We start from the raw sequence: 72,089 nt of genomic DNA, 5'->3' as shown, positions 1-72,089 counted from the left end.
TCCATTTTTTTTTCTTCTGATTTTCTAAATTTTTTGATATTTTTTTAGAAAAATTATTATTTTTTTGAGATTTTTTTAAAAAAAATCCAGATTTGTATTTTAAAAAATGCTGATTTTTTTAAAAAAAAAAATAATGCAGTTTTTTTAATAAAAAAAATTCATTTTTTTTATAAAAAAATATTATTTTTTAATTTCCATGCAGGTGCCACCATAGCATTACTTATGCCATGTGGACAATTTTTTTGAGAAAATTTTAGCTTCACTTGCCTTTTGGAGAGTGAGTTCACACATTTAGTTCAGGTGTGTTTTGCAAACTAGATAGTGATAGTTTAGGTAGTTTTCTCAACCTTATGATAGTTTAGGTATGAAACTAAAAAAAAAGGTGATAGTTATGGTTTGTTTTTGACCCTTATCTCTATTTGAAATGAAGCCTCAAATTTGCCTCATCTCTAGGAATGATAAAGGTACTATTTTTTCTTAAAGGTAAAATGAAAGTAGACTCTCAAACTAGACAAAAATTGAAGCATAATTTTATCACACTAATAATATCATTTTAACAATGTTTACCTCGAAAATGGGTAATAAGTTAAATTTGTAAATGAGGCAAAGGATATGTGGTACTTTGATCTATACTTTGAGGAACAAAGGAAATCGAATCTATTTGGTTTATTAATAGCTTAAGCAAATAGTGAGCTGATACGTTAGAAGCCGAGCTAAGATGTTTTTATCTATGTATTTGAGACAAGTTTATATATATATATATATATATATATATATATATATATATATATATATATATATGCGTTAGATGCAATACTGAATAAAGAGATTTGTTGAACTGTTCCAGCTATAACCGGACTAAAATCTGAAGAACACTAGGCAAGAGAAATTTTATAATATATTTGAAGTACAAAGCTCTTGGATCAAAAAAGTCAACCCCTCAAAGTGAGGGAATGACCCCTATTTATAGTTTTCCTCTATGGGCCTTCTATACATCATGGGCCCCCTCTTAGGATAAAGCAAACCTAATATGGATAAGGTTAGGTCGTACGGTCTGACACCCGTACGACCGTCAGAAACAGGTGGCAGATTCCCGCACGTGGCGGACGAATAACTGATTAGCCGGACCAACGGCCACGATCAAAATGGTCACGAAGAAACCGGGCTAACGGCCACGGCTGATTTTGCTCTATTCGAACCGGGCAAACGGCCACAATCAACTCGGATATATAAAGATCGGACACCGGACCAACCACGATAAGGAGTTATCTCCGGATACAAACGAAATCATGCAAAGCTTCTTTGGATCAGACATTACCGTTCGTTCTCTCCCTTTTACCAATCCCGAGTTGCACCGAACAAACTTCACCCGATTTTTACCGTATACAGATAGTCCCCACACTTTCCGGACCGAGATCATATCGGAGGAACGGGAAGTGGATGAATCGTGCAACCGGGGATCACATTGGCTCGTTCTTATCTTTTCCTTTTGGCGGGAACAGTTGTCACCTCCTTCTGCCATCTGCCACGTGTCGTACCCGGCGGTCCAAGCTGCGCGCCGCCGTTACGTGCGTCCCTTCAAATCACGTCCTCATTTATTACGGGACACGTGGCGCTCGCCGATTGGTCAGGACTTTTAACCGCCCAGTCCCATGCGTGCATATATAACTTTCCATGTGCTTCCTTCTTCATTTTACTTTCTCCATTTCCACCATCTTTACTTCAAATTCCTTCACTCCATCTCTGTTCTTCATTTCATCTTTTCTAACTTCTTTTTCATCGTTGATTCTATTATCTCATCACCCATATTTGCCACCTAAACTCTGCTCGCAAGAAAACCGTTCTACTCAAGTGTTGCTCGTTATTTCATTTTTCCATTTGTGCTCCATTTTATTTGCTTCACTGTCTCCATCTTCTTACCTTCATCCCTTTATCAAATTTTCAAACTCCCACCCGTCACAAATGTCTGCCAATACAGAAACCACGTCCCAGGATATTCCCTCGGTTTCCTCCACGGGCCGAGCGAAGTGTCTCGGCGAAGGGAAGAACGTGGCCGAGCCAACAAACTTTGGATATTGTGCCGATCAAACCCAACTTCAACAAAGAGTTTGAACGGAGAAAAACCTTCTCTGGTCTCGGACGAGAGGATACGACGTAAGACGATATCCCTCTTCCATCACCGAGGATAGGCTCGATCGAAGTCCGAGCCGGCCCCATGGATGGGACAATCGTCCGGTACAAGTGTTTGCCCCTGGCCCGGATGAATCAATCACCGACTACCGGGAAGGCTTCTTATACGTTTATACTTATCCTTTCACGCTCAAGTTTGAACCTGAAATTGATCCGGTCATATTAGAGATGTGCCGGACATACAATGTGACTCTCGCGCAAATTGGTCCGATAATCTGGAGGACCGTCGCTTGCCTCCGGTTCTTTGCGCAGGCCACCGCCACAATCATTCACGATGGCACATATCGATCCGCCTTATTCCCCAAGACGGTTCGGGGAGGCGTAATAAAATTAGCTAAACGGGGCCGGAATCCGATCTTCTCAAAGATGGACGAAGATAGAGATCGGGGCTGGCTAGAGCGCTTCGTCCGGGTGAGGACCTCGGATATTATTCCGGAGGAGTTCATGCCCTTCCCGGAAAAATGGAACGACAACCGTAAGTTTCTCGATCCCACTTCGTTAATTTATTCTCGTTTTCCTTAATTTTATCCCTCGTGCTGACGTTCCCCTTTTTCTTCTCAATAGCCGTGGCGTGGATACCCCCGGTCATCCCACATATGAACGAGTGGGTTGAAGCACTCCTTGATCGGCATACGCACGAAGAGTTGACATGGGGAATCTTGGCTCGCGGCCGATGGATTGCCCAAAATCATGGTAACGCCACTTTCGGTTCGGTCATTACGTACCATCCGTCCTTCTTTAATTTGAACGCTATCCATAACCCCTTCCATTTTAGGTTTACCGAAGGGTTCGGTGCAACCTAGGCCCGGGACTGTAAGGGAGCAGGCTGTACCGACACCGGCATTCGACTTGGCCGGGTCATCCAGAATTATTGCTGCTGCCCAAAAATGAAGGAAACCCTCGGATAAGGGAGACAAACCAAGAAAGAAGGCAAGGCGCGTCGTCCGGTCTCTGAGGGATGAAGATGAATCCGACGAGATCATTCGTAGGGTCGGTGTGGCTCCTACCTTTGAGTCGGTCCCGGAGGAGGAAACTGCTGTTCCACCAGCTTCAACCGAGGAAAGGCCCTCCACTTCGGCTCAGCTACCAAAGTGGAAGAAGAAATACTTCATCCAACACCTCTTAGGTCTATTGAGTTTGTTGATATGACAGGTGAAGAGTCTTCCGAGGAGATTCCCCTTTAAAGACCACGAAGATCTGGACCTGAGCCGACTGCTAGAACGGGGACAACAGTCGAGTCTGCACGGGACATTGAGGCACCAGAAGATACGAGCTCATTGCCTGCCGAGGACCCCATCACCGGGTTTGAAGCCTCCACTTCTGCCGAGGGTGCCGGTGCTATTCCAACCACACCCACTGCTCCTAGGCCGGATAATCTAGATGAGATGTGTCACACCCTAATTTTTGTTAGGGCGTGATGGGCACCCGACCCTTACCTAGGGCCGAGCGAACCCTCTGACTCTCGTGGCACTCATAATCATATTGGGCCCTCATAGCATAACATGAGTACATAATGAAAGCTTTTCGAAACAACCTTTTTTTCATCCTTTTCAAATCAAGTAAGACACGTGATCGTATAAGGCCCGTAGAATAATGCATCACAATACATCGGCCATGGAGCCGCTTACAAAATCGACATACTACATACACGATACGTCGCAAAGTCTCTAACATAGAACATGAAACCATATCATAATGCTCGACTCGTACGCACTCCGAGAAAATGGAGCTCGCCAATCCCGCCGGAACATCTTCTCGCAAATATCTTCAACTCATCCGGTGTACTGCGCGCATGAACGCAGCGTCCACAAGAAGGGACGTCGGTACAAGCAACGTGCGAGTATGTAAGGCATGAGTAAAACATTTTAGAGGATACAAAGCATGAGTAGTAACAAGACGAAAACATAGGGCATTTCATGAGATAAAGAGTAACCCGCACATCCGAATGCCCTTTTAAAAGCGAACCATGCCACGCTTAGTGCCGCGGAACGTGCGACCCGATCCATATATGTATTATATTCTTTGCGGAACGTGCAGCCCGATCCATATAGTATATTCTTTAGCGGAACGTGCGGCCCGATCCATATATATGTAATAAAAGAGTAACTCGTACATCCGAGTGCCTTTTAGGCGGAACCATACATGCTTAGTGCCGCGGAACGTGCGGCCCGATCCATATATATATATATATATATATATATATATATATATATATATATATATTATATTGCTGCGGAACGTGCGACCGATCCATATATAATATAATAATGCCGAACGTACGGCCCGATCCATATAATATATTCTTTGCGAACGTGCGGCCGATCCATAACCACATATCCCGCGTCCGGCATCCCGCGTCCGGGACGGTATCATGTCATATTATGCCAACTGATCAGGTGGTTACGCGTATATAACGCTCTCGCCCTTTTCCCATATTCCCCATATACATATACATATATCATATTCATATATCATATTCATATATCATATAAGTAGCATGCATGAGAGCCCAAAGAAAGTCATGTATCTATCGGAGTGACGTATGGTCGGTAGTCTCCGATTGTATTATGGAATAATCATGGTCGCTGTGTCTCACCTTGAAGGAACGATTATTATAAGGTGAGACTGTCAATGAAGAATAACTTCACGAGGAAACGTAAAACAGGATCATAAGGCATCAATTCATATACTTTAGAATCTGTAGAAATAGTCATCATTCATGAATAAAATTGAGAAATCAAGAAATAGCTCAACATTCTCATATCGCCATTGAAATCATAGACTTGGGACCTTTAAACATGGATTCATCATCATCATATTCATCGTAGGAAAATATTCTCATTTTTGACATCATCGTTGTCATGGTAAAACATATCCATCGTTGTTGTCATGGAAGCTTACGGAGTCATAATCCTCCGTTTTGGAAAGATACAGACATTTTAGAATTCTTTCAAGAATAGGTTGTTAGGACCAACAAAGGAAAGTCGCGGGGCCCACGGACGAGCGTCAACCCAATCCGGGCCCGCCTATGAAAGTTAAAGATTATTACTCGTTATAGAGACTTCTACGAACGTTTCATAGCAATCCGAGACCGTATGTGGAAGTTACGGTCGTTCGTAGTTTCGGACTCGTTTTAGGAACAAAATTCTTTTGAAAGCAAAAGTCTTGAAACAATAAAGTTATGGAAACATTTATGAAATCATAATCCAAGAATCATGCCTTTGAAAGAAAGGGACGAGCCTTAACATACCTTGGACGCTCCCTAGGCTAATCCAAACTTATGCCTTGGCTTCTCACGATCTACAATCACGACATTAGATATCAACCATTAGCCATAGGCACTTAAGAATCCGATTTCAAACTAACACTTTGTCTACGGAAATTTGGGCGCATTTCCCCTATAAATCCATCAACCCCGAGAATTCAACTCGGCCAAAACAATCATCAACAACAACCATACCAACCATCATATAAACAACAAGAACAATTTATTCCAAACGCATTCTAACATTGGCGATTCTTCTCTACACAATTCGACAACATTTCATTTATATTCAAATAAACTACATACGATCAATTCAATACCAATGCTCACATATTCAATTACTAATCCGCAACCATTCAAGTATGATTTAAGAACATTCCAAGCAACCTATACAATATTCAAAACAACCCAAACCATAGGCCATTCCACCCGAAACCTTCCAACTTATATTAAGAATACCAATAACACATTTTCTCCTTCCAAATTCATAAACTATATCAACAATTCCATACGTTAGCATTATCATTTCCATCAACACAAGAAATCACATTACAACCACATTAGCTTTCAAAACAGCCCACACGATTTACAACTCCATTTAAACCATTACACCTTCATTTTATATTATAGAATTCATCACAACAACAACTAGAATACTAACTAACATTAATTCATTTTTTCCTACACCATGGCAGCCCACTCACGGCCACACACACCACACACAACATTCCATGATTTTCATCCATTTCCATACGCTACAACACATCCAAAACATCCATGAAATATATAAAGGAGGATTGAATCTTACCTTCCACTTAACTTCTTCCTCGGCTAGAATTGGCGAAGTGCGACAACAAACGGTTTTCTTGTTCCAACAACTACTCCACGTCGACGAGGGCCTTCCAATTAGTAGAGAAACAAGGAGAAAAAAAATTTTCATAATCAAAGTCTAGGGAAATTTGTGTTCGGCCAAAATTTCATAGCCGACCCTCTCCTTTCTCTCGTTTTTTTCCATCACTCATGAATCTTCTAAAATTGGAAGGATGAATTATGTCTTATTTAGTACCACACACATATATATATATATATACAAGGGGTGGCCGGTTGTGCCCCCTTTATTTTTCTCAACTTTTTCTTCAATTTTCTAGAAATTTCCTTAAGTAGTCAAAGATGAAATCTTGTCTTGCATGGTCTTAAATTTTATACATATACTCACACATGGCCCCTCACAATTATGAAATGAACACATGGCCTCCTTGATGGCTTGAAACAATTGGCCAACATATAGGTGGGGCCCACGGCCACCTTGGCCTTTTGGCCATTTCTTGAAATATTTGTTTCCACTCTTAGCCCTTAATTTTTTCTTATTCCAAATTTATCCTTAACGCTCCATGCCAACAAAAGGAATATGCAACTTATGCATTTTTAACAAAACTGAAAAAAATGACCTTGCCCTTAACCTTCCACCGTTAACTCGGAATATCCAAATGTGCAAAATGCGAGGTGTAACAAGATGTTTTTGGACACTCATCCTGCTACCGGGGAGGCTGCCGGGTTTGGCCATCTTCCCATCCCTCGGGTCACTAGGGCAGCTAATCGATCTACCGATTCCGGTGCGAGGGAACGCCTGGTGAGCATCTTTCCGGCTCCTAGCGTGGAACCCAGGGAGAACCCCGAAGCGACATCGTCCCGGAAGATTGCGCTTATCTCGTCCGGTGGGGGTAGCAAGCTACTTAAGGCCCCTCGTCTCGGACTCGGACAAAAAGAAAATGGCCGAATCCATTGGCGAACAGCCCGATCAAGGAATGCACGCGAGAAACCGGGTAGGCCTTTTAGCCCATGTCTTTTATAACTTGATGTAAGTTTCTGGTTTTTAATGTCTTTGCTTCTTTAGCAGAGTGTGGTGCTTGTAAACAAGGGCTTCATCCGAGCCCAACAAGAGATTGATGATCTTAAAGGCCAGCTGGATGCCCAAAGTCGAGAAACGACGAAATTCCAGCACCTTTTGCAAATAAAGGAAAACGAGTTGAGCCGAGCGCGTGTCCCTGCTAACCTTCCCCCGAGCTTAATGCAACAAAGGCCGAGAACCTTCGGTTGAAGGATGAGTTAGCCAGGGTTGTGCGGCAGAAACCGCGGAGGAAGAAAATCGGTCTTAGCCAAGCCAACGCTCGATTTTCTTCCAAGTGGGCGAGCTCGAAACCACCATCTCCCAACTCCGAGGGAACTTGACTCGGCTTGGTCCGATGCCACCAGCAGGCCGAGAGACACCGAAGGCTCGAATCCGAGAGTGCTAAATGCGCAGATAGAATGAGGGTTTTCGAGCAAAAAGGCGGGACAGGCTCGAATGTGTGATGAGCTAAGAACCAGGCTCGGGGAGATGGCCGTGGCTAATGATATGCTTAAAGCTGAGCTTGACTCGGCTAATCAATATCGAAGCGTCCTCGATGCAGAAAGGAATGAGCTCCTGGTTAGACTGGCCCGGGCTGAAGCCGATTTGGCAGAAGCCTTGAAAAATGTGGGAGCTGTCGAGGCCTACTCCACGGTCGTAGTGGAACACGCGCGGTGGAGATCTCGGAGGATGACTCTCGAGGAAGCCGAGCGTGGCTTTACTGATCTTCCCGCTTTATTCTCGGAGGCTAGAAGGACCGAGGAGGAAGCAAAGAGAAAGCACTCGATTCGATTCGAAGATTACGAACGGACAGAGTCCGAGCATTCAGGCTCTAGTCAAACCGGATAGGCCAGGGCCTGTATTTACCCTTTTGTTTTGCCTTTAATGTTTTGAACTTTCTCAAATTTCAAGTGTAAAAGACTTGCGTATATAAAAAGCGTATCTTTCTGTTGACTGCTCTTTTGCTTGTTTGTTGTGATTTTGGTTCAAACTGCCGGTCCTTTCCAAGCATAGGCGGCCATTGGAGTCACTTTCGGACTAATTGTTATTCATTGGTTTTTAATTTCATCCGTGTGCTTTGCAGGAATTATATAGAGTGGTTTGCCCGCGAGGCTTATCTATGCTTTGTGAATTCAGACGTCTCCGAATCACGTTAGGCATTTTTAGGGCCGATATTCTTTGGCTATTCGCTTATCTTTGATTAGGCTCGGACACCTGAATCTCTACTTTGCCGATTTCTGGTGTAGTAGTCCCCATTCGGGGGTGTTACGCTTTTGGCTCAGTTCATTGTGACCTTGTTGCTCTTGTCGTGTTTCGACAAAAGTACCCGAAGTCGGGTATGCGGATTAAATAGTATCCGAATTTTTGGGGTAATGTACTTTATTGGGAAGATATATCCGAAATGTAATAATTTGATTTTTTGAATAAACTCTTTGTATTTGCACATGGCATGAGAGCTTTATTTGTTTCCTTCTGTTTTTTGCCGTAGCAAGTTCTAAGTGGACACGATTCGTTCTGATCGTTTGGTCCTTATATCAAATCCTAATACAGAAGGTCCGGTTTTGATCCTGCCGTAGTTGATATTAAGCGGACACGATTCGTTTTTGATTGTTTGGTCCTTACATCGGAATCTAGTACCGGTTCATGAGGTCCCTGCGGTGTTCATTGTTGAACTCTTCCATTTCCAACTAATCGGAGCAAATGGATATGCGGGTGCCGTGCCCCAGTGCTTATTCGAACCGTGAAGTCGGGTAAGCACTATCAAGTCTGTTCGTAGGGCGTTGTCCGAGTATCCGGTATTCATGCTCGTTCTTTTCTAGTAACACGTTGTACTTGTTGCCTCGTTAAAATCCTTGTCGAAAACCCAATTGGGACAAACCGGACTAAGAAAAAGAGTGCAACACGTGTTTTCGTACCTAGCAACTAATTATATAGGGCGCTCGGCTCCCCGCAACAAAGAAAAGGTGAGTGAATAAATAAAACGGGCTTATACCTCAGCGAGAGTATCTTTTCAAATGGGCCACATTCCGGTTGTTGCGCAACCATTGTCCATCCATGGATTCCGGTGATAGGACCACTTTGCCCGTTATCTCGATTACCTTGTATGGCCCTTCCATTCGGGCCCGCTTTTCCTCATTGGGGTTCTTGGTGTTCAAGGTAACTTTTCGAAGCACCAAGTCCCCAATTCGGAAATGTCGAAATTAGCTCTCGGTTGTAGTACCTTTCCAACCTCGATTTACCACCCGCAATATACGGATTAGCGCGCTCTCGCGTAACTCATCCGTTAGGTCGAGATTTGCGGCCATGGCTTCCCCGTTTGATTCCTCGATGGTATAATTGAACCGGAGGCTTGGCTCTCCGACTTCTATAGGAATAAGAGCTTCGGTCCCGTAGACCAACGAGAAGGGTGTTTTCCCCGTACTCGACTTCGGTGTGGTTCTGTAAGCCCACAGCACCTCCGGTAAAATTTCCCTCCAGTGATGCTTAGACGTTTCAAGTCTCTTCCTCGGTTAATTATTGTTTTGTTAGTTGATTCCGCTTGTCCGTTTGCACACGGGTGATACGGAGTTGACACAATTTTCTTGATCTTCGATCCTTCGAAAATCGTCGACTTTTCCACCAACGAACCGTGGACCGTTGTCACAGGTGATCTCGGCCGGAATACCGAACCGGCAAATAATGTGGTCCCCAATGAAGTCTATAACTTCCTTCTCTCGTATTTTCTCGAAGGCCTGCGCTTCAACCCATTTTGAGAAGTAGTCAGTCATAAACAAAATAAAGCGGGCCTTACAGCGCCCGCGGCGGCGGACCAACGATATCCATTCCATTTCATGAAGGGCCGGGTGATATCACCGAGTGCAATAACTCCCGGTTGGTGAATCATCGGGGCATGCCTTTGACATCCGTCACACTTTCGGACAAAATTTTTCGCATCTTCCTCCATCCGGTTCCGAATAGCGGCTCTAATGATTTTCCGGACTAAGGCATCCGCACCGGAGTGATTTCCACAAGTCCCCTCGTGCACCTCTCTCATCACGTACTCGGTTTCACGGGGCCAAACATTTGGCCAAAGGGCCGAAGAAAGATCGTCGGTATAGCCGGCCATCTACCAAGCAAAACCGTGCCGCTTTAGCCCTTAGTGACCGAGATTTCTTAGGGTCACCGGAAAGCTTTGTCTTGTAAATAGTCGATGTATTTGTTGCGCCAATCCCATGTTAAACCCCATCGTGTTTACCTCGGCATGCCCGTTATTTATGCCGAGTTCATCGAGGTGCACCACGGTCCCGGATTAATTTCTTCCCCTTCAACCGAAGACCCCGGCCAACGCGTCGGTCGATGCCGCGATTCTGCTCCCTCGGTACATGCTGCATGGTCCATTCTTTAAATCGGTGAAGTATGACCTGGACCCTCTCAAGGTACCTTTGCATTCGTTCATCCTTGACTTCGAAGACGCCATTCACCTGGTTAACAACCAGGAGGGAATAGCATTTTGCCTCGATTATTTCGGCCCCCATGCTCCGAGCCAATTCCAGTCCTGCAATCATAGCCTCATTGTTACATCCGGCATTTTTTGCGTATTTGGAAAGCTTGGAGTTAACTTGGGTTTGTAAGGAATAAGGTCATGTTGGATTTTTTAATATGTATATGCCAAGTTATGGAAACTTGCATGCGGAAAATAATGGAGAAGGCCTAAGGGCAAAATCAGAATTTTAGAAATTTATTTCGGGAATTGCAAAGTATGATTCATGAAGAATTGGGCTAAAAAAAAAGAGAAAATGAGGCCCAAAAATGGAAGGGTGGCCGGCCAACATGGCCTTGGCCCAAGTCCATTAAAATTGTCATGTGCCAACCATGTGGCATATTAATTAAGGGCATATATATGTATGTATATCTCTAGAAATTTCAAGAAATTGAAACAAGTCAAGAAGGAGAAAAACGAAACAAAAGAGGAGCAAAACTTGGAGAGCCATTCGGCTATAAGCTTGGAAAATTCACCTTCAAAAATCTTGTTCCAAAAATTGTTATCTTGTGATAATCCCACTAAATTAAAGGCCCTCTACAACTTGGTGCAATTGTTTTGGAAGGAAGAGTGCTTATTTCTTCAAGTTGGCAACTTGGTGAAGTAAAGAAGATTGTGGAAAAAGGTAAGAATTCATTCCTTTTTATTATGTTATGGAGGTTTGCCTATGTTCTAGTATGTAGAAATAAGAAGAAAGTATGGAAATATGGAAGTTTGCAAAGTAGGTATGTAAGGTGGCATGTGGCCGTGCATATATATGTGTGGTATATCTATGGTGAATTGAATTCATGTTGTATTCTAGTTGTGAGTAGGGTGGAGTTCATATTGAGAATGAAAATTAAATGAGTTTGGTTGAAGTTGGAAAAAAATGGGTATTGGTAGCGTGGTATATGAAAATTGGAATGGGAACGAATCGATTTTGTTTAATATATTGGTTGTGTGTGTGGTCCTCGCAATGTAAATAAAGGTAAAATGACGTTAGTTGGCGTTAAAATGGAAGGTAGAAGCTCATGTCGTTTTAATATGATATTATGGCCTTATGAAAATTTAGTTGCTAGAGTGTAAATTATGATGATTGTTAATGGAATTAGGAGATGGAAACATGTTATGAATAAGTATGCCAAAAATTTAGAAGTGTTGGATGGAATATGGTTTTGGTGGGAAGTTTGTATAGTTTGTACATTTTGAGTATATATTGTAGAAACGCTATGAAATGCTTCCGAATGGTATTGTAATGACCTTGATTAGTAATGAATGAGAGCATGTTGGTATTGATTTGAAAGTGTGAAGTTGAAATGAAGATTTTTGCATTATTGTCGTAAAGTAGACTAATTGCGACTTATGATAATCGTTATTGTTGTTGGTGTTGTTGTTGGGTTGTTGTTGGTTATTTTGAGCCGAGGTAAATTCTCGGGGTATCACAATTATAAGGGAGGTGCCGTCGAAATTTCGGTAGACAACTATTAACCCAAGATTGGGATTTCAAGTCTCATGAATAGTAACTGGTAAAAGTGACCATTTGCGTTTTTGACGAAACGGGATTGGAGTTTTGGCAAGCGTGAAGGCCAAGGAAGGTATGTAAAGTCTTCCCTTTCATTCTTAGGCATGTTCTAAACGTAGTAGGCTTGGACGCGAGCCTTAGATATGACTCTGTCACTTGAAACCCGAGATTGAAATTGGCCTCATTTCCTTCAGCGCAATTGAAATAATTTCTTCATAAATTGTCATCAAAGTGACTTATATGAATGTAATCTTCACTAATGAACCCCGATTGTTCCAAAACTCTCATGAATGGTTCTATAATGTTTATAATCCATAATTCGAGTTCACCACCTCAATTTACCCGAGGTGGGCCCACAGACTCCGAGACCTCTTACTATGGTTTTAATTGATTTATTTCTATATAATACCTAAAGGAATCTTGTGATCATTGTACCGTTGTCAAATGATAAATACGACGAATCTATGATATATTTTGATATGTGTTATGGTCCCAGAGACATGATTCGATATAAGTAATCGTGCCATCCCCAAAAAGGGCCTACATATATACTATGATCGTTGTCCGATTTCTTTGTAGTGATATGTCATTTGAATTGTTCCATTTGTTAAAGAACGATCATTCTGAGTATTCCGTGAGCCCTATGAAGCATTTGCTCCGTATGAACAATCTAAAAAAAAATTCTGTTTTGACATAATCTGTCACGACATCCGAAAGATACGAATTATGACTTATTGTTGATTTGTCTATTAAGTCTGGACTTATATGCATATGTTTCTGCATTACTCTGTTCGTGCAAGTTATGATATGTCTCTTCACTGAGCCCGGGCCAGGACATGTTCTCGTGCGCACTTCTTTGCATTATTCACCGAGTCCTCGTACTTGCGGGCCGGGACACGTTATTTGTATGATTATGATATGATGATACGGGGATGGTGGCCAGGACGGCACATGATTATTATTCACCGAGACCCGCAGTAGAGGGCCGGGACACGTTATATATGCATGAAATATGATTTTGACAGATATGATTCTATATTACCGAGTCCCTTAATAAGGGTCGGACACGTCATCCGCACACATGATATATGATTTTGTTATGCATGACTTCACTTACCGAGTCCCTTATCAAAGGGCCGGACACGATACATGTTTGCATGACATCATGATGATCCGATATGCATTATATTTTCTCGAGGTCTCGACAAGGTATTACCCTTTGCATTTCGATTCTAATCACGGCTCCGTTGTTATGTTTAATACTCTGTCTTGATTATGATTATACTTGTTACTTTTCCGCTTGCATACTCGGTACACTTCGCATCGACCCCCCTGTTCTTCGGGCCGCGCCACATGCCCGCGAGTACGGACGCACCGCGTGATACGCCACCGTAGTAGGCTATCTCGCTTTCTGTCGATTGGAGTCGCTCCCCTTGATCCGGAGCTTGTACTTTTGGTATATACTTCTGCTGTCATACATTCTGTACATGTACTTATTTGGGTATGGCGGGGCCCTGTCCCGTCTTCTGATTCCGTTATGTATATTAGAGGCTCCGTAGACACGTATGTGGGTTATGGCTATGTCCGTACGGATGTATGTATATATGATATGTTCTAGAAGGTTCCCCCGCCACTGACTTGCCGCCGCCTATATACGTGTATGTGAGTATGTTGGCTCCCGTAGAGCCTTTGTTGGTATTTTCGTGCGAAATTTTGGGTAGTAAGAAAAACAGAGGAAACTCTGCCCAAATTTTTCTAGATTCTCGAGTTACTATTTTTGGGCTTTTGGTACGTACGGGTGCCCAGGTCGGGCACTAGTCACGACCTACGGGGCTGGGTCGTGACACTCATACTCGGCTTCATTGTTAGTTAACTTAACTGTCCTAACGGATTGCCGGATAGCCTCTCCGGCGGGGGTTTTAAGGACGATTCCAAGCCCGGAACCTCTAAGGTTCGAGGCTCCGTCCGTGTGTAATGACCAAATACCCGTGGCTTTTCCGGGGTTAGCGGTTCTTGCTCCACCTCGGGGATCATGGCCGGGGTGAAGTCTGCCACAAAATCGGCTAAGATTTGTGACTTGATGGCCGTCCGGGGCCTATATTCAATATCGTACCCGCTTATCTCCACAGCCCATTTAGTTAGCCTACCCGATAATTTCGATTTATGCAAGATGTTCTTTAAAGGATAAGTGGTCACTACGCATATCGGGTGGCATTGAAAGTAAGGTTTAAGCTTTACGGAGCGCTTACCGGTGCCAATGCCAATTTTTCAAGGTGGGGATAACGGGTCTCCGCATCCCCCAAGGTCCTACTCACATAATAAATGGAAAATTGTGTACCTGATTCTTCTCGGACCAGAACTCCACTTACCGCTACCTCGAATACGGCAAGGTAGAGAAAAAGCTGCTCGTCCGCTTTCGGCGTATGCAACAAAAGAGGGCTGGATAGGTACTTTTTTAGTTCTTGTAAGGCTTTCTGGCACTCCGGTGTCCATGTGAAGTCGTTCTTCTTCCTGAGTAAGGAGAAGAAACGGTGGCTCTTGTCTGAAGATCTTGATATAAACCGGCTCAGTGCCGCTATCCTCCCGGTAAGCCTCTGTACTCCTTTGACGTTATTTACCACCTCGATATCCTCGATTGCTTTGATCTTATCCGGGTTAATCTCGATCCCCCGATTTGACACCATGTAACCGAGGAATTTACCCGACCGGACACCGAAAGCACACTTCTCCGATTGAGCTTCATATTATATCTTGAGTACGTCAAAGGTTTCCTGCAAATGTTTTAAATGGCCCTCTGTTTCCAGGGACTTAACAACCATATCGTCAATATAAACTTCCATCGTTTTTCATATTTGTTCTTCGAACATTCTGTTAACTAGGCGTTGATAGGTTGCCCCAGTATTTTTTAATCCGAATGGCATTACATTGTAGCAATAAGTTCCGTGTCGGGTAATGAAATATGTTTTCTCTTGATCTTCCGGGTGCATCCGAATTTGGTTGTACCCGGAGTAGGCATCGAGAAAACTTAACATCTCATGCCCTACGTCGCATCGATCATTCTATCGATGTGGGGCAACGAAACGAATCCTTCGGGCATGCTTTGTTTAGATCCTTATAATCAATGCACATTCGAAATTTATTACCTTTCTTCGGCACCACCACCACGTTGGCCAGCCAATCCGGGTATTTTACTTCCCGAATGGAGCGTATTTTTAAAAGCTTTGTTACCTCATCCTTTACGAAGGCATGCTTTGCCTCGCTACGGACCTCCGCTTCTCGCCCTCACCTAGGGGAAATCTCCCATCGAGACTAAGCTTATGAGTTGTCACTTCCGGCGACACACACACTCGTCATATCTATATGCGACCATGCAAAACAATCGGCATTAGCTTGAAGAAATTTAATTAACTCGTTCTGAGCTCCGAGGTTAACCCCGTGCCCCGGTATACCTTTACAACTACGTCAGTAGATATTCGAACAAGATGACTTGCTCCACTCCTCTATCGTAGATTTTGTCGCGTCCGACTTATCCCAGGCAAGACGAATAATCTAGGTATGTTGAAGTCGTCTTCTTCGTGCCCCGGTCCAATCCCTTTTGCTCCGTTCTTTGGACCCGTTAACGTAATTGCTTGTTGGAATCCTTCTCCCCGATGATCCTTGACCCGCTTTTGAGTAGGGGTGATGATTCTTCGACCGCGAACATCTCTCTTGCTGCAGGTTGTTCTCCCCGGATAGTTTTTATCCCCTCCGGAGTCGGAACTTCGACTGATGTAAGGTAGACGGCACGGCTCTCATGCTATGTATCCACGGCCTACCCAGCAATGCGTTGTATTTCATATCCCCCTCGATTACATAGAACACAGTCTGCTGGATGGTGCCGTCGATGTTGACTGGTAAGGAGATCTCACCCTTCGTAGTTTCACTCGCCATGTTGAATCCACTAAGCACCCGGGCCACCGGTACGATCTGGTCGAGTAGCCTTAACTGTTCAACCACTCTCCACCGGATGATGTTGGCCGAGCTACCTGAGTCGATTAGAATACGTTTAATCTGAGATTTAAAAATAAGAATAGAAATTACCAGTGCATCTGTCACGACCCAAATGCCGCTAAGTCGTGCGGGCACCTACCGTATCCTACCTCGGTAGGAGAACCCTTCCCTTGATCAGTTATACAATATTAATTACTAAATAAAGCGAAATTAATAAAGAGTCTAACATATATTATAAATACCAAGTGCGGAATTTCCAATTCTAAATACCACCCAAGGAAAATGGTCAAAAATAGTACAAGAGCCACTAATTAACATGTCGGAATAATACATGAGTCTCAAAACCAGAAATACTGTCTAAGAATCAAAGTAAGACAAGTAGTAAAGAAGGAGTGCCAGGGGTGGCGGACTCGTCCAATAAGCTCACCCTAGCAAACTCCGGATAGCACGGGGATCAATGTCGAGGTGCGAGAAGTGGTATCGATCTCGTACTCGCACTCAAAAAGAATGCAAAGAAGGTAGGGTCAGTACAAACAACAGTACTGGTAGGTATCATAGGCCGACAACAACTAGCTAACATATACACAGGAAGAAACTGCAAAATAGACATGCTCGCAATCAAGTACAAGTAGAAATCACAGTCCATTATATCAGTCTAAATATAGGAAGACATATACAAAATCCAAGGCATAACAGAATGATATGAAGAATGAATACGCAACGCAAGGCAATACAATATAATACAATGCAATGCACTGCCCGTACACACATGCTATGGCGGTGTAAATCGTCGCCCAACAGCCATGACCCATGGGGGACTCGCGAAGTCCATGTACCACTCTCACGATCCCGGTAAGGACCTCGGGCCTCGTTTACTCTCACGATCCCGGTAAGAGCCTCGGGCCTCGTGTACTCTCACGATCCCGGTAAGGACCTCGGGCCTCGTGTACTCTCTTCCTTATCATCACTTTCAATCAAATCACAACACAACCATATAAGGCTACGAGCCAACAAATCAGTCAACAATACCAACCTAGTCCATACCAACTTCGTACCCGAAAGCGTACATGCTTTCTCCCACAGTATCTAACTATACATATGTTTCGCTAATCGAAGTCTAACCAAAAAGGTAAGCCATAACCTACCTCGAAGCCGAACGAGAGCCACGAGCAATCAAACCAATGCCTTTCCTTTGCGTAGAGTCTCTGAACGATCAAAATCTATCAAATATGCGATCTACGTTAGAATACGAATCTAATGACACCTATATTGCTATACTTATATCCAAAACCCAAAAATATACCCCGAAAAGTGACCACGGACCCACAAGGGTAAACTGGAATTTTCTTTAAAATAATAATAATAATAATAATAATAATAATAATAATAATAATAATAATAATAATAATAATAATAATAATAATAATAATAATAGTAATAATAATAGTTTCATTCATAACTTAAGGGTCATAAATTCTCAATTCTTAAGACTAGGATCGAAACCCATAATTACCCCCAAATCTTAATTTCGGATTAAAATCTAACTTCCACCGCTCAAATACCATGAATTCAAAGGTGTATTTACTATTCAGTACATCTAGTATTTAATTTCATATATGCTACAAGAACTAAAATAAAATAAAAATAAGAACGTTGCAGATTCAAGAATTTTAAAGAAGATAATTGTGTAGTATAATTAAAGTTAGTCATGATATCAAAATTGTTTCCATAACACAGAGAGTTGGTACATGCTCCTATGTGAGATGAAACCATCATTAAAGCGATACACTAAATTTTCAATATTCACATTATGGCTTCCTCTAAACCAGTGACTAACGAAAATATGGCCACTAAAGTATAGTGTTCTGATAATTTAAGCAACAATTAGAAAACTATTCATGCATTCACCAACTTTCTGAGTTTACAGTACATATTGGCCCACTATGAAGTACTATTTAGTCAAACAACCAAAGAAGGTGAAAAGCAACCAAACGTGTAGTACTCCATTGGTCAAACTAAGGATTATTTTTTTTTTCTTTATAAACCACTACTATTACAGCAATCTAATTCCATGGTCACGGGAATTGGTTGAATAATTTACCTGGAAGCAGTTTTGTTTTCCCTTGCTGTGCAAAGTTCGTGCGTAGTGTATTTCCAACTGCCCCTAGACCCTTTCTTTTCTATGCAATTAATGAACTAAGACTCCATATATTAGGTCTTCTGCAGATGGGCCACCAAGGAAAAATATATGGGCCTAGTCGGATTATTTATCACAGTAGCCCCCTTAATTCATTAATTTCAGTACCCACTTTGTCTACTTTAACATTTATCCACTCCATTAAATACTATATTTATCAACTTATACCTTATATGGGTGCAAATAATATTCCTATGAATAAACTATTCACACCCGATAAATAAATAAATAAATAAATAATAAACTATTCAAATGTTTCCCCGTCAATTAAATAACCGAGTCACCCATTACCGCAAGCCATAAACACTAAAATAAGACCACAAAAGGGATGTTTTAGGAATATTAAGTCTAAAATTACTAGACGACCAAATGGGCCGTTACAGCATCATTGTGTGGTTGAATGATGCCTTCCGCATCTTTGTTGCTGAAAGTGATGGAGCCTTCGGATGCATGATCCCGGCTGCGCTTTTCACGAATAGTGGTAAACACGGCTCGCTTCATTACCGGGCCCTCTAGGGACATCTGTCCCCCGATTATCATGTTGATTATATCTTTTTCTCTACCGGTTCACCCCGCTTATTCGACTCCCTTTCCTTGTAGTGGGTTTTGGCTCGTTCACTCGGGAATTCACGAAGGTGCCCGTTTTTCGATAATCGAGCCACCTCTTCTCGCAAGCGGCGACGGTCTTCAGCCTTTGTGACCATGAGTCCCATGGTATTCACAAATCATGTTCGGGTCCCGTTGACCGGGATCCGATCTCAATGGCCTCGGCCACCTTGCCTCCGGAATGCGTCCTATGGCCGATACAAGGTCCGAGGTGTTGACACTAAAGTTGTATTCTGATATTCTCGGCGGATCCCTATTGGTTGCCGAACTTCCGGCCATGCTTCGAACGACAACCCCGGCTATTTGACGGACGTTCGGTTCTTCTATCTCCTCTCGGGAATATTGACTAATACCGGACCTCGATTTTTCCGGTCTAAAGTTTATTTTCTCCGACTGAGGATACGGCCGATTTCTTTCTCTTGATGACCGCATCTCCGGGTCAAAATTCCTTCTAGACCTCTCAGGTCCTTTTCCTAGATTTACTGGACCCGGAGGAAGCTCGAGCTGATCATCCTCCACCCGAATCTTGGATTCGTATCGGTTGTGCACGTACGCCTGAGTCGCGACCTCGTATTCTAGCAAATTTTCCTTGAGTTTGAATGAAGCCGTCGAACCGGGGATTAAGCCCTTTAGTGAATGCTTGTCTTTGCCCATTCCTCCGAACCGAGGAAGCTCCATCCGTTCCCTCTGAAAACGATTGACGAACTCCCGCAATAACTCATCGTCCCTTTGGGCGATCCGGAAAATATCCGCCTTCCGGGCCTGGACCTTTCTGGCTCCGGCATGAGCCTTTATGAACGAATCCGCGAGCATTTCAAATGAAGTGATCGAATGCTCGGGCAGATGGTCGTACCACGTTAACGCCCCCTTCGACAACGTTTCCCCGAACTTTTTCAGCAACACGGACTCGATTTCATCTTCTTCGAGGTCGTTACCCTTTATAGCACAGGTGTACGAGGTTATGTGTTCCTGAGGATCCGTCGTGCCATCATATTTTTGGATATCCGATATCTTAAACCTCTTCGGGATCAGCTTAGGTGCCGCACTCGGAGGAAAAGGCCTCTGAATATACCTCTTTGAATCTGGACCCTTTAGAATGGGAGGAGCCCCCGGAATCTGGTCCACCCGAGAGTTATAGGTCTCGACCCTTTTCTCAGTTGAGTCTACCCGTTTTGCCAACGTCTCTAGCATCCTCAATACCTCGGTAGACGAACCAGCTCCGGACCCGTCGCTTTCGACCATTCGAGCCTCCTCTCTCCGTGGTTCGGCAACACTTTTATTCTTCTCTGGTGCCGCTTGATCCTTCTTGCTCTGCAATTGGGCTATCGCAATTCCCCGCTTTCGGCCGATTCTTGCCTTTTGTTCCGCAACATTTCAAAAATGAGACGCAAGTTAATATCCTCCGGACATCCGCACTCGTTGGCCATGTGCCCGGTCAAGGTGACGACAATTAAAAGTATTTAAAGGATCAGTGGCCGGCTGAGCGGCGTTCTCCTGGTTCACGGTATTTTGACGGTTGAGGCCCTCCCTCGAATTGACAGGGTCCGGGCCAATGGGATTCACTGGTAGCTCCTGTGATCCGATGTTATCGTTTTCGGCCACAATCTCATTATTAACATGGCCGGATTCTCCACTGTTTGCCATTTTGTCCGTTTTTGCAGAGACGAGCAATGGAACTGAAACCTCAGACGAGTTGCAACCGAGATCAAAAGACCACTATTATCCAAGGCCCCACGGTGGGCGCCAAACTGTTTACCTCTAAAATGGGTAATAAGTTAAATTTGTAAATGAGGCAAAGGATATGTGGTACTTTGATCTATACTTTGAGGAACAAAGGAAATCGAATCTATTTGGTTTATTAATAGCTTAAGCAAATAGTGAGCTGATACGTTAGAGGCTGAGCTAAGATGTTTTTATCTATATATTTGAGACAAGTTTATATATATATATATATATATGCGTTAGATGCAATACTGAATAAAGAGATTTGTTGAACTCGTTCCATTATAACTTAGGACTAAAATCAAGAACACTAGGCAAGAGAAATTTTATAATATATTTGAAGTACAAAGCTCTTGGATCAAAAAAAGCCAACCCTAAAAGTGAAGGAATGACCCCTATTTATAGTTTTCTCTACGGGCCTTCTATACATCATGGGCCCCTCTTAGGGATAAAGCAAACCTAATATGGATAAGGTTAGGTCGCATGCGTCGACACCCGTACGACCGTCGAAACAAAAAAGTGGCGATTCCCGCACGTGGCGGACGAATAACTGATTATCCGGACCAACGGCCACGAACAAAATGGTCACGAAGAAACCGGGCTGACGGCCACGGCTGATTTTGCTCTATTCGAACCGGGCAAACGGCCACAATCAACTCTGATATATAAAGATCGGACACCGGACCAACCATGATAAGGAGTTATCTCCAGATACAAACGAAATCATGCAAAGCTTCTTTGGATCAGACATTACCGTTCGTTCTCTCCCTTTTACCAATCCCGAGTTGCACCGGACAAACTTTACCCGGTTTTTACCATATACAAACAAGATGCAATTCAAATGCATATATAAAATTAGACATGTCTTTGACAAGTTTTTTTGACTTCTGATTAGTAGGTATATCATGCTGGTTTTAATGCCAAAGAGAGATCACAAGTTCCGATTCTAATGATTTGTTATTCTAGGATTGCAAGTTTCTAAAACAAATTAATCTTAAAATTAACGGCATCGTCTCAAGGCTCATTTTCTTTTAAGAAAAGACAAACCTAACAAATGCACATGGGAGTTGCAAAATCGACCATGTGAACTCTCTTAACAATGAACCGCTAAATCAATTACGCCTTTTTATTAAGTGGTGTCATCCAATACAGTATATAATTATTTATCTGGTTTATTTTGCATTCCTCCGGCAGCACAACTAACCGCTCTGCCGCTAAGCTACTTCGGCACAACTTTTAGGATAAGAAGCATCCAATTCCATGGTTTAAGCATGATCAGGGTGAAAGAATTGCAGCTAGATAGTAAGGGACGAGAGAAATTAAGCTAGCTAAAAATGAATGAAATCCCCTGTCAGGGAGAAGTCGATTCGCTACTTTAAGAAAGTATTTTAGAATTAATGTCAGCTCTTCTACACATACTCTATATATATTACTACTTATATTGGGTGAATTCTTACTTTTTGTCGTCCTTACAAACTTTTGGTGGGCCTCCTAGGAAAAATTCCTTATATATCCCAAAGCTTAGGCTGTGATGTTATTTAAAAAGACAACTTAGGCTGTGAAAATTTATACAATGAGCTATGTAAATGGTACCTTAGGAGAAATTTCTAATATATCCCAAAGCTTAGGTTGTGATGTTATGTTAAAAAGACAACTTAGGCTGTGAAGATTTGTACAATGAGCTATGTAAATGGTACCTTGTACTTGATCTTATCTTATACCATCACCATTAGCTTCTAAATAAACACGTGTGTTTACTAAGGAAATCACTATTATGTATTTCTTCGTCTATCCTTTCATAAAAAACAACAGCTGTCCCCTTATCTATTTTTTGTTTTCCACTCGGTGTTCAGTATCCGTATTGAAGCCCTACTAAATTCAGATTCGCGCCGCGTAAGGCCTATTCAGGGGGGGGGGGGGGGGCGCTCCCTAATAATGATTTTTTCATATCCAAGGCTCGAACTCGAAACCTATGATTAAGAGAGGAGTAGCTCCTTCCGCTGCACCATATCTTTTGCTGGTTCTCCGTTTCATTTCACAACAAATTTATCCAATCTTTTTAAAAGCTAATCACTCCAATAAGTACAACACCTAGCCAACACATGTACAACATGTAAAAAGTTTTAACTGCAACATTGAATATCCAAATGAAGATACGAGGGGTTGCTCAGATGATAAACACTCTCCACCTCCAACCCAAAGGTTGTGATTCGAGTCATCAACAGAGCAAAAAAGGGAGAGCTCTTGGCCTTGAGGAGAGGGGATGGGGGGGGGGGGGGGGGGGGGGGGGGGGGGGGGTAAAATAAAAGAATATCTAATTGAAGACCTAATTTGATCTCTATCTCTTCATCCCTGATTTTTGTCCTTCTAAACGGAAACAATATTGCTATCATGGGGTTTTAAACCTGTTGATGATAGCTTGCCAATTTTTCTACTATCACTAGGAAAGTTATTTTTCTCATTTTTAAGGAATTTATATTTCTACAAAACAAAACATGAAAAAATATTTTTTGAAATGTTTTCCTCCATACCGAACACACTAGGAGTTTGCAAAATCCGTTTTAACCGATGAACCGAACCAAGAAAAATGTTATTGATTTATCCGTATTGGATTATTGGGTTAACGGTTTTTAAATGGTTTTGTAAATATTTTTATTGGACTATCGGGCTGGTTTCCGATTTTGAGGTGTTAGTTAAAGGTTAAACCGAAAACCAGTAAGATTATATTAAACCTACCTTTTTATCGACTTTAGCTTTTAAATACAAACTCTATTTCCTAAATTCTTATTTTCATTCCAGGACCCTATTTCCGCAAGCGACACTTCATTCCAGGACCCTATTCCAGGACTTTAGCTCTGATACTATGTTAGATTCGATTCCATGGCTAATTTGAACGAATCTTTATATGAGAAAACCCTAAAACGAAGGAGAGAAGAAAGTAGAGAGAGAAAGCGTCACTTTTCTTATTTTGTCCAAAACGAATTCATTTCCATGTGTAGAAGTTTTTGTGATTACAAATACATTTTGGGCCACGAGTCATTTTCCGAACTGGGCCATAAGTAATTAAATGCAAGCTGGACTAATTAAGTAGTGGGCCTATTCGGCTGAGCTCCATTAGGCCCAACAGTTCTCTCCAACTCGACCAGAAAGAAAACAAGTTTGTTTTAGCAATAACGTCTTTGAATTTGCTTCTACTTGTAATTTGTGTAGACTTTTATGCATGAAGGCAATGTATATGAACAAATGAAAACAAGAGAAAGAAAGGAAAGAAAAAAGCATTTTCTTATTGGTTAAACCGAAAATTGAACCGTTAAGGACCTGGACCGATTAAAACCGATAACAAATATCTCATTGGTTTGGTTATCGGTTAAGTGTGTCTATAAACCGTAAGCCGATAAACCGACCGATAAGCACCCCTAGAACACATCCTTTATTTGTTTTAAACTTCCAAACTTTTGCTTCTTTAGTGAATATCAAATCTTGTATTTGCTAATTCTCATTCCAAACTTCCTTCCTCATAATTAATTTACTTTTTACAAATTATTCAATTATGTGACTGAAAAACTCTAATAATTATAAAGACTTACCAATAAGATAATGATACACGTGCCAATAGATTAAATTAATTATGCAATTGAAAAAATGTAACCTAAGTGATATTTTTTTTAAAATTAAATTTAATACTTTTGTAGCATGAGTTTGGGCCCGGGCTTAGCACGAGTCTCATGCAACTAGTGTGTGTGTGTTTATATATATATATATATATATATATATATATGTATGAAAATTTTGTGACAAAGCGATGTCGGATAACACTGCTTCATCGAAGGTGCATGCACCCCCGGATTGGTGAAATAATGTGAGATACCTCTTGATGGAAATTAAATAGGAGAAAGAGCAACAACAAACGCAATATATATAATTTCGTGTTATTACCAATAAGACATGAATGAATTTTTTAATACAACTCGTGTTTGAACTTTCTAATTCCCTCTCAGATTGCAAAACTAAAAGATAAACAAAAAAATAAAATAAAAAAATAGACATAATTCTATATAATTTTTAGAAGAAGGTGTAGGTAGAAGCATCTATAGGGTGGATAAGATAGGTAAGAACTAAAGCCACCAGCATCAGCACATATGCAATCCCTTGATCAACTGTTGTTCCTGCAAATTGCAGTACAACTATCCTATTAGCCTAAAGCAAATGATTTCAAAAGAATGAAAAAAATCAAAACGAGTAGCAAAAAACATAGTGTTACTTGAAATTGGAATAGTGTAATGGTTATATAGTTTCACCCTTCACAACACTTTTAAGCTAGGGATCAAGTTTAACTTTTATATACCGATAATATTAAAGAACTTACTATAAGATTATCTAAAAGGTAAATATAAATAAGAATGAAAAAAATCAAAACGAATAGCAAAAAACAGTTACTTGAAATTGGAGTAGTGTAATGGTTATATAGTTTCACCCTTCACCGCACTTTTAAGTTAGGGATCAAGTTTAACTTTTATATATCGTTAATATTAAAGAACTTTTACACTATAAGATTATCTAAAAGGTAAATATAAATATGAAAGTATGATAAGAGATTTTAATAATTAACTATAAAAATAAGTTAGGTAATCTGCTATAACAGGTTAGCCCTTTAACTAATAATGTACAAATTTTCATGGTTCAACAATTTAACTAGAACATAGGAAAACAGAGATTTGACATATCTAGCACTCTTAGAAACTTTTGGCCCCCAATTTTACTCCCCCTCCCCCCAACCCCACCCCCACCACCACCACCCCCTTTCCCCCCAACCGCATAGTGGCAGATCCAATCACGGGTTTGAGATATCAGCATAATCTAGTGATTTGAAACTGAATTTTATATGTCGGAAAACCAAATATAGGTGAAAATATTCACAAACCTACAAGGTCTAAAGTTTGAATCTGTCACTGCAGCCAGGCTAAGACAGAATCCAGAAACAATTATTGAACTTCACCTATTGTATTAGTAAGTCATAAAACTTTTTTTTCTTTTTTTTTTTGTATCAAGTCATTAAACTTTACTCGTTGTATCAATAAATATAATTCAACGACCACGTGTGAAATTAACCCAGTGATAAATACTCCTTCATCTTTAATCAGATGTTTCGAGTTCGAATCTCCGCGAATACGGGTTCACCTTTGTTAAGGAGCACTTTATCCCTAATGTGAGACTTCCCGACGCGAATCCAAATTTAGTTGGGCCCCAACATGAATATCGGACACCGGATGAAAACTCAAAAAAGAACAACCTAAAGATGTGTGTATAGTATGAAGATTGAAGAAAGGAGAAAGGTAGAACATACCATCACTGGCAGGTGCAGGAGCAGGAGCAAGTTCTTGAGCTTGTCCAAAGGGAATAATAGTGACCAATGCCACAACAAAAATGGCCAATCCAACAACTCTAGACAGTGCCATTATCGCAAAAATATCAAAGTTCAAGATTGACCCTTCTTGGCACCTAAGAAAATTTAAAGAGATGACAATTAAAGATTGATAGAGCTTTGATATTGAAGAGGCTGAGAAGTTTGAAACAATTGAAGAGGTTTATATACATAATATTGTACTCCCTTTGTCCCAATTTATGTGTCCTTTGGATTTTGAAAATCAAATACTTTAATTTGACCGTAAATTCAAATATGAAATCTTTAAATGTTTTAAAATAAAATTACATATTTAAAAACTACATACAAAAATACTATAAGTCATAAAAATTGACAATTCAAAATATTAAAAGGTATCTATTAAAATTGTGATCAAGGAAAAACTCGTTTGACTTTCAAAAATCGAAAAAGACCACGTAAATATTACAATATATTTTTATTTTATTTTATATATTATACTACATAATCTTTGGTACCGGCTGTCCATTCTTGAATTGTGGGGTCTATTATATAGTATGATATGATGCTTTGTAAACCATGTGCCGCTTACTTCTCTCCAGTCTGTCAAACTTTGTCGTTTTGATTCTTTTCCAAAAAATGACCCTCTTATCATATATTTTGCCTTATCGTTGCTCCATCTCATATGATGATACTTTGTCGGATCTCTCCTGTGAGACTCTATTTGACAGGACCTGAAATTTAAAAAATAATTTTTTTTGACACATAAGCTAAATATATGCTCGATGCATCAAGCTTTCGCTATTTTTAAGATTTCTAAATAGCCGGTTCATATTGAGCTTTTATATGCAGTGTTACATTGTAATTCTTCATAAGGTTGTTTAAATACCACTCTTTTAATTATCGATATTAACTACATACGTCTTTTCATTGAAATATGTGAAGTATGTCCAAACAATTAAGAGTAATTTTACAATGCAAAATTTAAATAGTTTCTAAATAGATAAATAAATATGTCATTCTTTCAAGGACAGATTAAAAAGTAAAATGTGTCACATATGTTGTTGTTGTTGTTGTTGTTGTTGTATAATTGGGATTGAGAGAGTAATTGATCAGATAATTTAAATGTTAGTATCAAATAAAAGAAAAAAAGTTACTATTAAAGTAATGTTTTGAAGTTAGTGTAATAACTAATAACAGAGCATCATTATTAATTAAATTCGAATAATTTAATGAATTTACATTAGTGAGAGTTTAAGAAATTGTAAAAAGGAAAAGCAGAAATATTGAAACAGGTATTTATATTATTTATGTCAATAATCTACCAACTCTAGTTGGAGTTTCATTATTTAACTAACCAGAGGTTACTGCTAATGAGAGTAGGACAATACATACTGTTAGCGCATTTATCCAGTTTTTTTTTTTTTTTTTTCACTTTTCTTTCTTTTTTCTTTTTTTTTTTGAAATTCTAATTTTCTTTTTATTTGTTATAACTAACATTGTTAACAAGGAAGATGAAAAAAGTTACTAATTGACTAGTAGCCAACTTTAGGAATTTTTTACTACTTTTAACATGGCATTTTTAGAAAAAATTCAAGAGATTCCGATTCTTGTACTTTTGGCCATTTATGACACATCTAAGTATCTAACAGCTAAAAGCAATCCAGTTGGGATTAACGAATTTAAATACTTTGAATGCCAACTGATCCCTCAATTCTCATCATTCATCAACTAATTCGAATCAATTGTTGCATTTAGATGTTGCATTAGTACTCTAGCTGTTATACACACATTATTGTTATTATAATCATTAACATTATTATTATTATTATTATTATTATTATTATTATTATTTATTGTTCTTATTATTATTATTATTATTATTATTATTATTATTTCAGAATGTTATTGCTCTGTTCAAATGATTGAGAAAGGCTCTATACAATAAGTACTACTAAATGATTAGGGTGATAAACCTACCATAGTTCAAAACTTCAAATAAAGGGGTTGACACTTGACACCAACATATTGTATTTAATTTGTAGATCTTCTCAAGCTATCTTTGAATTTTTGAACTTTGTAACTGATCACGTCAAACTCTAGTCCTAAAAAAGATAAGCACCACTGCAAATATAATCTGGTCTAAAAGTCCGAAGTCAAATGCCACAGAAAATTATCGTTGCTATAATTGTTCAACATCACTAAGAAAACAAGTTCGAACCATTTTCTGAATTAGGAAGATTAAGATTTTTTATTTCTAACTAATTAACTAACAAATATTAACTTATCAACTAAAGAGAATGGGTTGACTTCAAGATTAAGGAGGCCTAGAATTATGATTTCCCCAATTATCGACTTCCTTCTCGCTACGCTAGCTATAATTTCACCGATTTCTTTTCTACTAATAGTGAGCACTCTACTTACTGCAATTCTCTCTCGAGCAATCACGATAGTTTACTAGACATATTCTCTCAAAATGCTCTAGCTAGCAATTTCTCACATCTCACTATGACTATGCCAAAGCTTTGTCATATCTAATCTCGCTTTTAAACCCGTATCATTGATTTCTCATATAGTTAACGAACGATGTTGTTCACCTACTACCTAAATATGCATTCTCTCTCAAGCAACAGATAATAAATAGTCACAGTTAATTGAGAGCTCTCCAATTAACTAAGATAAGCATGTGGTTGAACAACTAGAGAATTAAAAGGCTCAATTATATCAAAAAAGTATTAAGAATTCATCCTACAAAAGGTTTCATCAAAACCCTAGAAAAGAAATCTCATAATATTGTTTAACAACATAGCATAGAATTCCATAACGAACGACTAATACAAAGGAAAAATTTGAAACTTTAAGTCGAATTCCCGTCGCTTCCACTCCTTGTGTGTCCTTGCCTCCAGAAGTTGTGTGTAGTCCTCCAAAATACGTCTTTAGGGGTTTATAGTCGGTCAGAAAAAACTAAAGTCGCACAACTGTGAGCACATGCGGCATTTGGACGTCCCTTCTCTTGCCAATTCATCCCTCTTCAGCTCGTTTAAATTCAAAGCACTTGTAAGAATTAATGAGAGACTGTAAATTTGGAAAATTTTCTCTGATCTCATTCATCAACTTTGTACAATTATATATACAGAGATATCTGTATAAAAGAATAAAAAGAAATAAAAATACTATTTACACTTGTCCTACAATGATTTGTTTATTCGGTGACAGAAAGCAACATATAACCATGTTATTCTCTCACGTGCTGCTCACATGAGTGGATTCTCCAAAAATATCTATAATTGTTGAAGACCATCCGACGGTGTATATGTTTCCACCATATATACAGATGAGTGGCTATGATAATTCCACGTGTCAAGCATCTAGTCTTTGGAGAGAAAGATCTAGAGTATATCTAAGACCATATCTTGTCTGAACATCATCATCTTCATCCCTCATCATCTCATCTTCTCTTTTCTTCTTTCTTCGACCACCATGAGGTGAATTAGTATAGGGTTTTTCTGTGTTCTTCATTCCAACATCCACCCTCAAGGTGGACGGAATTGTCATGACCCCCAACTTGCCAAGAATTTCCTTGTGAGAAACCCCAGAAAAGGGCTTGGTAAATAGATCGGCTAACTGATTCTTGGATGGAACGCAAGATAGAGTTATTATCCTAGATAGAAATTGCTGACGCACAAATTGACAGTCTAACTTGACGTGCTTTGTGCGTTCGTGAAATACGAGATCACGGGCAATATGGATGGCAGCTTGACTATCTGAGTGAAGCGGAATAGGAAGGGTGACCAGAGCTGAAAGGTTTGCAAGCAGTCAAATTAGCCATGTAATCTCAGCCGTCACGCGTCGCATGGATCGGTATTTTGATTCACCAGATGACAAAGAAATTGAGACCTGTTTTTTTGGCTTCCACTAGATCGGAGCTCCGTCGAGGATGATTAAAAAACCACTCACCGATCTTCGAGAGTCTTTGCACGATGCCCAACCGGCATCGCACAATGTGAGCAAAGAAAAAGAGGGATTTGAAGACAACAAGACCCCTTGTCCCGGATCGTTGTGTAAATAACGCAAAACCGGCAAAGCAATAGAGAAATGGACTAAGCAGGTATTCTGCATGTGTTGACTTAAACAACAAATAGCAAAAGAGAGATCTGGGCGAGTGTTGGTCAAATAGTTCAACTTGCCAACCAACTGACAATAAATTATGGGATTTTCCATGAGAGGACCATGATTGATGAGTAGTTTCAAAGAGGGATCCAATAGATAAGTGACCGGAGACAGATGGGATGCATTGAAATCCTCCAACATATCCAGTGTAAATTTCCTTTGACTTACAATAAAGCCTGATTTTTCTCGCAAAATTTCCATACCAAGGATATAATAAATGTTTCCCAAATTCTTAACTTTAAACTCGGTATTGAGAAAACATTTAATGTCTTCAATTTCAGTAGAACCATTGCACGTCAACAATATGTCATCAACATAAATGGCTATAATTGAAACAAGTGTTCCCTTTTGCTTAAAAAATAGTGTGTAGTCATTTAGGGATGAAGAATACCCTTTAAAACTCAGAGCACCTGCAAGCCGAGCATACCATTGCCGGGAAGCTTTTTTTAAACCATATAGGGACTTTTTTTAGAATACAAACATGTTTAGAACTAGGAGGTGTCAATCCTAGAGGAAACTTCATAAACACCTCCTCTTGTAAGTCACCATGCAGAAATGCATTGTTGACATCCAATTGAGATACATCCCAATCTCTTTTGGCTGCAATAGTGAGCAAACACCTTATAGTGGTCATTTTTACCACAGGTGAAAATGTCTTACTATAATCTATTCTTTGAATATCCCCATCACTACAATCCTAGATTTTAGCCTTTCAATACTCCCATCCGACAAATGCTTCACCTTATATACCCACTTATAAGGTAATGCTTTCTTCCCATGAGGTAGTTCAATCACATCCCATGTGTGATTATCTTGTAAGGCCTGAATCTCTGAATCTATAGCCTTTTGCCATCCTGGATGTTATGATGCCTGAGTGAAATTAGTTGGGTTAATGTGGGTAAAAAGAGAATGTAGAACAGATTAGTGTTTGTTAGATAGAGAAGAGAAAGAATATGCAGTAGGTTGGTCAGGTTGAGCAAAACAAGCCTTGTTTGGATCAGTAAAAACAATGCTGTTACAAATGTAATCCTTCAAATAGGTTGGTTCCTTAGTAATTCTACCTGTTCTTCTGGGTTCTCCACTAGCTGAACAAGTGTAGGAATGACAGGAGGTGAAGAAGTAGCAAGTGGTTCATCCAAATGCATAGGATCAATATTAGGTATTGAGGGTAATTCAGGTGAGGATTGATGAATAGGACTTGAAGAAAGTGAAGTATAGAGAAACGGTGTATCTGGTGTATCTAGAGACTGGATATTGTTAATATCAGAAAAGGAAGGCAGTATAGAAGGAAAAATAGATATGTGTGAGGGTTTAGCAACAGCAAAAGGATAGTATGATTCATAGAACTTAACATCCCTAGACACAACAACCTTTCTAGTCTCCAGTTCTAATACTTTATATCCTTTTTTATGTAAAGGATAACCTAACAATACACAAGCCTTTTCCCTATGTTCAAATTTGCTTCTCCCTTGTGTTAAAGTAGAAACATCGCATAGGCAACCCCAAATTCCTCAAATAATCATAACTAGGCTGTTGTTGAAAAAGTACTTCATATGGAGTTTTTCCCTTCAGAAAACTGAAGGGTAATCTATTGATGATATGTGTTGCAGTAAGAATACACTCTCCCCAATAACATCTAGGAACATTTGATTGAAACATGAGCCCTCTTGCAATCTCCAAAAGATGTCTATACTTTCTCTCAACAATTTCATTTTGTTGAGGGGTAGCTACACAAGACAATTGGTGAATAATCCCTTCTGAGGCAAGGAAAGATGCCTTTTGTGTTCCTTTTCCCCAGGGGCGGATGTAATGTGGTAGAGTGGGGTTCAATTGGACCCCAAACTTTCGACATAAATCGTGAATATACTGTTTTAAATATCCGAAATATAGATATATATTGAGTGTTGAACCCCAAACTAAAAGAGGCTGGGGATTCAGTGGTCGGGCAATTTACTGGAAGGCTTATCTGTGCTTGGAAATCCAAGTTCGATTCTCCTTGACCACATTTTTTTTATCTACTTGACAGTCCTCTTTGATGCAGGACTTATTTTGCCCTTTTCCACTTAAATAGGCACGTTTCTGCTCTTAAAATAATAGGGAACCGCTTCATACTATTCCTTATTCCTTTTTTTTGTACTTCATTGTCTTATTGGAGACTTTTCTTCTCCTTAATAGGACCCGCTTCATATTTTTTATTCATTTTTTTGTACTTCATTGTCTTATAGGAGACTTTTCTTCTCCTTTACAAATACTCATAAAAGAACATCTGAATGTTCTTTTTCTGTTTCCTTGATTTACACAATATTTAAAGAAACAAAAAACTTCTCACTTTTGAGAAGGCTTTTCAACATCAGTACGAAAGTTAGGGTTCCAACAAATCAAAAGCTTTTCTTCAGTGCTTCTTGGATTTTATATCTCTTCATCAAAAAATCAAACAAATGTGTCTTCTCTTCTTTCAGCTTGGTTCTAAGTCATAAGCTTCAAGCAAACTCTTCTTTGATTTGCTGGTATGCTCCTAAAAGCTAAAAATCTATTATTAATGTCTTTTCATTCCTTATTGTAATGCAATATTGCTCATTTATGGGATAAATTTTGAAAACATATGCAACACTATAAGCTTTTAGGCGTTCTATTTGGGATAATATTTTTTTCTTTTTGAGAATGCAGCTTTTTGGGGTTAAGTTAATCAAATATTTTTTGGGTTAATCTCACAATGTCACGACCCAAATCTGGCACTCAGGCCGTGACCGGGCACCTTTCGAGCTTCTACTCATAAGGCGAACCCTCTAAGTTAATCATGCGAAAATTAACGAATAAAATGAATAACACGCAAAGTCTCATAATATAAAGAAAAGTGCGGAAGCGAAATACAAATACTGAGTCTTGCCCATAAACCCCATAAAATGTCTAAGTCATGGAACTACTAGTCTGAATATAAAGTACGAGACGTAGCTCGGAATACTACTAAGTCAACTAAAGAAGAAGAGGCCGCCATGCTCTAATAGTGGCTCACTTCGACTGAACTGGACTGAGCGAAGCTGGAATGAATCAAGTATCGGCTACCTGGTCACCGTTAACTACACCTGCACACATACAACATCAACAAGCGTGAGTCTAAAAGACCCAGCATGATCATCAACACTCTCAGCTTATCCCTGGGGCAAGTCTTTGAAATCCCTAATAATGCATAAAAGCAATTACACAGTACAAGTATATTAAACATATACAAAAACTGAAGCTAAAGCTAAAATCATGAAGCATAAACAAGCAAAACATGAAATACTCTAAATCTGAATCTATGCTCACGGGACATAATACGTATTTATCTATGTCTTACCCCGTCTTCCGAAGAGGGCATTATTTACCCCCATCTTACCCGGACGAGCAATACATAAAATACACTGAATCTGAATGTATGCTCACGGGACATAGTACGTATTTGTCTATGTCTTACCCCGTCTTTCGGAGAGGGCATTATTTACCCCCATCTGACTTGGGTCACTTCAAATTCTAGCATCTATCTCTCACCGAACATCAATGGGACCTGTGGAAGTATGCCGCTCTGAAGATATGATAAGTGGAACATACATCCAATCAATACCACTTCTAGACTTTACATTTATATAAATAGTAGCTATTTAAGCAAAATTACGCTAAAGGACTCATACGGTCATTACTTTAGAAACTTGGAAATTATCCAATTTAGATCATGCTTGCCCACTCACACGAACTAAATAGTTTAAATGCATACATACAACACAAACCATATGTTTTTTATGAAAAGCAAGTAAACTAAGAGTTAAAGCCTCACTTGCCTTTTAACCTAACGCAAACCTCTCTTGAAACGCCAAAATCTCTTCAAACGATCTCCAATAGCCTCAATCTATTTAATAACGTAAATAATGGGTCCAAATTAGTCCAAAAAAAAAAAAAAAAAAAACTAAACCCATTATTATAGATAACCTCGGATTCAAAATCCGTTAACATCTGCTAGTAGTCAACTAACCCCTTATTTACTGACACAAAAAGAAAACCTCAAAAACGATACTCAGCAACATATGATAGAGATTTTGCTAAATTACCCATCATGTATTAACACACGAAATTATAAAGTCCAAGTCTATAATACCACTCAACGATAGTTCCTACTGCCAAATGAATTCAGCCGTGCAAAGTAGAAATATAATCTAGGAAGGTACGCCCACTATAAAAAAATATTCCTATTCCCAAAGCCTAATAAGTATAGTCATGTCTCCCATAATCATATTGTCCCCCAAAGAAGAATTCTTGGCATTATTCTATAAAGAATTAATTGTACTTCTCATGCTAGTTCATTCATGAAACATCGCCTTCCTATATATAAATAAATATATTTGACAACAACTATTCAATCATCTTAATTTGGCAGATTTTGTCAATTGGGAAAATTAACGTAGAATAAAAAAGGTTTCCACGTTTTAGTTTCTCTGGAAACAACTTAAATATACCCTAAGTTCATTATTTAATTATCAACTATCACCATAAGTACTATAAACCAATTATCACAAAGGTGAAGCTATGGAAGGAATTAAATGTAGTACCTGAAATTGTTGGGAATTCTACTCTTTTGATATTCCCGGCTTTCCCCTCACGTAAAATAAAGAAGCGAGCCACTCCTGTGTCAGCCTTGTCGATGGGGGGCTAGAGTTCAACTGAGTTTAGGCAAATCCCGGGTAGGCGGGGCAAACCTCAGTGCTGAGTCTAGGCAAATCCCATGCGGTGGGGCAAACCTCAGCGAGGACGCTGAGTCCATAAGAGGGGGTGTATGTGACACCCCAGCTTAGGAGGAAAGTCCCACATCGGCATAACACAGGAGAGGTGCTGGGTATATAAGTAAGCATGCCTTACCTCCTAGTGACGCGTTTTAAAGCCGTGCGGGCCTAGGCCCAAAACGGATAATATCACTAGTGGGCTGGGCTGTTACACACAACCAGAACTAGAAAATGGAAAAAGAGAATTCAAGTACACCACCCACTAATACTTGATTTAATTATTTGTTTAATTAAATTAAATTTAAAATATACAATGTAAAGTGATTTTTGTTTTGTGATTTTAGGATTCTTTTAGCGAGAGGCGCTATAATGAAGAGATTTTACCAGGTTATTCAAACTCCTTCAAGTTCTGGTTTAAGCTCTCCTGTGCCAAATTCTTCTTCGTGTCCAGTTGTGCATGACAAAGATAAAGTGTTGGATTTGGATCTTCCTAAACCTGATCCTGGTGAAAGAAAGCAAATCTCACAATATTCTTATAATGAACATGACCGAATAAGGAGACATTATATTCAAAAAGGACCATGCCAACCTCGTGATCATACATTCCCAAAGAAAGAATTTGGTGGACTAATGCATCAATTTAATCCTGACTGGTTTCATACTTCATATTCTGAATGGTTAGAATATAGTGTTAAAGTTGATGCCGGCTTTTGTTTATGTTGATACTTGTTTAAAAATAAACATGGAAGAGTTGGGGATTCTTTTACAAAACGTGGTTTTAGAGCTTGGAATAAAGGTATAGAAAGGCTTAATAGACATATTGGTGATGTGAATAGTCTTCACAATCGGTGTTTCAAGAAGATGAGAGACTTAAAGAATCAAGAAAAATTGATTCTAACTTCTTTTGACAAGCATAATGAGAAAGATAAAAATAATTATCGAGTTCGGTTGAATGCTTCGGTTGATGTGACAAGATTTCTTTTGAAACAAGGAATGCCTTTCCGGGGCCACGATGAAGGTGAAACTTCTACAAAAAGGGGAAATTTTCTAGAACTTTTAAAATGGTATGCAAATAGGCATGATGAAGTGAACAAAGTTGTACTAGAAAATGCTCCACAAAATAACATGATGATTGCTCCAAGTATCCAAAAGGAGATCGTGAATGCTTGTGCAAAAGAAACAATGAAAGCAATTGTTAAAGATTTAAATGGAGATTACTTTGGCATATTGGTTGATGAATCTAAGGATGTTTCTCATAAGGAACAAATGGCTCTTGTTCTTAGATATGTCAACAAAGAAGGCACACTTATTGAACGATTCCTTAGTGTTGTTCATGTTCAAGATACAACTGCAATAGCATTGAAAGATGTTATCTATTCTTTGCTTTTAGAGTATTCATTGAGTCCATCTCAAATACGAGGACAAGGTTATGATGCAGCTAGTAACATGCAAGGAAAAAATTAATGGTCTTAAAACTCTAGTTCTGGAAGACACTCCTTCAGCTTATTGCATACATTGCTTTGCTCATCAGTTGCAATTGACTCTTGTAGCTGTTGCAAAGAAGCACTATGATGTAGATCAATTTTTTGATATTGTTGCTAATGTATTGAATATTGTTAGAGGTTATTTTAAGCACAGGGAGATTCTTCGAGAAGATCAAGCAAAAAAACTAGAGGAATTACTAGTGCTTGGTGAAGTTCATACGGGAAGTGGACTAAATAAAGAACTTGGGCTTCAAAGGCCAGGTGACACCCGTTGGGGATCTCACTTTAAAATAGTGTGTAATTTTATTGCATTATTCTCATCAATTGTTCATGTGCTTGAAGTAATTGGAAGTGAGAATACAACTTATCTAGAGAGATCCATGGCAAAATGTCTAGTGAATGATATAAGATCTTTTGAGTTTGTCCATATGTTGCAATTGATGTTGAAAGTCTTGGAAATTACAAATGATTTGAATATGACTTTGCAAAGAAAAGATCATGATATTGTGAATGCTATAAAGCTCTTTGGTTTTGCCAAGAGGCAACTACAATTGATGAGAGAGTCTAAAAATGGGAATCTTTGATTGAAGATGTCTCTTCATACTGTGTGAAGCATGATATTCTAATTCCTGAAATGGATAAGAACTATCATATTGGAAAGTCAAAGCGCAAGAGTTCAAGTGTCACATATTCTCATCATTTGCATGTAGAAGTCTTTAATGTTGTTATTGATTTGCAACTTGCGGAGCTTAATAGTAGTTTTGATGCAATGAATAGTGATTTGCTTCTAGGTATGGCTAGTTTGAGTCCGGATAATTCTTTTGCAAATTATGATAAAGACAAAATTATGAAACTTGGTACACTTTATCGTGATGAGTTTAGTGTTTCCAAGCTTGAAGATCTCAGTTACGAGCTTGACAACTATATTCTCTTTATGAGAGAAGATAGTGAATTTTCTAACTTGAAAGGACTCCGAGATCTTTCAGAAACATTAGTTGAAACAAATCTGCACAAGACTTGGAGACTTGTTTATTTGCTTGTGAAGTTAAGCTTGATATTGCCTGTGGATACTACAACGGTAGAAAGAGTTTTTTCTTCAATGAAGTACATCAAAAATGACTTGCGAAGCAGAATTGGTGATGAATTTATTAATGGTTGTTTAGTTTGTTATATAGAAGATGAAGTATTTGAAAGTGTACCAAATAATGCAATCATTGATCGTTTTCAAAACATGACAAGTCGTCGGGGACAATTGTAATAGTGATATTTACTAAATATATGTATCTCTTTTGGATGTTGATAATGGTCATATGATTTGATTTAGCCTGTCTCTTCTGCAAATATTTTACTTTTTCGTGCTTTCACTATAACGCTTGTACACCTAAAAAGTAAGGTAACAACTCAATAAAAGTTAATGAGATTTATGTGTTGTAGAGAATATCTCAAACCACTTTATTTAAACTAAAGTATAGAATCATTTGCTTGTATCCAGTATACTTAGCTGTTTCAATGTCTACAATATCGAAATGTAAATTTTTGGGGATAGCGGGGTGAGAGAGTTTGAAAAGTATTTCTATGGTTTTGAGTGCAAGGTGGATTGTTACTTTTAAAAAATTTGAATACCGATGTTCGTTGTTTGGTTCGGTTATTATTGTATGGTACCTTGAGGCCTGTCCTAAAATTTTAAATCTTGAATCCCTAAAGTTAAAATCCTGGATCCGCCTATGCTTTTCCCAATTCTAGTGCATTGTTTGACCTTATCATTTTCACTTTGACATTGAACTGTCTTTCCACCATAGAAAGAAAACTTTTAAGTATAGGAAAAGCATGACTTTTGGCACTCAATAGAAATTTCCAAGTTCCTCTACTAAATTATCAAATATAGCTAGGAAATATTTGAAACCATTGTAAGTGCTGGACTTGTAAGGTCCCCATGTGGCAATGTGTATAAGTTCAAATATATGTTTAGATTTGATAGTACTGATTGGAAAAGGTAATTTAGTTTGTTTGGCCCTAGGACAGATATCACAAATAAAATCATAATTGGAATGACAATAAATGAAGTTCAAATGTTTCATTGCTGAAAATGGTAGATGGCCCAATCTTATATGCCAAATCATTACATTAGGAATAACATTAACATGAGTAGAAGTAGAAACTATAACAGACTCATGGTTGGAATTACTTCCTTTTGGAATTGAAAATACATTGTCACTGAATAAACACTTAGACTTAAGACTAGTGGGCTCTAAGAGATATAATTCTTCACTAGCTTCACCATAAGCTTGTGGAATCTTCATTAAATGGCCCTGTAATAGACACCCACTAGTTGTGAATAGGACATCAAATTTGAATTGAACACAAAACTTATGAATGGACAATAAGTGATACTTAAAATCTAGGACATGAAGAACATTTGATAAAACAAGACCAGAAAAATAGAAATACTCCCTATATGAGTAACAGTTAGTTTGAAAGGATTTGGTAAAGTAATGTTCAAAGGTACATGGAGTGGAATTAGAAACAAGAATGAGTTGAGATCAAAACACATATGTTCTGAGGCACCTGAATCAATGATCCAGGTGTCTGATTTTAGGCTAGTAAACACTGATCCTAAATATTTAAGAATAGTACCAGCTACAACATTATCATTGATTCCTGAATTTCCTGTTTGTGTTAACTTAGCCTGCTTGTACATCTGCATCATCTTTGCAATTTGTTCTTTGTTGAATTGCTATCCAAAATTGTTGTTATTGAACTCATTATTTTCTCCTCCATCATTCATATCTTCTTCATGTGTTAAAGTTGCATTTGCTTGTATTGGGGCAAAATCTTCTGGGAACCCATGGATCCTGTGACAGTCATCTTGAATATGTCATGTCTTTCCACAATAGGTGCAAGAAATATTAGGGTTGTATTTCTTCTTTCCCCTGAATTTTTGTTGTGGTTTGGTAAACCTCTGAGCTGGGTTGATGAATTTTTGGGTTGTGTTTCCTCCTCTTAATGGTTGATTTCTGAATTTCTGAACATTTCTTCCTTGTCCAGTAGCCATGAATGCTACAAAATCAGCTAGAAGTTTTGCATTGTGTTGTTTGCTCTGTCCAGCAACCATACATGATGCAAAATCAGTAGCAAAATATGCATTTGCATACACTTCTCTCTGGTTCTCATCCTGCAAAAGAAGTGAATATGCAATATACATACTAGGTGTAACGACCCGTTTGGTCATTATAGTGCTTTTGACCCATTTATCCCCATTGACCCTTTCCCGAGTCCAGTTATTATGATTTCACCTAAGGGGATGGACGACACAGTTCCCGAGATAATCGAGCGAGTTTTATGGTGACTTATGAGAATTAGAACCTTAAAGTGAAAAACCTTTGATTGATAGTTGACTTTTGAGTAAACATACCTTTTTCAAAAATCCCGTTGATTCCGAGAGGTTCGGAGGGTCGATTATGACTTGGTATCATGTTCAGTTCGATTTTCAAGGCACTCGAGAGCGTTTTAGGTTATTGGTTGGAAAGTTAGTTTTTGACCATTGGGTGTTACCCGGTCAACTAGACCTCTGTTGGGAATTCTAAGACCACGAGTGAGTCTGCAGCGTGTTTTTATGTATGTTTGCATGTCTGGGTTGCATCTGAAAGGTCTCGGGTGATTATCGAGTTTTGGGAAGAAATTGGTGAAAAACCAGCAAGTTGCTGGAGCGTGGGACTTTGGATTCTTGAGGAATCAGCTCCAGCGGACGGTATTCTGCTGGAGCGGATACTCTATAGCGGGTGTGAACCGTGAGCAGTTCTGCTGGAGCGGATGCGCTATAGCGGGTGTGAACCGCTGGAGCAGTTCCGCTAGAGCGGGTGCGCTATAGCGGGTGTGAACCACCGTAGCAGATCATTTTACGCTATGGTGGAAAACGCAGAGTCAGAATGTTATTTAATGCTAAGTGAAACCCTTCATTTCCCATTTCCAAAATTATTCTCCTAAGTGTCTTTAAGGCGATTTGAAAAGATTCTAAGTGGATTCTTCTTGGGGTAAGTCTCTCTATCTTCTTGGGGTAAGTCTCTCTAACTTTGATTTCCTTTATTAATCTTTCCTAAGCTTGAATCAATGGTGGAAAATCTAGAAATCTAATGGAAGAAGATGAGTCCTAACCCTTATTTTGTTATTTGAATTTTTGTCTTCCATTATGATATTAATTGATGGATTTCACTAATCTAAGCATGGAATTTCATGAATTAGTAACCAGTAGGCTTGACTCTTCCATTCTAGTTGAGAAATTGAAATATGGAAAGTTAGGGTTTATGCCGAAATTGGGTGTTTGGCCATGAATGATGAAATTGATCAATACTTGAGCTAAATTAGCAAATGGAAAGTAGAATTGAACTTCTAGAACGTTAGGTTACCAATTCTATCTTGAAATACCCGTTTTACCCTTGTGGGTCATTTTCTCTCTTTTACTTAGTTGATTTGATTCGAACGAATGTATAGCAATATGGGTACCGTTGTTTCTCGTTTCTAACTTAGAATTCGATAATGGCTAGACTTTGAGTATTCAGAGGCTCTTCAAAAGGGCAAGGCTCAGATTTGATTATTCGTGGCTCCAGCTCGGTAGGTTGCGGCTTACTTTTTGGTTAGACTCCAGTTATCGAAGCATATGTAGAGTTAGTTATTGACGGAGAAAGCATGTTAAACCTTCGGGTATAAAGTTGGGATGGATATTCTTAGGTTGTTATTGTTGTTGACTGTGGGCGCTTGTCGCCTCTTTGTTGTGATTTGGCTTGTTTCCATGTGTGTGCTATTGGACTTGTTACTTAGTTGTTATGTTGTGATTGTGATATGGTTGTCTCTCACTTATCTCGACTATATCATGGATAGAGGAAAGAACTTGCTTCGGTATTAATATTGCAATATGTGCTCATGTAGTGGCACAATTTAGATTTGATATGATTTAACTTGACAATGATATCATGCATATCATTCATACACATTCTACGTGATTTATTGTTATGAACTGTGATTTGATATTAATAGTGATAAAAGGGAAAGTAAAACATCTGAGGCTTCTTATTATGGTGTTTTCTACATACATATCTCATATGGCATCTCTTGCATATACTATTTAGTGTTACCTATGTGGTCCGAAGGAAAATTATTCTGGACGTGGCATTGTACAGATTTGAGAATAAGTTTGTATTGGTAGTTGATTTATGGATGTTGTTATGTTTATTCACTCTTATGATTATAGTTGAAATTGATATTCATACATGCATTTCCGATGATACTGTGATGTGGTTCCAATGGAGAAAGTGAAGGGTGAAAGTCTTCTCTGGGCTCTGTGCGGAGTGAATATGGACATACTTGATATAGTAGCCATCTCTAGGCTGTGCGCCGAATGGCTAGTGATATGGAACCATCTCCGGGCTATCTGCGGAGTGTTTGGTGTTGCGGACTCATCTCTGGGCTGTGTGAGGAGTGACTAGTACGTAGACTTCGCGAGTCCCCCATGGGTCATGACTATCGAGACATGGAGGTTTTAGTCCATAGCATGTGTGTACGATATGAGACAGTTGGCCAGTGCATTGCATTGCATCGCAATGCATTCATATTACATCCATTCATATCTCTGATTCTGGTTGTTGTATTTATTGAACGAAAAAGGCTCAAATATGCCATCGAACTATCGGAAATGACTCATTGATGCCACTCGTCAATAGTTTGGCTCATTTGTGCCATCGAACTATAGGAAATGGCTCATTTATGCCATCGAACTATAGGAAATGACTCATTTATGCCACTCATCAATAGTTTGACTCATTTATGCCATTACTCGTTACCAAAATGACTCATCCATGTCATTTTTTATTAACGCCGATTTTATAATACAAAATATGACACGTGGCCTCCAACCGGATTATGGTTGTACGTGGGTAGGGTGTATGGGTCGGATTTTTTCTTAATTTGATACTTAAAATCGGGCTAGTTTAATTAAACGACGTAGACCTCTAATTGAAGGCCACGTGTCATATCTTGTATTATAAAATCGATGTTAATGAAAAATGGCATGGATGAGTCATTTTGGTAGCGAGTAATGGCATAAATGAGTCAAACTATTGATGAGTGACATAAATGGGTCATTTCCTATAGTTCGATGGCATAAATGAGCAATTTGCTATAGTTCGATGGCATAAATGAGCCAAACTATTGACGAGTGGCATAAATGAGCCATTTCCGATAGGTCGATGGCATATTTGAGCCTTTTCTGTTTATTGTATTGCATGGTGTCTTTCAGCCTTGATTCCTTGGTTGTTGATTCATTTGAGGTGTTGCGTGCTTATTAATCACTTACCTAGACACTTGATGGATTCAAGGACTAGAGGTTTCCGCTTAGGCTATGACAGTAGACTATTGAGATATAGTGTGGTTCACATTACTGCAAGTCTTACGTGAATGTGCTTAGTGACTGTATATTTAACTACTTATATGCCTATCTTTCAATTTCTTTCTTTTATATAATGTTAGATAATTGTTGTCGGCCTATGATGACTACCAGTAAGTGTTGTTGTACTGATGCTACCTTGCTGCATTCTTTTCTGAGTGCAAAATTTATTACATATTCCACTTTAGGCCCTCGTGGGTGACTTCCCGAGGCAGTCAGTTGGAGTTTCCAGGGTGAACCATATTCCGATCCACTACCTGGAGACTTTCTATCCTGCTATCTTTATTTCATATCTTGAGACAGACTTGTATATTTCAGACTTCTATTAGTAGCTCCGTACTATTCAGACCAGATTCCTTGGGTAGTTGTTGTATTCCGGATTACTATCTATCTATGATTTTAGACTTCTATTGCTCATATTTATTATTTATGTTGTTGGATGAATCTTCAAGGGGCGGGTTCGTCTACCAGGTGGGAAAATGATAGGTGCCCGCACGATTAGTGATTTGGGTCGTGACACTAGGCAAAAGGTTCATCATAAGGATATTTCCTCTTACCTATGCATACATATCATTCAATCCCATTAAAAATTGAATAAGTCTTTGATCTTCCAAGGACTTAATCAGTTTTGCCTTTCCTTCAGACACACATACACATAAGCAACATATGATAACATTTAGTGCATCTAATTCATCCGACAAACGTTTAAGTTTAGTAAAATACCTAGCAATATCAGTATTTCCTTGTATTAGCACTGATATTTCCTTTGTAAGTGGTAAAGTTTAGCACTATTTGATTTGCCAAATCTTTGCTCTAGACTGTCCCAGAGTTCTTTTACTGTTTTAGATGATATTACACTATCAGCATTGTCTTTTCATAGTGCATTTGAAATCCAACAGATGACAGCATTTGAAATCCAACAGATGACCATGTCATTAACACAACTCCATTGTTCATATTCAGCAGATTTCAGATCTAGACATTTACAAGCTCCGTTGATGAAACCAAGCTTTTTTTTGGTTGATAATGATAGAAGGATAGATCTCCTCCACCCTGGGTATCCTCTTCCATCAAAAATAGTATTTACTAGAGTCATACAAGGTGAATCAGAGTTATTCAGATGATAGGGGTGATTATTGTCGTCAGCGTCCCTTTTTCAACATTGCTTGTTTCCACAATTGGTGTTGTTTCAACCATCCTATTTTACTGTAAATGAAGATGACTTTGATGTTTTGATGAGAGTTTGGATCGAGCTTATTGTTGCTTTGATACCATGTAGGGATTAATGAGAGACTGTAAATTTGAAACTTTTTCTTTGATCTCATTCATCAACTTTGTTCAAGTATATATACAGATATATCTGTATAAAAGAATAAAAAGAAATGAAAATACTATTTACACTTGTCCTACACTGATTTGTTTATTCTGTACCCGAAAGCAACATATAACCACATTATTCTCTCACGTGCTACTCACATAAGTGGATTCTCCAAAAATATCTATAGTTGTTGAAGACCATCCAACGGTGTATATGTATCCACTATATATACAGATGAGTGGCTATGATAATTGCACATGTCAAGCATCTGGTCTTTGGAGAGAAAGATCTAGAGGATACCCAAGACTAGATCTTGTCTGAACATCATCATCTTCATCTCTCATCATCTCGTCTTCTCTTTTCTTCTTTCTTCGAACACCATAAGGTGAATTAGTATGGGATTTTTATGTGTTCTTAATTCCAACAACACTTCCTACCCATATAAAACACATAATAAGCTCAATACGTCTCAATAACACATAAACTACACAACTATAATCAAGATATGAGGCGATAATGTACTTAAAAATACATACTTTTTAGCCGAATATCAGTAACTTACCGTTCAAATTGTGAATTTATCATCTCGAAGCCGTTAATTCGATGATGTTCATTCATATATGCGTGTGTGTTTATATTATAACATACCATTCAAGCTAAAAAAAAAATGAGCTTTGTAATCCACCTATAACAACAAATTTTGAGTATGAAAATAATTAAGACAAGGAGTAGAGTAACAAATGTAATATTTGATTCAAGAAACTATGAGGATTTATAATCTCTAGAATATCTCAAATTTAGAGAGAGTCTTCTTTGATTCTTCTCTTAAGAAATTCAAGAACTTTTGAGCTTAATCTTGAATGGATGAATTTGGTTTGACTCAAGGTTTTAAGAGTTTGATCTTGAATTTGATGAATTTCTGTTGATGCAGGGACTTGAGAGCTTGAATTTGATGGTGTTTGTTTACTCAAGGATTTGAGAGCTCGAATTTGATGGATTTGTGTTGACTCAAGAGCCTGAGAGCTTGTTCTTGAAAGAATATATATTTAGCTGCCACAAACGGATGTTAAAGTTGCACAATTCAAATCTTGATTTTAACATATTTCTTGAGCTTGTGTGTGGAAGTTTGATCTTGAACATCAAATTTGATTGATGGACTATCTGTCCTCTACCACTTGTTCTCTTACAATGACTTCTAGAGTTTTGCTCCCCTTCGTGTTATGGCGGACCTCTAGTTAAAGTTTTGGAGAAGAATTATGATAAGGAAAAATTCCTCTATTTTAATTGGATCGGTTGACTTGAATCACCGGTTAAGCAGGTTTAAGACAAGACCACTTTTCCTCTTCGATCATGTTTTCATTTGTTCTCTAATTAGCCTTGGGTGACATATATTCTTCGACTTCCATATTTTAGTGCTACAAATTTCATGACTTCCTCATTTACTAACATGTATTTAGACAAAACTTTTACATATTATTAAGAGTTTTATTTATATAGTTCTCTTAAATTTCTTTCTTTATTTTTTTCTACAAAAAAAAAATGGAATAAAGAGAAGTTAGGCAACCATTATGTGCTGTAAAATTCCTCTCCTTATTATTATTTTTTTTCATATAAGATTGCGTAATCTTTCCGTGTTCTTTGTTCTCTGTCCCACACTTGAAGAAAGGTGTAAAGATAAAAAAGAAAGAGAAAGGACTCTAAATCTCTTTTCTTTCTTTGGCTTTATTTACTTGCCTTGCTGATCGGGGGAAAGTGGTGTGGATATGGTGTTAAATAGTTTGTACTTTTAAAGGGAAACTTTTCTATATGGATGGAAAATGAGAAAATGGAAAGGTTTAACTATTTTGGCCCTTTATGTGTATTTAATAAGTGAACCCTCCAAGTGTGTGTGTCTATATATATATACATATATATCCTTCAAGTATTGAACGACTTATATATGCTTTAGTCTAATTCTACCATATTTCTACTGCCTATTTTGGTAAACAAAAAAAATATCATGATTGAAAATAGAGTTTGAAACAAATTGTAATTCTGAATTTGTTCTGATCCAATTAATTAGAGAGTTTTATTATCACATTCAAATAAGGAGAAATCCAACCAGTAATATTTGCCTAGGAGTACTTTGTGATTGAAATTTCCGTAGGAAACAAAAAAATTTAACATAGAAAATGTTTAGGTTATTATAGGATCATATTTAACAGGCTAAGATATTTTTAGATGGGGAAATTTCATAAATATACAATTTGGTCACTTATATTACAAAAAAGTAGCCCAAAACTTATATGCAAAGCTTTAACCAATACACACCCATGTACAATATAATAAACCATATACCCATACACCCATTTACAATATTATACAATATTATAACCCATATACCCATATACACTCATACACCCATATACAATATTATAAACCATATACCCATATACAATATTTTACTATTATAACCTATATACACCCATATACGCATACATACATATACAATATTATAACTCATATACCCATATACACCCATATACCCCTACACCCATATACAATATTATAATCCATATACAATATTATACACTATTATACCTTCACTACCCATGCCCCTCCCGCTTTGAATTGCACTATCAACATCATTAGTGGAGAAACCTCTAATTTTCAAGGCATAGGTTACCGTGAAGCAGCAGTTAGGAGAGTTACGGTAGGAAATGACAGCTAGCGGAGGTAATCGCCGGTGGTACTAGTGGCTGTGGCGGAATACGACAGCGATTTGAATGATCGACTGGATATAGGATTGGATTGGATAAACCATTTTTTTGGAAAATGGGACAATTTAGTTGAATGGATAATTTTAATTTTGGATAATAATCTTTGCTGTTTTTTGCGTTTGACTTTGGAAGGTTTGAGAAGTAAAGCTTCCTTTTCTTTTCTTTTTTTTTTTTTTTTTTGTATAGTTTGATTTGATTTGTTTAGGTTGGAAGAGTTGGTGGAGAGAGAGGGGGGAAAAGGAGGGAGTGGGTCATTTTTTAAAAGATTTAGCAAAATGAGTCAATTTTGGTAGCATGGCTACCCTAATTGACATAGGGTGTAATTATCTCTTTTTAGATTACCTCATATGTTTGGTTTTCAAAAATAGAATAAGAGTTCATAAAATTAAAGTATTTATTTATAAAGATAATGAGTATACTAAAACTTGGATAAAATTATAATATTGAAGACTTTATCCAATAGCTAGAACTTTAAATCCATAACTAACTTGTTTACCCTCAAAAGAGAGCAACAATTGAATTTGTACGCGGTTTAAAGGATATGTGACCGGGCTTGTTAACAAGATAAAACGAATGATCGAAAAGTAAAGAATTAACGTAAAATTAAAAGATAGCCTGTGTAATGAAGGAGATAAACGGGTCCGAGAGGGAGAAGGTTTTGTCTCGTTGCTTGGACTGAAAATAAACTAAAATAGATGAAACTTTGCTAGTATCGGGCCTCTACTATGAAAGAAATTTTTTAAATGTTAACTGCTAACTTAAGATGGAGATGAGATGAAGATGCCCTCTAATGGGGCTATTACATGTGCATTTATAGTGCTAGAGTCCTAAACTAACTATATGACTCAAGTTTCAACGTGGGTAAATAGTTCCGAAAATACCGGACACGTCCGTTGAGGGCGTGATTTTCGGAGAAGTCAGCAAAAGGATAAACTCATTCAGACTTATCTTCTCGGACTCCCTTGGTGCAGGTCCGGTTTGTTCCCTCCATCTTCTCAGACTGACCCTCGATAATCATCCCGTATGAGCCTTCGATGAACCGAGGTGAACTTTCCAAGTTCTTACCGTACACAGATAGTCCCTCTATTTTTCGGAGTAAAGAAATGGATGGGGGAAATGGATTGAAAAGACATCATTCTTCCCCAAGACCGTGCTTTATTTCGATCGCATAACTGACTAACCTGAGTCCGAGCCTAATTAATGTTATGCCGTCGTCTGCCTTGGAACCGTGCACTTGTCAGAATCCTTTGGCCTTCCACATTCTAACGTTACTAGAGACCTTTTCAAATTCAACTTCCTCATTATATAAAGCCATGCACTTTATCACTTTTTTTTACATATTTTGAAAATCTTGTCCTTTGACGCTTATTTGCCTTCCATACCCTCGTTCATAATGTCTTCTTCTCTATTATTGTTGACCGATACTACCCTGCCTCCAAATTCTCCTCCACCATCTCATATTGAACCTTCTGGCATGAAAGACCTTGAGCTCCAAGCGGATGAAATCGTTCCGGCTGGGTTCAAATATGAGGATGATTGCAAAGTTGGCCATCACTATGACCATGTGAGGCATTTTGAATCTTTTGTTGTTGACGCCACAATTCCCAGAGTTAGGATAGAGTGCCATTTAGATGACGGTGTTGAGATTTCCCCTCCTGGGCAGGGTGTGCGGATTAATCACCACGTCCCAGGTTATGCTCTTGTATACACTTATCCATTTGCCATCGGGTTTACACTTCCAGTTTCTCGGGTGATCGAAGATCTGTGCCGACATTATCGGATTTGCGTTGGGAAAATTGCTCCTCAGATATGGCAACTCATTTATTGTATTCAATTTTGGCCGGTATGGCCGGAGTCCTATTTACCTTAGACCACTTAATCCATATTTACATTCCCCGGGTCATCCATGGGGGTATTATGCATCTCATCCCTCGGGGTCAAATCGACCCCGAGGATGATTTTGATTGGGGATAGTTGCATCGGTTCGTTATGATGAGAATGGCCCAATTGCAACGTGCCAACCCCGATCCCTTTTACCGGAGGAGTGGAATTTCGAACCAACTGATGTTGAACCCGAACTCATACTTGGGATCTTTGAATGGGTAACCACCGTGTTGGGTGCTGCTGAACACGTAGGTCATTCTTAGAAAGACCTGGGCCCGATTGGATGGAGGGGAAAGAATCATGGTAAATCCATTCTTTTGCTACCATTATTTACAGTTTTCCAACCTAACTTGTTTCTTCGCGTATCAGCGCTTCCGGTGAAGAAGGCACCAACAGCAACGGCTGCCAAAGTAAACGCCGAAGGAAGCGCTAGAGAAGAGTCAACCCGGAAGCATCAGCCGTTGGTCCAAAAATTGGTGCCAGGGTTAAATCTCGTCGGATCTCCCGGAAAGCATCTTCTGGGAAAGGTCCCGCCCCGATCTTAGAGATCGAGGATGATCCCGAAGAAGAGGCTGTTGCTAGTCCCCGTGATGGTGCTCCTCCGGCCTGAACAAAGGAGAACTTTCTCGAGGAGGTTGCCTGACTTCGGGCAGAGAACGAGCGACTTAAAGCAGCTTTATCCGAAGATGCTGACGAGCCCAAAGTTGATGAGGTCTAGAACCCAAAAGTTTTAGGATTTGTTTTTTGTTGATTTGCTTTGTATGGTTGTTTTGATCGATGTTAATCTTCTTGTACGGATACTTAATTGAATAAAAGTTTTTGTTTCTGAATTGGCTCATAGCTCGATTTGTCTTTTTCGAACTTAATTTGGCTCGGAGCAAATTTGTTCAAATTTAATTCTTAAGCAACAGATCTCGTTAGGAATACGCGAAAAACCCAAACGTCCCATCACGTCACTTCTTACTGACACTGGAGATGAGCCGGTTCCCGATTGGTTACTACGTGACACCCGTCAGTTCCTGATTGGCCAGTACGAGGCACGCGTCGTTTCGCGACCGGTTGTGTGGGAGGCGACGAATGGGAAACATTTCTCCCCTCTATAAATACTTGCTCTCAGCCTTTCCCTTCACTTTCCATTTCCGAAATCTTCCCTCCACCTTTTCAATTATTTAACTCTCCAAAATTTTAAACCTTCAAATCTTCATGCTTTCAACTTTCAACTTCTCACTAAATTTCTTCAAAACTCCTTTGGTTTTTTGTTTGATCTTCATATATTTAACCATTTTTTGTTTGTCCTTCAAGTCTTCATCGTGTTTTCCCCAGATACTCATTCTCTCTTTTCTCGCTTCTAGGCCTTTTTCTCGCGAAAATACTTCGGCCGATTCCCCTCGTGTCGTCGATGCCGCTGCAGAGGAAGATACCGAGGTTCCTTATGAACCTGATGGAAAGAATGTGATGCCGTTGTCATACAACTTCGACTCAAAATTTGCTCCCGAGAAGCCTCCGAAGGGAGATAATGCGGACCGGGATTACGACGTAAGTTGTTACCCCATGGCTATCACCGAGGCAATCCTACCAAAGGTCCGATCCTATTATGGCTAGGACGTCAGTCCGACACCCCCACCTGCTGGTAAGTGGAGATATGGCCCCTCGGAGATCATAATCTCGGGCCCCAATGAAGATATCACGATATACGTGGAGGGATATTCAAGTATGTTCACTTTCCCTTTCACGTTCAATTTGAATCTGGCAATTGACGAAGTCATTTTGGACATGTCTCGGACATACCAACTGTGCCTCGGGTAGATCGGACCGCATGTCTAGCGCGTGGTTACATGCATTCGATTTTTGGCCAACGAAGTCAATGCCGAGTTCACTCTGGATCACTTGATCCGACTTTATTCACCCAGTTTCTTTCACGGGGGGCATAGTGAAGCTTTTAAAGCATGGAAAGTTTCCAATTCTTTCAAGCATGGATGATAAAGATAGGGGATGACTGGTGCGATACGTCCGTGTCAAGACCGAGGAAATTATTCCTCCGAGCCATTGCCCCTTCCCCGAGAAGTGGAACAACCGACGTAAGTGACTTCGATGCCTAAAATTTTCTTTGGTCGTTTCCAAGCATCTATTTACCCTTTTTTTTTGTTTTATAGCCAAAAAATGGGTGCCCCGTGTTATTGATAACCTCGAAGAGTGGCTCGAGGACCTCATGGCCTAATACCCTCATGTACTTCAATCTCGGAGCCACCTGTAATCGGATAAATGGGAGGTGAAGAATCACGGTGAGTCTTCTTGGGCTTTGCGCCCACGGTTATACTTTTAAGCAAGTTTTTTTTTTTTTTTTTTGCTCGAGATTTGCTCTTATATTTGTAGGCCTAAAGCGAAACAAGACCTAATTGAGGGAGCCTCCGCCCGTGTCCCCCGAAGAGGGTTCGATGTTCGATCCGGCCAACACCGAGCAACTCGTTGCCGAAGTGGCCACAAGCAGGAAACGGAGCAGGTCCTCCCAACTTTCATCTTCTAAGGGTCCAAAAAGAAGGAAACCCGCCACGACCCGCAGTGAACGTTTACGGTCACTGAAGGATGTGCCCGAGAAGGATGACAATGACTTCGTGATAGCCTTCCGCGTACTACAAGCTGCGCCACCCGTGGTTAACCTAACTGTGGCTGGGGTGGACTTGCCACGTGTTTATTCAAAGAGGGCATCCGAAGTTGGCTCTCAGCGACCTTTAGAGAGTCCAGTACGGATCTCTGGCGACATCATTGTAATCAAGGACGATCAATCCGGTGAGAAACATGCCACCAATGCGACTATTTACCCAGGGCTTCTTCTTCCCCTTCTTTACACGAGAAAGACCTCAATACTATGTTGGAAGAGGTTGCCCCGGCTGATATTATCAGGGCTGACCCCTCGGGTATTAACCTGCCGATCCCTCTAGGAGACAGCCTTTGCATATTACTGAATCGGGTTCTCGGCCACACCTTGTAGGCACGTTTCCTGCTCCAAGTGTTACCGTCATTTCTAATTAGGGAGGATACTCATTTTTTATCCCGTTCGGTTGGTGTGGCTAGTTATCTCCGGTCTTTGGTATCCTATGAAGATCAGGAGAAGATGGATAACGTCTCGTGGTCATGTCTCATGAATGAGAGCATGCACTCCGGCAACCGGGTATGTACTTAGTAAATTACTCTCTTATTTTACACCACCTTATTTTGCACCTTTTAATTCTCTCATATTAACCCATTCCCGAATGCAGGCCGTGGTTTTGCTACACGAAGGCTTCCTCCGGGGTTCAAAAGAGAATGCTAAGCTGCGAAGTCATCTTGAAGATGCTCAGGTTCAATTGGATGCCCAGAGTCGTGAAACCCACAAGTTTGAGGCCGAAAAGCGGCTATCGGAGTCCCAAAATACTTCTGTTCTTAAATCTGAGGTCGATGCCATCAAGGCCAATCTTGATGTCGCTAGGGCCGAACTCAAGGTGGTAAAAACTGAGCTTGCCCTTTCTAGGGAAGAGAACTTTTGATCCGGGAATGAATTGGCGGCCATGGCCGAGAAGTTCACCATCCTTCAGGTGGACAAAGAAAGGCTGGTCGTAGAGGCCGACGTTTCTTCCAAAGCCTTTGAAGAACGGGTAGCTGCCATCTCTGAACTTAGGCAGGACCTTAATGCTCTCAAGGCTGAATTTGAAAGGTTGATAACCGAGCGTTCTGCACAGGAAGAGGTTCTGAAAACAGTCCAAAAGGCGACGGATGATCAAACCAAGGCTGTGGAAAATCTGACCAACCAACTGAACCAATCTTTGGTAGCTCGTCGTTGGATCCAAGATCAAGTTGTTGCTGATGTCCAGGCAGCCACTGATCGTTCCATTCTGAAGGTCGAGCATATGAAATAGCTCACTCGGGATCATACTCTTCATGAAATCCAGGAACAAGGCCTCGAGGGAATTGGGGCCAAGATCGGTCAGGCTCAGGAGATGGAGGCTAAGACTAACAAGGCTGTTAAGGGTAAGAGCTCCGGGGATGATCCCTCGAACTTTGAAGATCCTGCCTCTTCGGAGGAGGAGTAGATAGGCTTGTGTTTTTGTTTTTATATTTTAGGATTTTGGTTTTCTGAATGTAATATTTTGAATGATGTTTTTGCATATTTTGGGCTGATATATATATATATATGATAGTTTTTGGGTTTGGTACACTTTTCTTTTGATGCTTGAGCCGAATATAATGTGGATATTTTCGGACTGACAGACCGAAGTAAGCTCATTCTTAGAGCAATGTGAACTTCGAGTCTTATCAATTTGAAGCCCTTTTTACGGTCCTTTACGTTACCATGGGCCCTATTTTTCGCTCGTGAGTTCGGAAGTCTCTGAATCCATATTGGGCATTTTAGGTCGATTTTTTTCGACCTTAAAAGATTTTAGATAGTGCTCAGGCTTGGTCCGGACTATTAACGCCTTTGTGCTTGTATCGAGCTTAATTATCTTAGAATTTGTTTGGGCTCATAGTTTATTTTGTCTTATTGTAGCGGATAGTCCCTTGCGATTCGCAAGTTGGAATATGAACAGCTTGAGTTTTGATTTGAAATTGAAATTTCACAGCGTATGAACCGAAGTGTTTTTCTCATTTCATAATCATGGATGATTACAGAACCTAAGGGCATGACTCATTTAGCCGTGTGGACTTTGCAAAATAACCTATCTGGGCAGACTCATTCGGTCGTTTGGCCCTTATAAAGAATCTATCCGGGCACGACTCATTCGGTCGTTTGGCCCTTACAGAGGTAACCCTTCAATGCCCTCAGTTCGTCTCACGGGAGCTATATGCTCTGGTCCCTCAATGTTTATGTTCGAAGTATTGAGGAGAAAAACACTATCACTGTTATCGGGGAGTCTCCAGTCCCGGCTCTTAGCCAGTCTTCGACATTTTAAGTACCACGTTGTATGTTGTTGCCTTATTAAAAACCTTGTCAGAAAACCCAAGTCGGGACAAAATTGGGCTAAGGAAAAAAGAGTGCAACACGTGTTTTCCGACCTAAATCTGGCTATCACAACTTCATTTGTGGTACTACCTGCAAGGGTTAAATAATAGGTTTAAGAAACTAGAGTTAAAGTTCGTACCTTAGCAATAGTATCTCTTTAGGTGTGCCACATTCCAATTGTTTGGCACCTGTTGACCATCCATTGCTTCGAGCTGATATGACCCTTTGCCCGTTATTTCGGTTACTTTGTACGATCCTTCCTAATTTGGGTCGGGTTTTCTTTCGCTGGGGTTCTTCGTATGCAGTGTTATTCGAAAGACCAAGTTCCCTATTTGGAAGTGTCGGAGGTTCGTCCTTTGATTATAGTACCTGCCCATTCGTTACTTTTGGGCCGCTAATCGGACTAAAGCGACTTCGCACAATTCCTCCGCTAAGTCGAGCTTTATAGCCATAGCTTCGTCATTTGATTCTCTCGTGGAATATTGGAACACAAGCTGGGCTCACCTATTTTCACCGGGATTAGAGCCTCTGTGTCGTATACCACAGAAAACGGTGTTTCCCCGGTGCTTGACTTCGGTGTTGTTCTGTATGCTCATAATATCTCGGGGAGGACTTCTCTCCATCTGCCTTTAGACTCATCGAGACGCTTTTTCAAGTTTTGAATGATGGTTTTATTCGTGGATTCTGCTTGTCCATTTACATTCGGGTGGTACGGAGTTGACATTATTTTCTTTATCTTCAGTGCTTTGAGGAAATCGTTTACCTTGGCCCCTATGAATTGATGACCATTGTCAAATGTGATCTCAGCCGGGATGCTGAATCGGCATATAATGTGGTCCCATATGAAATTAATGACCTCTTTTTCTCGGACCTTTTGAAATGCCTGTGCTTCAACCCACTTAGAAAAATAGTCAGTCATAAATAATATAAAGAGAGCCTTACCTGGTGCGGAGGGTAGAGGTCCGACTATGTCCATTCCCCATTTCATGAACGGCCATGGGGAAAGTACCGGATGAAGCAATTCATTCGGCTGGTGTATCATCGGGGCGTGTCTCTGACACTGGTCGCATTTGCAGACGAAGTTCTTCACATCCGTTTCCATGTGATCCCAATAATAACTTGCCCGGATCAGCTTTCGGACCAACAATTCTGCTCCGGAATGATTGCCGCATGTTCCCTCATGCACCTCCGCATTGCATAATCGGCTTCCCCGAGCCCTACGCATCTGGTGAGGGGGCTATAAAAGGAACGTCGGTATATCCTACCATCTACCATGCAGTATCTTGCTGCTTTAGTTCGTAATGCACGTAATTCCTTCGGATTCGTTGGCAACTTCCCATCCACCAAATGATCTATGTAATTGTTTCGCTAATCCCAAGTCAAACTTGTTGCGTTGACTTTGACTTGATTGGTTTCTATAACCGAATTCATCCACTGGACAACCGTGCCCGAGTTTAGTCCCTCCGTTTCTACCGAGGAGCCCAGGTTCGTCAAAGCATCTGCCTCGGTATTTTGCTCTCTCGGGGTATGTTATAACGTCTATTCTTTGAACCGATGTAGGACCACTTGAACTTTTTCGAAGTACTTCTGCATTCTATCCTCTTTCACCTCGAAAGTCTCATTATTTTGGTTCACTACCAAGAGGGAATCGCATTTTGCTTCAATGACCTCGGCTCCCAGTCCTCGAGCTAACTCTAAACCTGCAATCAAGGCCTCGTACTCAACTTCATTGTTAGTCAATTTAGCATGATACTGAGTCCGGACCCCTTTACGTTGGATGCTCCGTCCATATGTAAGGTCCAAACCCCTGATATTTTACCCGAGGTTAACAATAGTTCATCGCGGGAGTAAAATCAGTCACGAAGTCTGCCAAGATTTAGGACTTTATGGCCGTTCGGGGTTTGTACTTTATGTCATATCCGCTGATTTCAACCGCCTATTTTGCTAAACTACCGGATAATTCGGGTTTATGCATTACATTTTTAATGGGTAGGTAGTTATTACGCATATGGGGTGACATTGGAAGTATGGTTTCAACTTTCTAGACGCACTTAACAATGCTAAAGCAAGCTTTTCCAAGTGGGGATAACGCTTCTCAGCGTCCTCTAAAGTTCTACTAACATAATAAACTGGAAATTGCGTACCTTTTTCCTCTCGGATCAGGACACCACTTACCGCGATCTCGGACACGGCCAAGTACAAGTACAACTGCTCGTCGGCCTTTGGTGTGTGCAGCAGGGGAGGGCTTGACAGATATTGTTTCAATTCTTCTAAAGATTGTTGACATTCAGGCGTCCATACGAAGTCATTTTTCTTCTTGAGTAGGGAGAAGAAACGATGACTTTTGTCGGAAGATCTGGAAATGAATCTTCTCAAGGCCACGATTCTCCCGGTTAGCCTTTCTACGCCCTTTACATTTTCGACCACCGTGATATCTTCGATGGCTTTTATCTTGTCCGGGTTAATTTCAATCCCTCAGTTTGACACCATGAATCCTAAAAATTTTCCTGACCCGACACCGAAGGCACACTTCTCCGGGTTCAGCTTCATGTTGTATTTGCGCAGAACATCGAAGGTTTCCTGCAAATGCTTTAAATGGTCCTCTATTTTCAGGGACTTGACTAGCATGTCATCAATGTAAACTTTCATCATTTTTCCTATCTGTTCTTCGAACATTTTATTAACTAGGCGTTGATAGGTGGCTCCGGCGTTTTTTAGTGCGAAGGGCATTACGTTATAATAATAAGTCCCATATCGTGTTATAAAAGATGTTTTCTCCTGATCCTCCAGGTTCATTCGGATCTGATTGTACCCGGAGTATGCGTCGAGAAAACTTAACAGAGCGTGTCCAACCGTCACATCTATCATACGATCGATGTGAGGCAAAGAGAAAGAATCCTTCGGACACGCCTTATTTAAATCTTTAAAGTCGATGCACATTCTAAATTTGTTACCTTTCTTCGGCAAGACGACGACGTTAGCTAACCAGTCTGGGTACTTAACCTCCCGGATGGACCCTATTTTTAACAACTTCGTTACCTCCTCTTTGACAAACGCGTGTTTGACCTGCGATATTAACTTTGCGTTTAAATTTCTGGGGAAAAACCCCGGTCAGCTTAGCAGACAACGGTTAGTCTTGAATTCGGTCTAAATGGGACCCTGCAAAACAATCCGAATTAGCTTTAAGAAATTCAATTAATTTACTCCTGAGCTCCGGAATGAGCCCCGTGCCCAGGTATACCTTTCTTTCCGCGAGATAAACGAAGAGGACAACTTGTTCTAGTTCTTCTATTGTTGACTTCATTGCATCAGATTCATCCGGCAGCACGAAGGATCTTGGTATGCCGAAGTCATCTTTCTCTTCAGCCACCACATTTTGTGATTGCTATTTAGCCCCTTTGTCTGTGTCCGAATTTTTAGTGCGGCCTACTGTTGGGTCCTTCGGTGCAGGTTCTTTTGGTGCGCTTTTTCTTGCTCGAACATCTCTTTGGGGTTGTTCTATCCCTCGGATTATTTTTATCCCATCGGGAGTTGGAAATTTAAGCATTTGGTATAATGTGGAAGGTACTGCTCTCATCACGTGTATCTAAGGTCTCCCGAACAAGGCATTGCACTTCATATCTCCATCAATAACGTAGAACTTTGCGTGTTGCACAACTCCGGCTGCGTTCACAGGCAAGGTAATCTCTCCTTTAGTGGTTTTACAGGCCATGTTGAACCCGTTCAAGACCCAGGTTGTTGGTATGATTTGATCCAACATACCCAGTTGTTCGACGACCTTCCATCCGATGATATTTGCCAAGCTACCTGGATCAATTAAAATACGTTTAACGTGAGTTTTATTTATAAGTACAGAGATTACCAAGGCGTCATTGTAAGGCTGGGTGATGCCTTCCACTTCCTCGTCGCTGAATGAAATAAATCCATCCGGTACATAATCCCTGCTCCTATTTTCCCTCGTGATAGAGAACTTCGTTCTCTTCATGACAGGTCTTTGAGGTATTTCAACCCTGCCAATGATCATGTTGATTACATGTTAGGGCTCCTCCGGCTCAACCTTTTTGTTGCCTTCCCTGTTCTTATAGTTATTCCTACCTCGTTCACTCAAGAATTCTCAGAGGTGGTCGTTCTTGAGCAACCGGGCTACTTCATCTCTTAATCCCCTGCTGTCATTGGTCCGATGTCCATGGGTACCATGATAGTCATATATCATTTTTGGATCCTGCTGTGAAGGGTCGGTTCGAAGTGGTCTTGGCCTGCTCCTTCAATTTTTCCAATAGCAGCCACTAGGGCCGATGAGTCGATGTTGAAATTATATTCCCACAATCTAGGGCTTTCTCCGGTACTTGAGATTGCGGCGACGTTATTTTTGTACTGGAGGCCCCTGCTTGACGAACCTCGGTCATTCCGCCTGTCTCCTCGATCGATCCGCCTGTCTCCTCGGTTCATGCTAAGTCCTGGGGTACTCCTGCTTTTCTCTGACCGGAAGTCGGGCCTCACAGACGGGTAAGGATGATACATGTCCAGAGGGTTGTATTTCGGCTCAAATGCGATTTTTGATCTGTCGTTCCTTGTCCGGGTTACTGGACCCGGTGGGAGCCCAAGCTGATCATCCTTTACTCTGATTTTTGATTTGTATCTATTGTGCACATCTGCCCAAGTTGTAGCACTGAATTCTAATAAATTTTCCTTCAGTTTGAGGGATGCGTTGGAACTTCTGGGATTAAGTCCCTTCGTGAATGCTTGATCGACCCATTCGTCAGGGACCGGGGTTAACAGCATTCTTTCTGCGCTGGAACCTAGTAACGAACTCTCTGAGTCGCTCGTCGTCCCTTTGAAAAAATCTTAAATATGTCCGCCTTCCATGCTTGTACCTTCCGTGCCCCTATGTGAGCTTTCACGAAGGCGTCCGCAAGTAACTCAAAGGATGGGATGGAGTGTTGGGGTAACGAACAATACCACTGCATGGCCCCTTTGGTCAAGGTTTCACCGAACTTTTTCAAGCTTACTGACCTGATCTCATCGTCCTCGAGATCATTACTGGTTATAGCATACGTGTATGCAGTAATGTGCTCTTGTGGGTTGGTTATTCCGTCGTACTTTGGTATATCTGGCATTTTGAATCTCTTCGGGATCAGCTTTGGTACGACACTCAGAGGAAAGGGCCTTCTCACTATGTATTTGGTTTCTTTCTCGGTGAGAATTGGAGGTGCTCCCGGGATCTGATCCACTCGGGAGTTATAGCCATCCACCTTTTTCTCGTTGGAATTTATACGTTTGGTCAAGGCTTCGAGCATTCTTATCATCTCCGATGACTCGCCAATGGCCGGCCTGTCATGAGCAGGCGTGGCCGACCTCTATTCCCTCCGGCCCCAGTTCGACACTCGGTCCGGCTGCGGTGCCGATACATCGGCGAGATCCGCTGAAGTCGTACAATGGCTTCTTGTTTCTGCTGCATGGTGACTTGGTGTTCCTGCAATAAATTATAAATCACACGTAAACTAATTTCCTCCGCCACCCCTTCGGGTGCTCCACGCCTATCTGCTCTGTCTGCGGGATTTTGAAAAATAAATGGTCGCCGTGATGACTGACGCGGGTACGTTGTTCATCTTTGTTGAGGTGAACGGAGTGGCTTAGGTTCGATATGATCCTGAAATCACAAAAACGAACAAAAACAAGTGAAGGTTGTCTAGTCAATAAGCCGTCACTATTATCCTTAGCCCCACAAACTGGCGCCAACCCTTACTTTCAAAAGAGAGCAACAATTGAATTTGTACGCGGTTTAAAGGATATGTGGCCGGGCTTGTTAACAAGATAGAACGAACAAGATAGAACGAATGATCGAAAAGTAAAGAATTAACATAAAATTAAAAGATAGCCTGTGTAATGAAGGCGAGCAACCAAGTGGGAGAAGGTTTTGTCTCCTTGCTTGGACTGAAAATAAACTAAAATAGACGAAACGTTGCTAGTATCGGGCCTTTACTATAAAAGAAATTTTTTAAATGTTACCTGCTAACTTGAGATGGAGATGAGATGAAGATGCCCTCTAATGGGGTTGTCACATGTGCATTTATAGTGCTAGAGTCCTAAACTAACTTGACTCAAGCTTCAATGTGGGTAAATAGTTCCGGAAATACCGGACACGTCCGTTGAGGGCATGATTTTCGGAGAAGTCAGCAAAAGGATAAACTCATTCAGACTTATCTTCTCGGACTCCCTTCGTGCAGGTCCAGTTTGTTCCCTCCGTCTTCTCGGACTGACCCTCGATAATCACCCCGTATGAGCCTTCGATGAACCGAGGTGAAATTTCCAAGTTCTCACCGTACACATAACTAATAATAGAATCTTACTAAATTAGGATGCATTCATATTTGATAAAATAGTTGTAGGAATGGGAATACTTAACTTATCTAATTACTACTTGGAACTTAATCCTATATCTTATTACGTTTTTTAACATATCAATAATTTCTTTCCATTATTATACTCTTTAAATCCACAACATAGGAGTATCTACTATTAAAAAACATGAATATCAAACGCAAAATGTCAGACTACCGTGTGAAGTGAGGAAAGTTGATTGAAATTGAAGGACGCATTTTTCATATTAATATATCTTAGTTTTTATGATTAATTTTACTTCTTTTAGTAAATAAAGATATGCCAAAACTGAACTAAATTATCTAATATCTTTTGTTATAATTGACTGAGAATAACATGTGAAGTATATATATATATATATATATATATATTTGTGTGTGTGTGTGTGTGTATTTAAATCTAAATGACTTGGACTTGGGGCGTGGGCCGGGTCGGACCTTCAAATAAAAGACTATCTTTACTTTTCATATTTATGTTCTGTTACAGGTTTAGTTTATTTAAAACTTAAAAATTTAATTTAAATTTAAGTGTTAACTGAAACACATGTTCAGAAAAAGATACCTTTTCGGTATGGTCTTCTTCATCTTCTATAAATTAAGTTACCCTGAAAGTGTGTTAAAAATTCTGCAGTAACATTTATTGGCTTTAAGAAATTTTGAAAAAGTTTATAAGTATCCCCTAAAGAATATACAGGCAATGTTTCTTTAACGACAGTAAATTTACATGCCTCAAGGTTTTCTTCTTCTTCAAATCTATTCTGCAAATTTTCTAACATGTGGGTCATTGGGACAGCATAAAATACTTGGAATTTTTTGCGAATTAGCCTTACGACATGCACATGCAAACGGCCTATTTGCATGCCCTCATATGGCCTATGTATTCACCATTTTGCGGGAGCAATGGTCCAACCCACCATTTCACTTGCCTAGACCTAATTAGTGCCGAGTTTAATCCTAGAGTCTGTTACAAATATTCTTTTAATTACATGATTCATTTCACAAGATATCTTATATCAAGATGTAGGAGATCAACAATATAAAACACATGAAATTATTTTTGTTTAGTTTAAATTGTAAGTGACTATTTCTTTAAGGATTAGCAATTTATTGAATGTATAAAAATATTATAGTAGTCAGGTCACTGACAAAGGAATTATAGGTAAATCTCTATGACCAGCATTAATTGTAACCTGATAAAAAAGATAACAATGTATTATCATTAGTTAAACTACATAGGTCTGTTTTAAAACTCCAAAATTTTTAGAGATCTATCACCTGGATGCACAATTGCACTCTATGGCCAACAGACCAAATATATGGAATATCCCAACTTACTATTATTGTCATATTTAAGTTCAATTTAGCAATTCTAATAAAAGATTAACAAAGCGTAGCCAAGTGTAAGAACATTTACCTTCTTCCTCACCATTCCTCCACCACTAGCTAGTCGTATGTAGCACCCCATCAACACCACCTCAAGATAGGCCGAAAGTGACTCGCTCCTACATTGAGATTTGATATAGATGCGAAATCTATAGATTGTAATAGTTCGCCAACCTCTCCTACTAACACACGATACAATTTCATTTCAAGGCACGATTGAAATTAAAATATAAAAAAGAGTGGACAAAAAATTAAAATAAGCCGGCCGATATATCTTGACATCCCAAAATTTAATGTTGTTGTGGCCTTCAATCACTAAAAACCTTCGGAGACCCACTGAAATCACTTGAATTTGAAGGGGGAAAAAGAAAAAAAAAGACCTTGAAACCCACCGTGTTTAGCTTGAAGCTCTCACATCTAAAAATCAAATCTAAAAAATATTATAATTTGAAGCGGTCGTTCAAATGGGAATCTTATATTAAAATTAAGTTCATTTGGGGTTAATTTGAAAAGTTGCTAATCAAAATTTTGAGATGGGGCATTGAAGAACTCGAGCTGAACGCGGTGTATATCTGCGTGATCCCTCTATATATCTGTATACTTTTATGTACGTTCGTGTATCTCCTGTATATCATGTATATCTGTGATATTTATGAAATCTGCGTAATATGCAGTGATATTCACGATATACACGTTATATACAACTATACAAGTAACATACATTATCGTAGAGGCGTCTTTCAAGTCGATTGACTTATATAACTTCAAACTAGTTAAAATTACCTTCAATCTTCCTCAAATTTTGTATATAGTTTCGTTTAGGTATTTCCAACGAATTCCAAACCACTACTACCCAAAAAGTAACAACTAAAAATTTTCAGATTTTAAATTGAAGCTTCAAATGAGTCTTTAATCGTAAAACTAAATTTTATGAGATGATGTAAATTGTCATTAGCAGTTTCAAGTGCTTAAGGAATTAAATTCGAATGAACTAGAAACAAGGAGGGAGGGTATCCAAGATCTCTTGAAACTCCGTGAAAAGCCTAAGATCTCTTGTATCTCCATCACTTAAGTCTAATCTTTGGTTGAAACGCTGCTAATAGTTGTTAGCAGCAGTATATTAATATGTGTCAATTTTCTAAGTTGTTATTATATGATACATCTATTTTTTTTTTTCCCCAACAATTGTGGTGCTCAAACCAGCTTGTGCACACCTCAACTAACTCCACGAGTACACACTACCTCCCCACCGTGCAAGACGGAGAATTTTTTATCCACCAAGGCTTAAACAAATAGAAAAAAATCACTTAGTTTTTTTTTGCCTCCGTCAGAATTTGAAATTTAAACATCATGATCCTTAACCCATTTTATTGAATACACCTTGGGTGCATAAGTGCATCTATTTAAAAATTATCTTCCCAATCAGACTTGATTTTACCAAACATGTGCTGAGTTAGGGAGAAATTTTCTATTGTGTTCATAGGCAAGTTATACTGCAGAAAGTTGGAGTAGCTTCATCCGAAAAACTGCAACCCGCTCAGCACTAGATTTTCAAAACATTATTTCAACGCCCGTTCGGCCCTGTTGCCATCCCAACATGATAATACATGATGAAGGTCACTAAATACAGTCTAACTTGATCATTCAGAGTGTCCCTCAGCAGAGCATGTTGATGAGGGTGAACCATTAGCCTTTGTGATCCATTTTCCAAAACAAACTTAAAGGGTGAAGAGGAGCTTTCGAATAACATGAAAATCTTGTACTTGTGCTGGTGGGCGGTAAGAAAGAGCATCGTTACAAAGTGTTGGCTGCTCTCCTGGATTTAAGTTCAATATAAGAGGAGAGGAAGTGATGGGAATAACAATAACATCGAAAATAGCAGTTACAACTACATCAGGGCTTCAAATGCAGCCAATATTTGTGCCTCAGCAAAATCAATAAATTATCAAATTAATCAATAATGAGCGAAGAGCAGAGAAGCAGCTAATATGGCATGCATAACAAGTTTTTCTACTAATTCATATGCTGGTTCCCACTGCAGTTGATCCACTACTTCCAGATTGCAAGAGGCATGGAAAATCACCACTCAGAATAGTGGGGGAATGGAGAGTACATATCAAGTTCTCTGAGAAGTCGTGGAAGTTTGGGGATAATATGCTTTGAGATTTTAACAGGGACAGTTGCTCTCGAAGATAGCCAAGAGAAAATGAGGCGAAACATTGCTTCCTTACTCACAAAAGTGTGACAAGCTTGACAAAGTCGTCTTGGCACATTGATCCAAATCAACAGACAAGTTTCTCATTCATCCGCAGGATTTTTCACTACGTAAAGAGGTGGTTAGTGATGAACCCTGATCATAGCCAAATGGATTCGCCAACTACAGTGACATCGAGGCTGGGAACTCACGGAGCTTTCCCTCCCTGGAAAATTCCGTTCTGATCCTTTACCAGTCACACATACTTCTCCAAATGTTAGCTCACAAGGTGAGTGAAAAAGAAGAACGAAACATGAGTCACTGAGACAAATTCTGAATCAGGACGTGGATTGCGTCTACAATCTACATACATCACCAACTGAAAAGAAGTGGATTGTGTCTACCGAGACTTTTGAGCAAGAGACGATCTGCAAATGTCAGAGCAAGTTTAAGCTTAGCTTTTCGGATCTAGAGCTATTAAAAGCAGCAATTTAGAAAGGTCACTTTATATTGCTCAAAATGTCTTGAAGCAAAAGTTTAAAGAATGTATTGTAAACTCAAAGTCTGGCATATTTCAGCAACACGAAGGAGAATTCAACAAAGTGATATCATTTATGCACAAAGGTGAAGAAAACGCTAGAGCAAAAAGGGTTCTTTACTTGAAACTTTAACCAGAAAAGGAAAAGACGCACACATATTTCCTCCTTTTTTTTTTTTTTTTTTTTTTTTTTTTGCGGTGTATATGAGATAGCATAGAAGGAAGAGTACAGTTCGAGTTCACTGGTGTCTAATCATGTGCATTGACAGAGTACAGAAAATTGCTAAATGCAAGGCTTTAACATTATCTTAGGCATTGTTCAGAGGCCGATTCAGGTTTTGAAGTTTATGGGTTCTGGATTCTAGCTCTTTGGGTTCTAAATTTATGATGTGTACATAGTAAATGGCTTTTAAAGACAAGACAGGCTTCGGCAGCTCCTTTCATATTTGAAAATATGTGGTTGCAGGCAGCGGATTTTGGGGGGAGAGTCGCAAGGTAATGGAATAGTTTTGTGGTGGCGATGAACCTATCGTTTTGACTTGCAAACAAGTTAGAGATGCTTAAGAGGGATATAAGGGTGTGGAATACAAAAATGGTTGAATGAAAAAGGAAGGCTAGAAAAAGTTCTCCTCGAGTAAGATGCCTGGAAGCATTTTAACCCCAAATAGACTGTTCACACCATATTGAAGTAAGAAAGATATTTCCTCCAAAAGATCCATACCTCAGCTTTGCAAAACCAATCGTGCAAAGCATACTCTCTAAGCTGGTTTCTCAACTTTGCTGATGTCATTTCTTTGCAAAAGAAGCAGTGAAGGAGGCCAAACTGCTTCATCTCCATTTCCATTTATCCAGAAGAACTCTCGAGCCAGGCGAGGACTACATTAGAGTTGAAAACGTTTGGCTCTTAGAAGGGTTTTCTTCCTATTCTGAAGTCCATTCCATTTAGCCACGACTACGAATTCGGCTTCAATGTTCAACACCTAGATTTATCAATCCTGAAATGCTCAAAAACATTGTATTCAGAACAAAAATTGTGTGCTTTTGGACCAATTTAGTAACATGCCAAAGGAACTTCTAGTTTTAACGACTTATTTTACTGAATATAATAAAGTACCTTAGTTTTGCTCAATTCCAGCTGAAGCTAGGTGGAAAACACGTCTGCCAGCATGGTTAGGATTCAGAAGATAAGGATGATGAGCTTTAATTCATACCAAACGTAACAGCTTTATACATCCAGTTGAGTTTGCCGCAACAACCATATTAGATTTTTTTCTCCAGCAAACACTTGAAACAAATTGCCCATTACTCTCACCTTCATTGCCAGAGCTCGGATCAACAGATCCAAATTTATAAGAAGTAATTGGCATTGGTAGAGATCTATGATAAGCATATACCTGCCAAAAAATGTTAAAAAGTAAAGAAAGAATTGATACTTCTGCTGGAAGCTCGCAACCTTTAGATGTTGGGGATGGTAAAGGACAAAAGTAGGGATAATTACATTTTTGGACTGCTCAAACGAATAACAGCCAGCAGTACAGGTTTTGTATATTGTGTGTGTGTGTGTGTGTATATATATATATATACACATATATATATATATATATATATATATATATATATATATATCCATAATCAGTGTACAAGTTTTGTATATTTTGGCTAGCGCCCGTAATTAATTTCGGCCGACGGACAAAAAATGAAAAAAGCCCACAAAAGTAGGTGGTGATCCAAGAGAGAACCATCCAACTAACTGCTCTTTTGTAATGGTAGAAAGAAAACCCAAAGACGTGGAAGACAGATCCAAAAGGATCATAATAGCCTCAGATAAGAAATACACATAATCTTAGCTTTCCTCAGTTGGAAGATCAAGCTATCAGTTCTTCAAATCAAAATCACATATGCCTAATTGAGGCTACTGTTTAACATAAAACAAAATGATGAAATATGAAGTTACCTCATTAGATTCGGAACCACATGCAATATGCCCATCTAAAACTGATAATCCCACAAAGTTCTGTACAAAGCAAAAAGGAGATTAAATGAAACTGAACAACCTATAGTATTGAGATATTCATCGTAAAGACAATATCCTCTACTTACCTTCTCATTGGTATGTCCCTTGAAAGTTAAGCTGCAAGCATTTGAAGACAATCCTTCCAAACTTGTTCTATTTAGGTCCCATAGCTTTAGCGTGTTATCTGTGGATGCAGAAACCAGGGTACCATAATCTAAGAATTTTACATAGCTAACAGCCTTCTCATGTCCAGATAATGTGCACCATGGAATCCTAGTATGGCGAAGATCATAGCAGTAGATTTTGTAATCAGCAGATCCGAAAGCCAACAGATGAGAGGAGTAAGCAGAAAACTGCACACAGCATATGTTGGCAGGATTCCAGATTGTATCCACAGAACTTCGCTGCCGTACAAAACAGATCAAACTCTTTGTTTGTTGGGATAATTACATTTTTGGACCGCTCAAAAAAATAACAGCCAGCAAATGTATAAGTTTTGTATATTAAATATAAATATACATGTAATATACATAACATATACATAACCAGTGTATATGTTATGTATTTTTGGCCACCGCCCGTAATTAAATTCAGCCGACGAGCCAAAAATGAAAAAATGCCCTTGTTTGTTTCCATAGATCAAATCTAAATGAACAAACCAACTTCATGAAAAAGTAGACCTAGGATTGGTAGAGTACCTCATTAATATTCCACACTTTTGCGGAGCAATCATCACTTCCAGTGGCAAACTTTGTTGGATCCGCTTGACAAAAATCAACAGACCAAGCCCTCTTCTGGTGCTCTATATGTTGGGAGAATTCTTGACCTGTGCTTGCATCCCACATCTAGATTCAAAATATTTACAGCAAAGTCATGTTAATAAAATGAATGAAACACTCAACTTCAACTGCAAGCACGTGTTAGGTAGTTGATATACCTTTGCTGTGATATGTTAATGCACTTACTAATTAGGAAATATATTCTATTACATTCCTATGAAAAGATCATGCCAGAAAGAATACCTTGAGTATTTATAGGCTAGTCCGATAAGGGGTAAGAATTAAAAATATGGGATTTTTTTCTTTTTTGGCCCGTTGGCCGAAATTAATTACGGTCGCTAGCCAAAATATACAAAACCTATACATTTGCTGGCTATTTGTAAATTAGATCAGCGAAAAGCCTTGGACTATAATTATCTCTTATTGTCATAGTTCATGAAGATTCAAAATCTCTTTAACAAGTCCAGTGAAAAAAGTACACACCTTGACTATGCCATCATAATCAGTTGAAGCCAGATAATTCTTCATATAATTATTCCAGGAAACACAGCTAAGCTTAGATCTGTTTGACATCTCAGCCACAGGATATTGAGGATCCGCAGAGTCATTCAAAAGTGAAGCAAATTCAAAGATTTTGATTTTCTTTGAGACACAAGCTGCAGCTATATATTCCTCTTCATGATCAAAACAGAGGGAGCAGATCACATTTGTAGAGTTAAGAAGATCACCATTTCTTAATGTCCCATATTCCTCAAACTTGCAGTAGCGAGCATATTTACAAATACCTTCAAAGAAGGCTCCAATACGATCAACAGATTTTAGAGTAGGCCCCACCTCTTTTGTTGACAACTTGTCACGGCTCGTCAACAAATCTGTGTCTGTTCGACCTATTGTATCATTTTCTGCAAGTTGGATTTGGGATCTCATGCAGAAGTAAGCACTTTCAAGCTGAGAAATATTTTTCATTAGCTTTTCGTTGCTCATATTTGTAATAGAAAACGATCTAGAAATACAGTCAGTCGAGTTAAGATGTTTTTCCACCCAATCTGAAGTTCTAAAGATATCTTTTTTATCGACGTCCTTGATATCAGCTTCTAAGCACTTTATACTTTGTAATAACTTGGAGGTATGATTCTGCTTTTCCTCCTGCAGTGAAACTAGGAAATAGAGCAACGTGTCTGAGTCAGGGTCATCATCCTTCTTCTCAATAAATGATGGGACACCATCTATTTTACATACTTCTTCAGCTACATATATTATTTCAGACTGCAGGATTTCCCTGCAAAGACAATTAGAGTTGTGCCTGAGCTTCTACCAATTATAGAAGTTAAACGTCACTACGACAAAGCTAGACGGTTACCAGCAGAAAAGCGAAAATATCTATTGATCAGAAGGACAAATTGCAGGCCAGAAGCCATACTCCCTCCGTCTCAATTTATATGACACTCTTTCCTTTTTAGTCCGTCCAAAAAGAATGACACCTTTCTATATCTAATAACAATTCAACTTTCAATTTACCTTTTTACCTTTAATGAAATGATTTCTAGCCACACAAATTTCTATGGTTTTTTAGACCACAATTTTCAAAAGTCTTCATTTATTTCTTGAACTTCGTGCCCGGTCAAACGCCCTGATATAAAATGGGACGGAGGGAGTACTAACTATTAAAGAACAAATAACAATTTTAAAAAGGGCTTTTTCATTATTTGCCCGATGGCCGAAATTAGTTACGGCCTACGGGCGCTAGCCAAAATATACAAAACCTATACACTGATTATGTATATTATATGTATGTAAAGAAACAGATCTTGGGCCTAACTCAACCCTAAAAGATAGCTCATAAGGGGAGGATCGTCCAAGTCTATATAAGGAGACCACTTATCTCATTAACCACCGATGTGGTACTTTATTTCATTCTTCAACAACCCACCTCACGCCCAGGTCTGGACATCTGGTGCGTGGACGATATTTAATATGGGTCTTGGGCCTAACTCAACCCCAAAAACTAGCTCATGAGGGGAGGATTGTCCAAGTCCACATAAGGAGACCACCCATCTCATTAACCACTAATGTGGTACTTTTTTCATTCTTCAACACCCCACCTCACGGTCGGGTCTAGACATCAGGTGCGTGGACGCCCTACATCAGGTGAGATGGGTCCTGCTTTGATACCATGAAAAGAATGGATCTTGAGCCTAAATCAACCCCAAAAGCTAGCTCATAAGGGGAGAATTATTCAAGTCCATAGAAGGAGACCACCCATCTCATTAACCAACGATGTGGTACTTTTTGCATTCTTCAACAATGTATATTTTGTGTACATAATATGTATATTATATGTATATATATACTTAATATACAAAACCTAACCATTCGCTGCTATTATTCTTTTGAGAGGTCCAAAAATGTAATTATCCCTTTAAAAAGTGTTTTTTCCCTCGATCCAACCGAGTGGCAGATACTTTGCTATTTGTTTCCACCATCACAGAAATGCAACTCTTCTCTGTCCCAGAGATCCTAGTTAGGACGAAAAAGAATGAATTTACTAACTCTTAAAGCTTGGTGGGGGGCAAGGTGCATTTTACTACATATGTTCCCATAGAGACTACAGCAGGATTAGCCAGTACTCCACTTGAGATTATGAAAACATTACTCGGATAGCATCAAGTTGATTTTGTGATCAAACAATGGTAGCGTACCAGCTCTAACCTAGTGGTGTGATATCTACCACTCCCTCTGTTTCAATTTATGTGAACTTATTTGACTGGGCACGGAGTTCAAGAAAAAAATGAGGAAAAAAAAAAGACTTTTGAAACGTGTGTTCTTAAACATGCCATTGTGTGGTTATAAAACTTTTCAAGCTTGCAGTCTAAGCATGCCATAATATTTGTGTGGCTATAAAATCTTGTCATTAAGGGTAAAATGGGAAATTTAAGTTAAAGGTCATTCCTTTTGGAATAGACTAGAAGGAGACAAGGCCACATAATTGGAATGGAGGGAGTATATAATAAGGTGACAAAAGAAGTGGCCAAGATGCCTCAAGCCCCAAAAGACTCCTCCATCTCGGATTATAGAAAAATCATTCTCGAACAACAAACCAGTTTTACCCGAAAAGAAAAAGGACCATAATAGTTACTATAACTATATCAAACTACAAGGAATCTGTGATTCGCAAAAGTTGAAAATGCTTTGAGTTTACTCAGAGCAACACAATGTTTTCCAGATAACCCAATCCTAGGATACTGTATTGCTGGCTGTCTTGCAGGTACGTCAACATTGAATTGTTTCAGCAAAGTCCAAATAGCAGAATATTATATTGCACATGAAATTAGAAATATAATAATACCTTGTTGTAGGACGAGAAGAAGGTACAGGATGAAGCATCAAAAAGCAAAAGCCAACTTCCTTAGGATTTTCACAAAGAAAATTTGGAGGGAGAATGCGACTTTGCAAATTCAACATCGCTGCAGAACGTGCCGCTGGTGATTCAAAACAGCAGAGCAACTAATAGAAAAACAACAGGAATTAGTAAGACTAAAGATAATATATCTCACACCTTCGGCGAAGGGCATTGTCAAACAAAACATCCATTCTATTCACCCCCAAATTAAAAAAAAATCATTAAATTAGCCGGAGTGTGTAGAGCTACATATATTTGTCCAGATGACAATAAAAAATATTGAAAATCTGAGGAGAACTGAGAACATTGGAGAATCTGAGGGTTAAACCTCAAAAGTCTATTTAGAAAAGACAATCATATCCAGGCTGGAATATTCTAGTACAAAGATCCAGTAGAGTGGGTGAGCGCAAAAGTATCATAAAAGCATTTGGTTCCAAAAATCTCAATTATATTGATTTAAATTCCATTTCTTAATGCTCAGGAAGCGAATTGATTCAAGAAGTGCTAAAAGGAAAGGCAGTAGGTGATTCATCATCAAATAACTTCCTTCCTTTTTTTGGTGTGTCCTTTCTTGTTTGTTTGAGATGTATCATGTATGTATCATAGTCTTTTTTTTGGTGAGAAAGATAATTGTATCATAAAAGCACTAAGCATTTTCCCCCCTTTTTGTTGTTTCCTTTCTTGTTTGTTGTGTGTATGGGTTCTGCTTCATTTAGAAATTCCTTCTTACACGAAAAAAGAAAACAATTTACAGTTGAACTTGATCTGTTGGAATGAGTTAGCTTTATCTTCAAAACATCTGTTGTTCCTTTCATTACAAACACACAATAGCGGATGTATGTATTATGGTTATACCAACATTTGAGATCATCTTAAATTCTGCTTCATCTTAAATTCAATATCTATTGTGCCAAATATATTTAAAGTATTATTTCACCTCACTGTTGTCTGTTATAGAAGTTCTGACCATAACTGTAGAATTTGACTTTTATCTTATAATTTTTTTTGATAAGAAATTTGACTTTTATTTTTGATAGAAAGGTAACTGTATTATAAGAAATCCTTTGCTAATCTTATAGGGATTCTAGGAGGCTAAGAATTAATTCTACATCATTTACGAACTCTTCCTTAAACCAAAAAGAGAACAAAAGTATATAATAAAACTTGATATGTTGGATTGTGTTTGTCGTATCTTCAAAACGTATAGTGCTTCTTTCCCTCCACACTGTCCACCATTTATTTATATTTGACATTAATATTACGTGGTCTTTTATTGTTCCTCGCTGATATATGAATCAAATCATGGAGAACGAGCAATCATGTAACATATGTAGCATATAATATTGTGAACTTTTCAGTTGTATA

The 72,089-nt window shown here is 39.3% G+C and overlaps 4 protein-coding genes across 6 annotated transcripts in view; 2 read left to right on the top strand and 2 right to left on the bottom strand.

Annotated features, from left to right (window-relative positions):
- The first annotated feature begins 29,575 nt into the window (after positions 1–29,575).
- On the top strand, positions 29,576–37,097 carry LOC132053521 (uncharacterized). 2 transcript variants are annotated; one of them, XR_009414140.1, is made up of 3 exons: positions 29,586–30,577; positions 32,889–32,936; positions 35,525–37,097. XR_009414140.1 is itself a non-coding variant. In XM_059445592.1 (2 exons), exon 2 carries the CDS (start codon positions 36,042–36,044, stop codon positions 36,642–36,644), a length of 603 nt encoding a protein of 200 aa, XP_059301575.1. In that variant the 5' UTR covers positions 29,576–30,577; positions 35,525–36,041; the 3' UTR covers positions 36,645–37,097. The 2 variants fall into 2 exon arrangements, 1 of the variants encoding a protein (XP_059301575.1); XM_059445592.1 differs by lacking the exon at positions 32,889–32,936 and having other exon boundaries at positions 29,576–30,577.
- A 201-nt stretch (positions 37,098–37,298) lies between these two features.
- Positions 37,299–37,922, top strand: LOC132054187 (uncharacterized). The gene has a single exon (XM_059446237.1). It carries the CDS (start codon positions 37,299–37,301, stop codon positions 37,920–37,922), a length of 624 nt encoding a protein of 207 aa, XP_059302220.1.
- Positions 37,923–57,622: 19,700 nt separating this feature from the next.
- On the bottom strand, positions 57,623–58,060 carry LOC132054186 (uncharacterized). The gene has a single exon (XM_059446236.1). The coding sequence runs from the start codon at positions 58,058–58,060 to the stop codon at positions 57,623–57,625; it is 438 nt and encodes a 145-aa protein (XP_059302219.1).
- Positions 58,061–63,648: 5,588 nt separating this feature from the next.
- Positions 63,649–72,089, bottom strand: part of LOC132053520 (protein SUPPRESSOR OF PHYA-105 1-like) — a 12,182-nt gene continuing 3,741 nt past the window's right edge. Inside the window, exons 3-11 of one of the 2 annotated variants that reach the window (XM_059445591.1) lie at positions 70,671–70,828; positions 67,808–68,603; positions 67,244–67,390; positions 66,632–66,949; positions 66,486–66,545; positions 65,845–65,925; positions 65,646–65,778; positions 65,253–65,526; positions 63,649–64,421 (exon numbers count right to left, since the gene is read on the bottom strand). In XM_059445591.1, coding sequence (XP_059301574.1) covers positions 65,737–65,778; positions 65,845–65,925; positions 66,486–66,545; positions 66,632–66,949; positions 67,244–67,390; positions 67,808–68,603; positions 70,671–70,828 — 1,602 coding nt within the window. In that variant the 3' untranslated portion in view covers positions 63,649–64,421; positions 65,253–65,526; positions 65,646–65,736. Of the gene's footprint in view, positions 64,422–65,252; positions 65,527–65,645; positions 65,926–66,485; positions 66,546–66,631; positions 66,950–67,243; positions 67,391–67,807; positions 68,604–70,670; positions 70,829–72,089 lie in introns of both variants that reach the window. The other variant, XM_059445590.1, reaches the window with a different exon arrangement.

The sequence above is a fragment of the Lycium ferocissimum genome, chromosome 4 (assembly GCF_029784015.1).
Source record: "Lycium ferocissimum isolate CSIRO_LF1 chromosome 4, AGI_CSIRO_Lferr_CH_V1, whole genome shotgun sequence".
Taxonomy (NCBI): Eukaryota; Viridiplantae; Streptophyta; class Magnoliopsida; order Solanales; family Solanaceae; genus Lycium; species Lycium ferocissimum.
Note: the sequence above shows the minus strand (reverse complement) of the source record. Positions and strands in the feature narration are given on the sequence as shown.

Bases quoted from the DNA above. Each gene is read 5' to 3' on its own strand.
- LOC132054187 (XM_059446237.1), top strand. From the start codon at position 37,299: ATGGATAAGAACTATCATATTGGAAAGTCAAAGCGCAAGAGTTCAAGT.
- LOC132054186 (XM_059446236.1), bottom strand. From the start codon at position 58,060: ATGATCATTGGCAGGGTTGAAATACCTCAAAGACCTGTCATGAAGAGA.
- LOC132053521 (XM_059445592.1), top strand. From the start codon at position 36,042: ATGAGAGACTTAAAGAATCAAGAAAAATTGATTCTAACTTCTTTTGAC.